This window comes from Cygnus atratus, chromosome 4 (assembly GCF_013377495.2).
Source record: "Cygnus atratus isolate AKBS03 ecotype Queensland, Australia chromosome 4, CAtr_DNAZoo_HiC_assembly, whole genome shotgun sequence".
Taxonomy (NCBI): Eukaryota; Metazoa; Chordata; class Aves; order Anseriformes; family Anatidae; genus Cygnus; species Cygnus atratus.
Window position 1 is genome coordinate 23,071,220 of NC_066365.1, and position 72,089 is coordinate 23,143,308.

Consider the following 72,089-nt stretch of genomic DNA (forward strand, 5'->3'; position numbering starts at 1 on the left):
AATTATATTATGTTCTCTATGGATGAAGGGAAAGATGAAATGGATATTAACTGTCCCTTGTTTGCACCAAACTGAAAATCCGTCTTTCACCTAGCTTTATTTTTTATTACTTGAAAACAATCTGATAGCCCATTTTTAAATTCAGAACATAAGTATATCTGTTTTTCAAAGATTCATTTCAATTTTAAAATAATATTAAACAATTATATTGAGTTTAATTTAGCACAAAAAATAAAAAACTAATTATATTCAGCAAATCTGAATACAGGCAAGAGCTGCAATACTAGAATTTTTCCTTTTTTCTTTTTCTTTTTTTTTTTTTTCTTTTTTTCCCATACATTTTGCAATTACAATATGAAACTTATTCAGACGTAAGAATTCCCAGATGGAGTTCTAATTACTGGGTACATGACTCTCTTTGGATACACAGGCAAAATTAAAATGAAAAGTCTGTTTATATGTGTTTTTTTTTTAATTTAATTTAATTTAAGTTAAGTTAAGTTAATTTTTCTGCTAACACAGAAAACTGAGACTGCACAACGGTGTTCAGAAACTAATTGACAATTTTCTAGGTTTGGAGACAAATTTCACCTTCATACAGAGACTGATAAAACCAATGTGTTTGTAGCACCTTATGACAAATAGAACTTATTTGAAAAAAATCTTTCTGTAGAAATGTCTTTGAGTTTAAGTCAAAGGAGTACTTTCACATCAACTGGGGGCAATACACCAGATTTATCTAGGATTATTTGATACTTGCCATGTTTGCGGCATAAAATATTAATATTAATAATATTAATAATTAACAATAATGATAAATATGGTCTTTAATTTCCTTTTATATTGAACCTTTGTATAAACTTTCTAAATCCTCATTTTACTCCTGCCACAACAATTTGTTCAAACCAATAGGTACCCTCACTCCTTTCTCATGCATAGATAATTAAACATACAGTAGTTTACTCAGTACATGCCAAAATCAGAAAGTTTTGTAGATCCATTCCTTCTGCAGATCTATTCCTGAAATTGGATGGTACCTTTTGCATCCTCTCTGGAACACTCATCAACTTCAGGACCTGTGTCAGTGCTGGCAGCTTAACAGAACTTTCTTCCAGCCTGTTTTAGGTTTCATTTTAAACCTCAGAAAACTGAAGAAGCAGTGGATGTACTCCTGTAACTCCAGAGAGAGAAAGAAATAAGAATGTATATGGAAGCACATTGTACTCCCTTTCCTTTTCAGGTGTGCTTTTTGTAGTTGTTGTCGTGGTGGTTTTTTTTTTTGTTGTTGTTGTTGTTTGTTTTTTGAGTTCAGGGCAGGATGTGTGTCCAACCCAGGGATAAGGCTGATGGTGGATGTTTTATGTTTTATTATGGAAAAAGTATTAAAACTTTGTGATTTTTTTTTTTAATACAAATTTTCTCTTTCTCCCGCCCTGCTCAGGTAGCTGATGTGCTGTTAAAGGAGAACATGATTTAATACTCATTGTAAAATGTCTTTAGAAATGACTTAGTTATTGAAAAAAATAGCAATGTAAGCCAGGTGGAAAAAAATAGGATGGTAGAATGAAATACCTCTGAGGACAGTTTTGTTGTACAACATTTGGCCTTAAATAAATGTATGGGCCTGCTTCTGAAAATATATTACATATGTCAAAGGAACAGTAATTAAACTGCTCCCTCTAAGCCTTTTTGATAGGCCATTTTCAGAATGAATGGTTGAGGCTGAGAAAGGGCACTTGGCATTTAAGAACCCTACCTTTAGGATATTATTCTTGCTTTCTCATGCTCACATAATTTTTCCTTTTCCTTTTCCTTTTCCTTTTCCTTTTCCTTTTCCTTTTCCTTTTTCCTTTTCTTTTTCTTTTTCTTTTTCTTTTTCTTTTCTTTTTCTTTTTTTTTCTTTTTTTCTTTTTCTTTTTCTTTTTCTTTTTCTTTTTCTTTTTCTTTTTCTTTTTCTTTTTCTTTTTCTTTTTCTTTTTCTTTTTCTTCAACCAACTTAGAACAATGCTAATATCCACTATTTTTGTTAAAGAAGACCTGAAAAATTAAAATTGTCATAAAAATTTGTTTTTATAATTAAAAAAAAAAAAGTAAAAGAGAAAAAGAGACCATTTAGTCACATATTACACATCTTATATCAACCCTGAAGAAAAAAGACATGTAATAGTTTGATTATGGTGAAAATGGCAAATTTTGCATATTGTCATTGATTAACGGAGTCTGAAATAAGCCACTGTAACTTATACTAAATCACTCAAAATAATTATTACCTGCTTAAAATGGTGTCATGGTGAATAAATAAAAAGAAAAAGGATAAGAAGGCAGTGCCCCACTGAGACCCATAATACATTTCTTCAAATGAAATAAACAAAATGAATTGAAGTCCTCAACTAAGGACTCTAAGGAAAGAGACAGATTCTACAAAATTTTTACTAAAAAGATTTAAGATAATTTATGTTTAAAATAGTTATTTTGAAGAATATTACTGTTTCACATCATCTGTGTCTTGGACCCAGACAATTTTCTCACTTTATATTAACCAATATTTTTACAATAGCATACATGTATATCATGGAACATAAATTAATTTTCTTTAATGCTGAAATTACAAGAAAATAGATTGTAACTGAATAAAATAGATAAAACTCTTTGTAATCTCTGAGAGTGATTCACCAAGTGACAATGCCAGGTGCCATCTTTGCTTTCTATATTCTGCTATAGAACATACTTTCTATGAATTCAATCTCCTCCCTACTGAAATTATTTTACATCTTTATGCCACTTCCTTTCTCATCTATATATTCAATAAAACAGTTCATTTCCATGGACTATAAATGTGTATTTTCAGACTGTCTATAACTGATATTTATGCATCTTATCTATTTACTGCAATCACGGTGATTTTCGTTGTTGTTGCTATTTTTTACTTTTTTTTTTTTTTGACAGTTTTCAGAATGTGATATAACTGTAAAATTGCATAGTTTTTCCTACTACGAAGTGCATACTACGAAGTATGTATTTATTAATTCAGATTTTTAACATAAGATTCTTGACACAAGAGTTTTTAATAACATTTTTTTCATGAGATTTCATAAGATTTTTAAGATAAGATTTAACATGTTATTTGTTGTTCTCCATGCTGTAGCAATATGTATTAGGTTTTATGTGCTCTCACTGCAAAAGTAATAGAATGCCAGCACTCTTGCATAGTCTTTCTATGAATGTCTCAGAAACTTCTGAGTTTCGTTTTTACTTTTCTTTTTTGATTATTTTTCTTAAAACTTTGTGAAACTTGGAAACCATAATCAGTAAGCACTTCTAATCTACTGTTGTTAGTGATACACCATACTAAAAATTAAAGCCATCTTTATTTGCCAGTGAAAAACAAAGGAAGTCTGAAGAAAATATGGAATGGAATGACTGCAGTTACAGGCCTGACAGAAATTACTAAAATAAAAAGTATTGCATAATGGAAATGTTTACTGGAATTCGGGGTGAGACAATGGTATTTTAATACCACATATACTAATATTCAGTGTTTTTATCATTTATAAGTGTAGTGGGTTTACATTGCACGGTTTTGGCAGCAGGGGGCCATAGGCGTGGTTTCTGTGAGAAGAATCTAGAAGCTGCTCCATAAGGGCCCTGCTGCTGACCAGAGCAGAGACAATAAGTGATGTTGTTTGCGCCTCTGTGAGAGCATATTTAAGAAAGGAGGAAAAAAACCTGCTGTGAAACAACAGCTGGGAGAGAAGAGTGAGAAACAGGCCTGCAGACACCAAGGTCAGTGCAGAAGGAGGGCAGGAGGTGCTTCAGGTGCCAGAGCAGAAGTCCCCTGCAGTCTGTGGTGAGGACCATGGTGAAGCAGGCTGTCCCCCTGTAGTCCATGAAGTACCACGGTGGAGCAGGGTTCCACTCTGCAACCCGTGGAGGAGACCACGGTGGAGCAGGTGGACCTGCACCGATGGAGACTGTGGCCTATGGAGGACCCCTGCCAGAGCAGATTCCGGGCCGGACCTGTAGCCCATGGAGAGGAGACCACACAAGGAGCAGGTGACCTGGCAGGAGCTGCAGCACCGTGGGGGACCCAGGTTGGAGCTGCCTGTGGGAAGCCCACACGGGATCAGTTTGGGAAGGACTGCACCCTGTCGGAGGGACCCCACGGCACAGGGGACGAGAGTAACTGAGAAGGAGCAGCAGAGACGAAGCGCTATAGACTGACCACAACCCCCATTCCTCCGTTCCTCTGCGCCACTCGGGGTGAGGAGGTAGAAGAGGGTGGATGGGGGGAAGACATTTTTGGCTTTACAGTAAGAGTATAAATATTATTCCAGTTGAAACAAAACAATATAGAACTTTGATTTTCCTTTTGACAAATTGAGTTATTCACAACAATTTAAGTGTGATAAAAAGAATTCATAGCAACCTTTCTGTTAATCAAACCAAAAATGGAGTTATAAAGTCAAAGAAGCAGGACAATTCGTATGAATTCGTGGCCATGAAAAAGGGTGTTTCATATTTTCTTCTTGGACAAGTACTAATTTCTAATACGTTATATTAAATGACTGCCACCTTCCATCAACCTGCACATTTAATTTCCTGAGGACTCTTGGAAGTTCAGCAACTGTGCTCCAAAACTGATGTAATGCCATCTGGCCTGGGCAGCTCCTGCATTTCTCTGAGGGAAGTTAAGAAGGTACTGATGAAGAATAAACACAACTTTCCTCCATTCTTCTTTTTCACAATCGCATATAAAATAATTCTTTAAAGGTTTATAGTCTTTACAGATACTTTATTTATTTTTTTTTTGGTCATTTTACATAGAAATTGTTGGTATATGGAAGGCATCACGTACTTTTCATTTTTGTTCAGCTCTTAGCTACACATGCATACATGCATGCACTTGTGCATCATTTATCAAATGAACTACTTACTAATGTCTGCTGTTATCTCATTTTCAGATAATTCTTATTAGTATTTTTCACCTGTTACTGTGTAAAATATGTACTATGCTATCTATTTTTAAAAATGAAAAAGACACTACACAAATGTGCATTAAACAATTTAACGCTAATTGTCTGTGGGAAAGGATCTTTCTCCTATGGTATTCAATTGCAATTTGTTTAAATCTGTTTAATTTTAGTCAAGACATCTTTTATTTCATTCAGGTTAAAAGTTACATGCGATTAGATATCTTAGTGAAACAGTGGCAAACAAATATTTTTAATAGCTGTCTACTAACATATTCCATCTTTGTTAGACTAAAAGTAGGTGCAACTTTAAATGTCACAAGCCAACATTTATTGTCAAACTTCAGTATAGAGAGCGAAAGTTGAGGCACAGTGCAGGAGTCTACTGAAAATCAAAATATCCTGAAATGTGGAAAAATGATTATATTTCAATGTATATGAGCTGCTAGACACTATTATCTGTGGAGCACCATTAACAACTAATGGTAGTATCATTAACTGTTAAGCTTGGTTTGTATTATAGTAAGAAAAATTGCACTGGTTATTGACTGTTGTTTTGGAAAAGGAGGATAAAGTGAGTTCTGAATATAGCTATATCAAATCTGCAACTGTGTAGGGAAAGAATTAATCTACTTTGTAAGGTCTTGGCTCAGAGACAGTTTTCACCGCTCCAGAGATTTTTCGTGAAAGGTCTGGTTTTCATCATCACTCTATCATCTGGAATAAGAATATGATCAAATTCTTTAAAAGCTGTTTGAGAAATAATTTTCTTTCTTCTTTTTCAAAGGAAATATACAGCGTAGGATTTTATTTATCTATTTATTTATTTTAAGAAAATTCTAACCATTGATAGTCCTTGATTCTTTTAATAATTGTTCATCATAGGTATTTTTGCTTTAAAATTATGCCTTCTTGTTCATATGATAGAAACTGAAACAACTGGATATTGAGGCTACTTAAAAATTTGGGATAGAAAATTTGATTAGACAGAGTTGTTTATGGAAATTCATGTTAGAGGGATATGGATTTCTATTCACTAATTATGTCCTGCACAGCTGTATGTTCTACAGTTTCTAATTCTTTGGTCTGGAAAAATGTTTTAACCTCCTCACTGTATCATATGGTGTAGACACTTGAAAAAGGTGATACCAGCGCACAGGATACTTCTATACTTCTCATAATTCAGAGATGCATTTCCTAGAATATAATTCATAGTTTTCAGAGGTAACTTCCTTTTTTTTTTTTTTTAATGAGACTAGTTTCACATATAAAGGTATTCTTTATGAGTTTATGATATTTTACCATTGAAGTTTAATTATTAAACCGGTGTAAAAAAAAAAAAGAGTTTTTCAATGAAAATTAAATGAATTTAAGAAATTCATAAATTAAATTTTCAATATTCCATTTCAAAGATAAAAATAGATCTAAAATCTAGTGTATATTTGTGTTTCTACTGTCTATAACTTGAGTCTTGTACACTGTTATGATTTGTCCATTCAACTGCAGAAGATGGAAAGTGGAAAGCTGTGAAGAATCAGGCTTAATATCTAAATGAATTTTCATTGAATTATTGAATGATTCTCTGCAAATGTTGTTTGTTCAACCCCGAAAATTAAGTAGAATGTACTCTTGAGAATGCACAAGGAAGTCTTTGGATCTGTTGGCCTCCAAACACGCTGAGTCAGTAAAAGCAGTTAACTTTAATCTTGTTCACTGGCTGTGAAAGACCTTCAGCTATAGTCAAACTCATTCACATGATCATTGCTCCCTACAAGTTCCTGAGGAGGGGAAGTAGAGAGGGAGATACTGGTCTCTGCACCAAGGGAGGCTCAGATTTGATATTAGCAAAAATTTCTTTACTGTGAGGGTGGTCAAACACTGGAACAGACTTCTTAGAGTTGATGCCCTATGCCTGTCAGTGTTCAGGAGGCATATGGATAATGCCCTTAATAATATGCTCTAAAGTTTGGTTAGCTCCAGAGTGGTCAGGCAATTGGAGCAGATGATCTTTGAAGGTCCCTTTCGACAGAACTATTCTGTTCTGTTCTGTTCTGTTCTGTTCTGATCTTTCCTGTCCTGTCCTGTCCTGTCCTGTCCTATCCTATCTTTTGGATATCTTTTATCCTATTCATTCAAACAAAACAAGATAAAAAGATAGAAAGAATGTTAAAGCCTTTCATTCCACTCTGCTCTCCCCATTTCATATCCAGTCAACAGAACAGCATTCTTCAGTTTAACATTTACCTCCTTTGTTCATAGCCAACAACCCTAGTTCAAATAGAACAGTAAATGATCAGAACCAAAAGAGGTTGTTTCTGGCTGCCCTTATATCATGAAGACAGTTGGTGACATGATATCACAGCATGTGCTACTTGGCAAAAATCAAACATTTTGTCCTCATCACAACACGTTCTAATGACATATTTATATATCGTATAATGATACAATACAGAATAGTGAAGTTACAGAGCTGTCTGTATGATCTAGGACAGTCTATTGATGTGATCAGTGCAGGGAAAAAATTATTTAGGAATAGCTTTTATGTTACATGAGTGGAAACAAAGTTCTGAACACAGAATCCTTGGTAAATGAAAAACAGTAAAGATAATATGAAGACTTCAGTGGTAATTTGAACCTGAAGTGTTTCTTTTGATGGTTGTTCCATTAATGCTTTTGAAATAGTCATTTATAATATATCTTCTGAGGAAGCCATCTTTTGCAACATTACTGTAGGCAGTACATAAATAAAACTTACACAGTGATCAAGATGTAGACCTCTATGGAATGTGATTTAATATTATCATCACTTTATGGTCTAAGTACAGAAAAACTCTCCAATAGCTGATAAGCTGCCTTATTAACAGAACTTTGTTTTCTTTATTTCTGTGTTTAGTTACTACTTAATGAATCATGATTGAAAATGTAAAACAGATAAAAACTGATCAATTTTTGATTCTGTAGAGGAGTAAGTCCTTTCTACTGTACTTACAGAATCACAGAATCACAGGCTGGCCAAGGTTGGAAGAGATCTCTGAAGATCATCTAGTCCTGCCAAGCAGGATCACCTAGAGCACATTGAACAAGATAGCATCCAGGCGGGTTTTGAATATCTCCAGAGAAGGAGACTTCACAACCTCTCTGGGCAACCTGTTCCAGTGCTCTGTCACCCTCACAGTAAAGAAGTGCCCTCTCATATTCATCCAGAACTTCCTGTGCCTGTTGCTCAGCTCAGCTAGATTTGAAAAGAAAGAAGCCCCAAAAGATGGAAAAGAAAGGGTCAAGAGGAATCAAAGTAGCATCAAAAATTTATCCTGACAAATATTGCAGTCTATATCAGCAACCCACAACATGGGTTGATGACTTCATAAGCTGCACCTTCAATGGTTTCTGGGTTTTGGAAATTGACATATTGTATCCCACACCTTCCAATGATATGGAAAGTTTTGTTGCAGTAAAAAGGATGAATTAAATGGCACTAAAATTTATAAATCTACTAACAAATATTTCAATTGAGTGGACAATTACATAATGGAAAATAAGAACCAAGTTTTCAATTATTTTAGTGAAACTTGAATACTACTTAGGGATATATTTTTTTCTTCCATATAATAATACTGTCAACAGTTATTAGAGGGAACTCTGTCAAATTTTGTGATGAAAACCACCTGAAATTAGGTTTAACGTTCTTGTAGAAAAAAAAATGAGGCTTCAAGAGAGTGATCTCTGGAGATTCTTGTTTAGTTTTAGAAAGAAATAACAAATTATTCTTTGCTTTATCTTTCCACCCTGATTTCAAAAAATAGTTCTGTTCCTAGTGTCCAAGAGCCTACACTCTTATATGTAAATATTATGTTAGCTTTGCTAACATTTGGCAACCAATTCTGATAACGATTTGCCAAAAATATTTTATCTTCCAGAAGTGTATGAATCTGAATTTCTTATGTTTGCTTTTCCTTATCACAGCAGAAAATAGGATTGTACCTAATGTTCTTAGATAAATCAGCTTTTGCTAGAATTCTTGACTATAACAATCTAACAAATAAATAAATAAGAAATTGTGACAGAAGGAGGAGTTGCAGCTCAGCAGTTTCAATGAGACACAGCAAAGGAGGTGAGAGGTACTTTCCATCTTCGTACATCTTCTTTAGGACCATGGCAGGATACAAATTAAAAGAAAAACAAACAAACAAACAAACAAAAAAACACCTCAGCAAGTGAGAATTACAAAATGTCCCAGAAGAAAAAAAAAATGTTGCATTGTTGCTAGTAAATTTAGTTTATTTGCCATTCTGACTGCTGAACTCTGCCTGTATACACTTGTGTAGGCATGTGCACATACACAAAAAAGGAAGCAACTTCTGTAGAGCAAGAGTATCAAATGTGTGTCCAATCTGTGAGGCTTGTAAAGGAGCTGTTTTGCTAGTCAACAACATGTTATTCAGCATTCTTGGAGACTAGTCTCTGATTTGTGATTTTGGCTGTGATTTTGCACAGTGCTTGTAGTAAACTTCATGACTAAGTAAAAAATCCAGTATGGATGTTCTCAAATACACTTGCTTTGTACCTAGTGCAGATGGTCCATAAACTTACTGAATACACTCCCTAATCTGTTTCTTTCTTTCATAGGATTTATAATCTTGAAAGGTAGTGTGACAGCTTTTTTCCCATAGTCTACCTTACCAAGTAGAACTACATGACCCAGGGTCATCCCTCACTGACTAAATGACAGGGTAAGACTAACTAATTAATGAGAGAGAAGTATTTTTGTATTTACTAGTTAAAGTGATCGATAAGCAATCTGAGCAGAGATTGCTACCTTCTTAAGAGACACATAAACAAATGAATCATTGGAAAGATGAACTCTCCTGATCCATGCCTGTAATTCTTACTAGTGTTAAATAAAGCAAAAGAAATTGATTTCTTACATCTGATTATGTATTCTTTGGGCAAAACTTTATCCTTTACTGTGGCATGCCACACAATGAATCATTGGAAGCTGAATTTTGGCTCAAGGGCAGAACTTAGCTGTTGGGATCTAGAGTCAGGGTCCGTTGTATTAAATGTAGTTAGATCCTCAATTTGAAGTGTCAAAACATATCAGGATTGCAACAGTATAATTCCATTAAAGTCAGTGGTGTCTCATGGATATACCCTCATATAGTGCTTCAAAAGTCTGCCTTTGGCTTCTGAAAGCAGGAAAGGGTGTGTTGATTCAAATAAATGTCAATTAATAAAAAGTCACATTACTAACTTACAATAAAATCATTGCCAAGACTTTTGACTTTGAAGATTTAGTTGAAAGTATTTGAGGCCCAGAAAATTAAAGACAAAGGGCAGAGTAGCATGAATCAGAAAGAGATGATAGAGGAACAGTAAATAATGAAGGAGAATGTAACTAGATAGAAAATATAAAGAACATTTAAAAGACTAATAAATGACAAAGACAGTTCAATGCAGATAAATGTAGAACAGTGATGACTTTGATGAGTCTTTATAACACAACTGTGCATGCATTATAAAATAGGAAGAACAAAAAGTGCTGAAAAGTCAAAAGAAAACTGTGTCACTGATGTAGAAAAAGAAAGCTCACAGACAAGTCTTAACATATGGATGAATGATGACTTTGAGAGGATCTTTATGACAGAAGTCTGTGTTTTTCATAAAGTAGAAGTACGAAAGAGCGGGAACTAAGGAAAAAAAAAAAGACAAATGAAAAAAATAAAACAAAAACAAAGGATAAATTCTGCATGGACCCTAAAGTATGAAACAACCACAGCAATGTTTCTTTAGAGGAAAAAAATTGAAGTAGATGAATAGGTCTTACTACATTTCTAGCACTGATCTGACTGTGCCCATTACACAAAAGTAGTATTTACAGGAAGGATTGCCGTCTGTTTGGCCACTGTGCAGTGATTATTTCTCAAGTGTTTATTTTTCATGAGCAGTAAAAATGCAGTGGCAGCAATAAGTGTTCACACACAAAACACACAGAGGAAGAAAGCAGAGATGAATATATAAAAAGGTATGGAGGAAAGGAGAGGAAGAAATCAGGATGAACAGAAAGCAAGAAGGATAAAGAGGCAAATAGAATGGGTAGATGGAAGAGAAGATGAAGTAAAATTGATATTATTTGTTAGTATAAATACAGAAAAAAAAAGAGCTGGAAGTCCAAAAATACATAGTTTAGGTTCTGATTTCCTTGCTTTGTTAATAAAATTGTCAACTTTAAACAAAGAGAGACTCTGGGCACACCACAATATGTATACTTTCTGGAATATATCCATATGGTGTGGTTGAAAACTCAGACTTGTTTACTTCAGTGTCTCCTACTACTGAATGCTGTGGCCAGCCGCTGTTCCTTTCTGCACTGTGTGGTTCCTTATTCTCCCTCCATCCTGGGCTGTTGTTGCAGCTCTTCAGGGTGTCTAGCACAATAAAGAACAGAGGCTGAAAACTTGTTATCTAACCTGTAGAATTCCTGGTGCCTGAAGTAGCATGCTAATGAATCTTCCACTAGCTATGGCATAATAATAAAAAAAAAAATCAGTCAGGAATTTCCCTTCACTTCAGCCCTTCTCACCACTGTAGAGTTATATGACTGAACATCTGAAGACTATGAGTTTTTTTGAATCCAAACCCAGAATACTCTTTGTAGTAGTTAGGCTAACGTGTAAGGAGGTACAGTTTTTGCCTTTGGGATTTTGGTATCAAACTGGTTTCAGACAGGACAGATAAGCTCAAAATGCAATTGCCAGACTAGGTCCTTCAGACCTTTCAGGTGCAGCAATGCCATTTTGCCACTAGCAGAGTCAGAAAATTCTTGGTCTTAGAAAAACTGGCACAATTACACACATGGACAGAAGTAGAGCCCAAAAAACTAGGAAATATAAACATAAGATGTTGACATTACTAGAAGTGCAGTTTCTTTTGTGGTTTGAAGCATCTAAATAGACATGTATGGAATGACAGTTATAGATATAGGCACTGCAGTTCTAACAACGAATGATGGTAGTCTCTTAAATCATTTAGTCATAAGCTAAAGGGGACACAGCTGAAAAAGCTACTATATCACGTCACACAGATAATACAAATGAGTTTGCATTCCAGTTTATAATTTCAAACCTTTTTTTTTTTTTTAAATTTCCATTATGAGAAGAAAATATCTGAAATGAAAACTGAAATTCTAACATCATTGCATGACTCAGGGACAAACCTGCCTTTCTTCTAACTCAGTTCAACTCTGTTTAAGAATCAAGTAAATCACCTTACTAAACTTATATAGAACAGATTGCATTATATTTCTATTTTGGCAGAGTTCTTTTTGTGTTGAGTCTGGCTCAGTGGCGTTAAAAAAAAATGGGTGCCCTCAGTTTGTACTATCCTGGATTCTAAAATATTTATTAGGGGCTCTGTGTGTTTAACTTGCCCTGGAGTATAGCTGGAATGCTTTAGTTCCAATTTTTTAATGATACTACTACTCCTGCCAGTAATTTTTATACCAGCTGCACTGGACTAATTATGTGGTTTTCTCAAAAGTCTGTTTTTGAAATAATTATGGCCTTTGAGCATATAATAGACAACAAGCTTTGAGTAGGCAGGAGGAAAAAAGCAGAAAAGATAAAAGAGCAGAAAGGATAAAAATTTGGCATATCCTTCTTACATCCTCATTTTCAATGTATAAGTATATACTGCACCTCAAGGCGTCTGTCTAATAAAGAATCATTCCTTCATACTTATGTCCACATTCATTTAGCCATGTTTCTATATATACATATATATATATATATAGAGAGAGAGATATTTGTCATTAACTGCATTTTGCAAACCTTCTTTGACTCAAAGGAACTAAATACTAAGCACTACTAACTGTACGTTGTAGGATCATTGCATCATGGCCAGAAGCTTCTCTTGTTTAATATCCTTCACTGACCTGAAATTTCTGAATGGCTTAGGCTTGTACCCATAGGAACTACAAGGTCTTTAAACTTAAATACTTTAAACACAATTCAAGGCTATCTGCAGATTGAAGAAAATTTGTGAACGGTCTGTGTAACTGGTGGTTTCTGTTATTTTACAGGAACTAAATAAAATATGGAAAATTATGATGTTTATAAAGGTTTGTTCTTGGGCATGTGTAGGGGTACATGTCATAGGTTTGAGTTGATTTGAGCCACACGACTCTTTTAAAGTTAATGAGAAAGTCACAGTTAGAATGGCATGTGATAATCTGAAAATTTACCCCTTACTGCCTCTTTAGATTTTCTGTGTCACATGTTATGGTAATAAGTGGTTCTCAGCATGAGGTTGATTGAAAGGGGTATTGCTGCTTGAAACAGAACTTGTATTTTCTTCATGATCTCTGAATAATGTTATTAGTATAAGCAGGGTCAGCTTTGAGCATCAGCAAACTTTGTGACCAGGGAGCCTGGAATTACATCAGTGTGAGTGAACTTTAATAATTTGTATTTTCATATTGTGTCTCTGAAAAGGAACTGAACAAATATCGCTCTTCTTTTTGCACTATTGTAAATTACCTTTACTGTGGCCACACCAAAAATTTCAAGGCCTGTTCTTTTTGAAGTATTATAAAAAGTCATATGTCTTGCAGATTTAATAGTCTATAGAATATGTCAAAGTTGAAAGGAACAGCAGCTAGAAGACTGTACTCAGAAAGTTTTGTTGTATATGATTGTAAATTACAAGTATTGAAGTGTTAGTTTCATCGCCATTTTTAATCATCAAAGTAGGGAGATTCCTCTATATTTTCATTTAAAAAAGGTGCAGTTGTGGAATTTATTTTTCTTACTATTTCATAAAAATATTCAAGATGAGTGGATGAGTAAAACTGTTCTTCAAAATAATATTGCTTTCTCTTGAATTATTTTATTTTTGTTTGTTTGTTTGTGGTCTGCCAGCTAGTTTCAATTAGATAAAAACATTGTTAAATTAATGAGGGGATAGTTTGATCATTTTTTTCTTGTACAATTGAAGAAGGATCTACTAATTTAATACACAGCAAATAGAGTAGAAACAAACAAGGCACTTGGATGAGAAGAATTCTGATTTTAGAAATATTTAGATTAGCCTTATTTAAAAGTCTGTAGATCTAGCTTAAGAGATTTTGAAGGCATTATTTTAGAAAATTACGGAGATACTACACGTAAGAAGCAATATTCGCTCTCGTTCTCTATAGTCTTTTTATCTCAGTGTGCTGGTGTTAGCTACAATTGAAATATGTAAATAGTACATGATTTGATTGTACTGAGTGTTCTCAGATTCCTATTTAAAATATCAGTTTAAGCAGTGGGGGTTTGTTTTCCATCTACAGGTGCGTAAACATACAGCCGGCCAGAATTTAATGGTGAAAATTAAGTGTATTTAGTTTTGTGACCACATTAAAATTGGATTTGCTCTATGAATTATTTGTATTTCCATACATCCTTTCATTCAAAACCTTAAAGTAGTCTAACAACAACAACAACGAAGCTAAGAAGAATGAACAAACAAATAACAAATTTTTAGATAGGAATATGAATTTATTACTGAAATAAAAACTGCTTGAAAATAGAATTCAGTTAGGTATTATATACCTACATGAACCAGAAAAGTGTTCTGGACATATGTGACTAATAATAATTGCTTTTAAAGAGACTATTAGCCCTCAAATGTTAAAACATGGAAGAACTATCTTGTTAGTAGAATTGTCATTCTTGTGTCTAAAAAAATCTTTCATCAAACTAAGAAAAAAATCAATATAATTTTTTTTCTTGTTTTGTTTTGTTTTTGTTATTTTTTACAGGTCTATGATGTCATACTTGTGACTTGCTCACCTTAGTCCTCTTCCACAGCTTTGCCTCTTTATGTATGTTACATCTTGGAGATCATTCAGAATTTCATATAGATTGCACTTCTATTTCTTATTCAGATTCCAAGGACTGTTGATTTTCATCCTGTATAATATGGACCACAGAAGTCCAAAACTGAAGTATTCCTGCTTTGTTGGCTTCATTATTTTCAGTTTCATCTAGTTATTATAGTGCATTTGAATGAGCATCAAGAAGACTGTTGGTTATAGCTACGTAAACCAATAAAAATATCTCAGCCTTGAAGTTCTAAGGTCTTACCACAAAAGATTTTTTTTTTTATTTTTGTATTTTTGTACAGACCTGTTATTCAATTTCAGTTTATTAGGTGTGACCATATTATATCCAGCATATTGTCCAGTAATAAGTCCGTGATGTGTTCCTGTCTCTGTAGGTAACTTGTCAGGATCACAAGAACAGGTCACAGGTTATGATGACACCTGTCCCACATCATGAACAGTATAGGTTTGTCTTTCGGATTCCTTTCCTCTTCTAACCTGTCTCAGAAGAAAAATAGAAAAAGAAAAATATATTTTTTTAACAACACATAATTTCAGTGTCTGCAAAAGGCATTGCTTTGATGCTTCAGAAGAAAAATAATGAATTCGTGATTAGAATGTGCTGAAAACCCTGCATAAAAAGTAAGATACAATTACATTTCTAGCCAGGCAGTTATGGATGAACACACCAGCTTTGGTATGAAAACCTTCTTGCCAAGTTGCAGGATGTCTGCTCTTGGATTAATAAGTACACTCAAGGAAATATATAAACTGTATTTTGGGTGTTCTGCTCACACTTTTATCTACAGTTTTAGTCACCTGGAAATACCTTCATACTACAGGTGACATAAACTGATGAAGAGATATACTCTAACTCTTCAGAGGGCTTCCTAGACTATCTACCTGTTTGCATGGAAAGAACGTAAGCTGAATTTGCATCTCCTCAGGACATGAAGAAGTTAAAACCTTTCTAAACAAATTCATTATGTTTGTATCTTCTCAGCTGCAGAAATGCATTTTAGTCTGTTAATTAATTTGTCTAATATCTGCTGAGAATTAGCTATTGGTCAAATGTTGTATGGATTCCAAAGAAAGTGAGGAAAGCTGTTTTCCAACGTTTCTCTAGATCCAATTAAATTTCTTACAGTACACGTTTAGCTTTGATGAAACATCATAGCTGAGTGTAGCTGAACATGACTGTAATTCAGTAGTGCCTCTCTTATCCTTATTCTGAAATAGACTGTGTTTGGGTAGACCTTTAAGAAGTTATAAACTTGACAATTTACTTTAAAAAGCACAATTATAGGCTTCAGACTAACTTTAATTCAATTTAATATTATTTTAATCACTATAATTTAGAATATATATTTTTACCCCAATAATAATTTCATGATTGTTTTTTTAATTAATAGATTTTAGTAAGTCTTTTTGAGTGATATATAAGAATGTAAAGCAATGTAAGTTTCAATAAAATTGTGTTTAATTAATAAGTTCAGTCTAGTTAACCCTGAAGGTAGTAATCAAAAGTGTCTTATTGAAATGTATTGTTGTCTATTCAATATGCAACACTATTTCAGAAGTACAGCCCTGATGTGTATTTCAGAACCTCATAGAAAAATAATACTGTCCAATGAAAATGAAACTTTTTCTCTTTCCTTTCCTTTCCCTTATTTTTTAATATCTGCTATTTCAGCTAGAGTTCTGTATTCCAAAAGTTAATGCATAAATATATTCATTTTGTAACAAAAAATCAGAGCAATGAATGTTCTTGGTTTTGAATTTTTACTAATATCCTAAAGCCACAAACTTTTTTTTTTCTTTCTTTTTTTTTTTTTTTCTCCTCTGGCTTGGGGAGAATAGATAGGATTTGAGTTTAAAACATCGACTTCTTTCAGGAAGGAAATCAAATTGTGCTTACTCTGTCCATCTTCATGTCTACTTCAATTAAACTTAGACATGTTAAAAGAAATAGATTGGTTCCCTATGAACAGATTTATTAATTACTTGGTCAACTTCTTCTCTACTGGGCTTTTTTCTATCCTTCATTTAGCATGAAAACCTAAAAAACTGAATGAGGTTTACCTTTCCTTTCTATGTGTTAACTTTGCCATCTCCTGACCTTATTGTCATCTGTGAAACCACCAGGAAACAAAGATGTTGAGACAATTACGTTTATACATTCAGAAATCTGTCTTTTCAGAGTTCATGAAAACCCCTTTCTTCAGCTGCAAGTTCCATGTCCTCCTGCAGTTCCACTCATTAATCAGTTTCCCGGACTGTCCTTTCTCTGTCTTCCTAGATTAAGAAAACAGTCATGCCAAACTGCTTCATGGTGAAATATGATTGTCACAAGAATATTCCCTTTGGTTTTCATGGCTTTAGTGGATATAGAAGAACTACTATCACGTCTTTAATAAACTTGTCTTTGAAACTATTGAGTTATGCCATGTGAATATTCCCGAGTCTTCAGGGTTTTAGTGGAAATAGAAGAGCTACTATCACATCTTTAATAAACCAGTTTTTGAAACTACTAAATTATCTCCTTTCCCAGTGTGTAATGGTGCTTATGTGTGGAAAACATGCCTGGGTTGACGGGTTACCCTGAAAAATGGATTTCATGCATAATCCAGTCAGCATGTACTCCCTTGGGTTTAGTGTCTGACAGTTTCCCTGGCTCTATGCTCGCTACACCAATTTGTGTTCACTTGCTGTGCTTGAGGAGCTGGTGACAGTACTCCACGAAGACCAGACAATCTTGTTTTTACACTTTGCTGGATCTGATTTAGGTGTGATTTATTCCCCCAAAAAACTAATTGAGGCAGAGAATTTCTTATTTTTTAGTTATGTTTTAGTAATTCCACTGTTTCTTACATTCACAGAGCATTTTGTAATTCTTTTCAATTCAGTAAATATTGCTCTAACACCCAAAGATATTACTGTCATTTTATTTTGTAGCCATTTGTCTTCATCTATTAAATTTCTATTTTAAAGCTACAAGAATAGAGAATAAATTGAGAATAAACAGGTATCATTTTTTTCTTGGCCCTTGAACAGTCTTTTTATTTGATATGGTCAACATATCTAACCACTGTACTTCATTACTAGGAGCCGTATTCCTAAAACATTTTAAATTCATGTTCATTTCATTTTCATATTGTCCTGTTTTATTTCATCTGAATACACTGATTCACTGATGCAATTTTCCTTACTTAAATACTGCATTTTAAACCAACTGGTTTTATACCTTGTTGCTTTCTAGCATTATCAGAGAATTTTCTCTGATAAAATTTTTATTTCGGAAAAGAATTTCAGACATTCGATATATTTTTTAAACAGTAAATCATTAATAGATTTGATCAGCATAAATTTTAGATACTCATTAACCTGTTTATTCTCCTCTCAGGTTTCTTACTACAAGTAATTTATTTAATTTTTATAACACTTGTGTCTACTTATCATTTCTGTAAATTCTTTCTTCTCAATCCTCTTCTGCATAATTCCCCAGACTTCTCTGGAGAGAAACTGCATTAATGACTACCAGATTTTAAAATATCATTTAACAGAGAAACAAGAAAAGGTGGGAATGCACACAAAGAATAACAAGGTTTGAATTGTTGTTAATATAATTTAAGTTAAAATTAGTAATGTGTGTTCTTAGCTCATCTGAGTTGTACACAATATGATGTTAGTAACTGGAAACTATTATTATCAGACCAGTACTGTAGAGATGGAGATTTTTCTGTGCTAACTTCTATGTGTGTATTCACTACTGACTTACGGAATTATATGGAGGTTTAAAATACCATAGGAACTTTTATCCTTTTATCTCCCCCAAGGATGAGCATACAAAGCTTCTTGATGCACATAATGAAACAAAAGAAGGAAAATTTTACAAATACTAATTAGTTTTGACATTTCTCTTTCCTCCAAGAGAAATGCTAACACAATTTCATTGCAGGGAGCATGGGGGGAACGGACTGTAAAAACCCATGCTTAAAGCAGTCTGTGAGTGTAGTCAATATGAACATCTATAAATACTTCCTACTAGCACATCTCTTATGGCACTTTATTGTTCATAGGTCAGGCAAAATTGCTGGCATAGCTCATGCAGTTGTTATCTATCTGTGATGTTCCTAACTTAAAATCCCAACTATGTCAAAGTTCAAAAGGCACACTCAAGTAACTTCATTAGGGGGCAATTTATATTGTAGTCAAAAGCTTGACTGAAAGTTCTAAGACTTGAATTCACTTTAGTAGCTATTCTGATTATGACAGTGTTGTCATGTAACGCATGCAGCAGTATCAATATGGTAGCTCAGGCTTCAGTAAGAACAAATATCCTTACTATTTGCAAAACTTCCCAGATAACTTTGGAAGTCTGTGAGGGCACAGTTCTCCTGGCAGTATTCAAACTAACTATTTATTTATATTATTATATATATATTTATTGCCAGTTAAGCTATTTCCAAATGAATTACAATCATATATGGAATAAATAAATATGCGCTGTACAGTCTGCTAAAACAGTGTCTTGTGCAGTATTTTGAAAGTATGATTGACAAATGTATATAGCTAGAGAGAACTATAAATCTTTTACTATAGACTTTGTGATGATTGATATTCCCGGAAACAAGTGAATAGGAAAAAAGCTTTGATACTCCACTCCAGAGCAGATGGATTGAAAAGATGATAAGTGAAAATGAAATGAAGAACCAAACAACAAAAAGTAAAATAAAAAATTTAAAAAAAAGGGTGATCAAAGAAGGTGGAGACAGAACAACTAGAATTTTAAGGAATCTGCAGCATCCTGGAACATGGAAATGTCCCAGTCGCTCAGCATAGTTACCATATTTACTGTATTTTTTGTTATTGTTGAAGAAGCATCCAGGAAACCAGGTCAGAGAATAGACACTGCTACCTCTGAAGCCCATGGAATACAAAGAAACATTTCCTTTGTTTTAAACTTTGGACCTAAATTTGACATGAACTCTTAACAATTCATTTATTCTAATTAAAATTAACACCAACATAAACTGCAAGGAGAAGAAGCTATATCCTTCCTGTACGATGTTGGCCATATATTCCTGCCCCAATCCTAGCCTCTTCCATGACTTTTATTATTTTTTATGGGGAGTTCTGATATGTCAATTCTGAACTAGTTTATCATGCCTTTTCTCTGCCATGGGAGTCAGATGTAGGAGGGAAGTAAAACCACTGCTTATTTTGGCAGTCAATACATGTTTATATAGCCTCAAATGACTGCCAAACTTTGGGGGTAAGTCAAGAGGGAATTCTTGTACTGAATTATTAAAGCATAGACAGTCTTTACTATAATAGCATATATTTTAAAATGATAATCAAATAAATTAAAATGTCTAGAAGCGTATGCAACACTTGTTAAAACCAAATAATTATGTAAAAAAATGGTACGGAAGGGAGGAAGGGAGGAAGGGAGGAAGGGAGGAAGGAAAGGGAGGAAAAGGTAAAAGAATCATCTAACTAAATGTTACTACAGAAAAAATTAAAAATGTCTTAGTATTTGTGTTCTGCGTGAAATGACAAAGAAGAAAGAAAACTGCTAGGGATTTTTTAATTTTATTATTAAGCCAGTACTTTTAATTGCATTTCCTTAACTCTTGTTTCTTTTCTATTTTATAAATTGACCGTTAAAGGAAACTAGCTACCACAGAACAACATAAAAGCACCTACATTATTAATGATTTTTCAAAGTAATTCTTGGGAATAAATCAGTGGCTACATAACAAACATAGCTGCTGTAGAGATACCTTTTCCTCTGTTTTCCTGGAAGTTTTAGACCATTTCTTATATGTATTTATTACTTAATGATTGGCATAAAGGCAGTTATTTGCACAGCTGGGATAATATCTGTTCTCAGGGATCCAGAGTGAAATATTCTGCAATTGCAACTAATCTATTTTGTCTAAGTGTTTGTTCTCAGAGGCCAATGTCTGTCTGGAAAGTTCTTGTGTGTTAGAATGAACGTTATTTCTTTCAGTGGTTTCTATTTATCACTGTGCTGTGGGACACTACTGGCAATTTAGAAAAGAATAATGCCCTCCAGGTTAGAGACCAACAGCAGGAGCTGCTCCCATAAAGACAAATGTACTAAAGATTTATCTGTTTACCTATGTAATTTTTCCCTCTTTAAGATACCGAGGGATTTTTCGTGCATCATTTGCTACTGATTTGTAATAGGTTGTTGTCTAAAGTAAAGAAACATCGCACCTTAGACTTCTCTTACCAAAAATTCCTTATATTTTAGACAGTTTGAAGAAAACAGAAATTATTTTATAGTGAAATATATTTGCAGAGCTCTTAATGAAGCTGTTAAAATATATAATTACCTTAGTGATCACAAGTACATTAATAGTTTGATTATCTATCAGTAGAATTTTTGGGGCAAGAAGGGGAAAGCAGCTGTCATGTTTCCAGGAGTTATTCCAAAGCACTAAAGATAAACTGTGCATTTAAAACTTCCACTTACAGAAAGGAATGATAAAAGTCTAAGAATTAGTACTATGTTGAATTAATAAGTTAATTATGGGTTTGATTTGTTTTTGTGTACTGTGCTGGTATATAGAATTCTCATTAAATCTGATGGCAGGTTGGTTTCCTCATATTTTTACTAAAAACAGCAATAACAAATATTTAAGGAATGCTGAGAAAAAATTCTAAAATTCAAACACATTGGAATAACATTAACGATCACAGTTTTTAATTTATTGGCATTGACAAAAACATTGCATGTAAATAAACTAAAAAAATGACTTCAGGTGTAACATTTAATATAGAAGACTTCTATATATGAAGACCTATACAAAATTTTGTGCAAAATACAGATAGATTTTACAATGATTATTAAAGATATCATAGGTGTTTGCTTAGCTGGTGACATGGTATTCTGGTTTCTTGGTAATGATTCTTGGTAATGATTTTGAGTCCAAAATTCTAATTTCTAACATATGGGAAATATGCCTAGTCAGTGACACTTGAGATGTCACTGGAATGTGAAATTTAACATTTACAAAATACACCTGAGCATCTCTCTTTTTTTCATCAGTCATTAAATAGTGTTTTATGGTCTTCCTGAAAGATACTTGGGTTGCTTAGAAGTTGTTGCTTATCAATGTTTTTCTAATGACTGACTAAAGTACATGGGTCTGTCTTTTGCAAAAGTCTGTTTCTAGAAGGACAATAGACTAGTTTCTCCCATACAAAATCTTTTTGTTCAAAAAGGAAAAACTATCTAAATTAAGGTTAGGAAGGATGAGTGAAAATAAATAGGCTGGCTAGATGGGAAGGGAGTAAATAGGGAACAGCCTACTGTTGTCATTAAAGTGAGGGAGAAACAGACAACATACTGCAATTAGGGAAAACATCTATTTTTCAGGTCTTACACCATAAACAGATAAAAGACTACTACTAAACTGAATTAGGAAATTAAAACTCATGAATTGTGTCTCTACAGATAAATAAGGAAAGAATGAGAGTTTAAGTATTAAAAAGCCAGATTTTGCTTTTTCTTGCACCTTTCACACCTATGTAATCTGATTAAAATCAATATGGTTATACATCTGCTGCTTAGTTCTGAGTTTGATCCTAAACTCATATAACCATGACAGTAAGTGATTGCTTGGTTATTTGCCTTTAAAAGCTTTGATTATAAGAGTTTTTCTGGTTCAAAATCAAAGGCCTTAGCCCAATCAAATCTGTTCAAACCTATGTGTGAATAATTGTATCAAGCATCAAACAACAAATGGTTCATTAAAATTGTTTTTCTTTTGCATATAAGAATCTAATCTAAAACTAAAATCCTTTTTTTTTTCTTTTTCAGTGTAATGACAGAATTAATTTTAAATCACTGTATTTTGTTGAATGATTTGTGTTGAATTTTTTGCTGTCAAATTAACAGTACAATAGATTGTAGTTCACCAGGAATACAATGACTTGAAAGGAGTTCTCTCTTCCGAAGATGAGAGTCAGTATTCATCAGGACAGCTTTGAACTGATTCAGTCATCAACATTTGACATTTCAGTTGTAAGCCTCAAAATTCCATTTGCAGTTTGTTGGTTTTTTTTTTTTTTTTTTTTTTTTTTTTTTGCTTTGTTTGTTTGTTTGTATGTATTCCAAGTGGCCCAAATGCTATATCATTTTTATTTGGATCATAGAATTTAAGAAAGTAAAAGTAGTAAAGACACATCAGTTGATGGGATAAACTATCTTCAGATATCTGCTGATATTCATGTTGAGGATTACATTTCACACTTGAACATTCTGGGGAAGAAGAAAAGAGTGTTCATGCTTTCTTCCAAGGAAATGAGTGATATGAAACTGCAATTAATGGAAAAATCTGGAAAATAAGAATATTCTAGAGAAGAGAGTAAATAATTATTGAAATGAAGAGGGATAGAAAGACAATAGAGAAGAGTGGGATCTTTTTAGTGGAACTATCATTTGCTTTAAATAATAAATAGTTCTACAAACACTGGAACTAATAGAGTTGTGTTTCCAGATGATTTGTGTTTCATTGAATGACTTTTTAAATCAAGTAAACTAAGCCTGCAGCATGTTTCCTGCCCTTATTAAACACTAGAGAACTCATATGAAGAGGGAAAGAGAAGAGAATGAAAGTGAGATGGTGTCTAATAAATCTCAAAGTTTGACTGAAGTCTTTCTGAGAATTAAACAATTTTTAACCTCTCTCTTCTATCCACACTCTTCAACACAAGAGTGTGTGTAGTCAGTAATAGTTCAATTCATACTTCAGTGTTTCCCTTAGTGTAGGTATCACTATAGTCTCTTTCCTGCCCCTAGCTATCTATTTTCACAGAACCTGTAAGAATGTAAGATTTGAAAACACTACCTTTCTGTCAGATTTGATAGAAGTTGTCCATACAGTTCAAAAATGCTGGAGGAGCAGGGACTGCCATGCAGTCACAACTGCACTGACTCATGAACAGGCTGCCTTGCATCAACTTTTTATTCAGGAAAGAAGGGGAAAAAAATAGAAAGGAAGAAAAAAAAAAAGAAAAATAATCATTCTGTGGGAAAATTGCATTTGTTGCCTACTTTTTTCTTCCCTTTTCTGTCAAGAAAACTGAATGAAAAGTCTTAATTTTGTGCTGTGTTGTCCTGTTTTATGTTTCCTTCTGGTGAGCTAGGCTCAGAAATTTGACTTCGAATCTGTTCAGGAAAGCAGTAAGTTGCATCTCTGGCCAGCCAGTTGCTTCGTTCATGCTGGTCCTCCTTTCTGTCCTACTGGGTCACCTTGCTAGAAGAGAAAAATATTGCTTGTACTGGGTCCATACTGTGTTGAGACCTTACGTCTGACAAAGATATGTCAGACGTCATGTCCCAGGAGTTGTGTTCTAACCGGCTTGCTTCTCAGGGAAGAAAGGGAGCTTTCCACATTGAAGAAGTAGCTTTCATCACACGTTACCCAAAGAAAATTAATAATCAGTTCAATTTATTAAAAAGATGGTAGATGTGGTACACAGCACTGAAAAGAGTTCTCACAAGTATTATGCACACTTATGCAGTGCACAAAGGTAAATGTAAGCCCTTCAGCTGAAGTGGTTGCAGGAGGACAGGGCATCACAGTGGCATTCTTGCAGCCAGATGATGACTGTGGAATTGACCCTAGCAAATTTGACCCTTGAGAGGAAAGGCTTGTGAGTATATTTCAGGTGCGCAGCCACTGATGCTACTACTTTTGCTTGACCTTGACACTCAACTTCTTTCTCCTTCCATTTTCAAACTCCTACCACCTGCCTTTCTCTTTAAACAATTCTATTTTCTGCCTGTCCACTCCCGCTCTTCCCTTTTCACAAACAGAAGATGTCCTCCTCTGTTGCCATAACAACAGACAGTAACCTGGCCCAAGCTGGACTCTCCTGCCCTTTTCTTCAAAAATTTAACCTCAAGTAAAAACATTTGTGTTGTGTTCTCTCTCCTGGATCCTTTTCCACTTGTCTTTAATAGGAGAAAGACTCACTCTGCTCTGCATGTAGCAACTGTCCTCTCTTACCCCCTCCCAAAACACTGTTTTCACACCACAAAGAAACACATACTTGAAGCTTAATTATCCCCTACTGAATTTCCTATATGACATAGTCAGAGGGGCAGGTCACTTTGCAAGCTTCAGTCTACAAGTGTTTATCTTTACCACCCTGAAGCTCCTTTTTGTAATCACTACACTGAAGCCATGCCACCTGGACCAGATGAGGACTGATAGGAAAGCATAGCTGTGCTCAGACAAAAGAATAATAAAACATGGAGAGCTGTGCCACAGAGTCATCATATCAGAGAGTGTCAGCAAAACTTTTTCCTCTACCAGTCCATCACGCTAAAAAAGAGCTCTTTGCTCATGGTTGCCCTGCCATTGACAGCAAACATATCACACAATTCAGTAAAATGCCTGTGCTGTTTTAGTTTGAGTCTTGTTTTATGGCAAAGAAATTTCTCATCAGAAAGCCAACATAGATGCAAGTCTGTAGAGCTGTATAAAAATATTTAATTTTAATTTATTCTAATTTTGTAGCCTAATTTAAATGTTATCTTCTGGCATGTATGATTTGAATATGAATCTGACTCTCAGGTCAATTTCTGTTTCAGGAATTAAATCATGTCAAAATGCAGATGGAGAAAGTTATCTTTGACTTCACTCATTCTGTCCTCTTACAATGTAACAGGCATTGTCCTGACAGACAAATTTCTGGAAGTCCACAGTGTTTTGACCTTGGAGCACTTGGCACATAGTGGGTATGAGCTGGCTGGAACAGCAAGCAGAGTATCAGAATATCAGAGTATCAGTATTGGATTTCTCTTTTCCCTCACAATTTGAAAAGCAAGCATTTTAGAAACTCTCTAATGTGTCAGGGCCCAGGTATTATTGGTTTGTAGTTCTTAATAGCATCTGCCTGAAGTCCCAGATATAGCATCTCTAGACCACAGGTAGTTGTGGTTAGAGAAGGGGCAACAGAAACATTATTCCCTTTGGTTAGAACTTTTTGCCAGTTTTATACTGTCACTACTAGATTCATGGATCTTTGGGGAAGACTTTCATGTAATTCAGCATCCTCTGCTACACCTACATCTTGTAGGAAATGGTCTCTGCAGGTAAACTGCATCTGATAAGTAGCTCTGTACAGATCCCAGCCCAGCTACAGCTCTCCATTCAGTGAAAGCAAGCCTCCAAAAGGGGTAAGTGATGTGTCCTATTCTTTCTTTATAAACCCATTAAAAACTGAATGCCACAGAAACACACATCTCATCAGCACTATTTGTATCTTTAGCTGAAGTTTAAACTGCAGGTGGTTCTCCACCTCCATACTGTACTTTTTGGCTGCAGAACACCACATCCATAACGATTTTTGCTAGGTCATGGGAGCTGACACAGAAGAATGCTGTATAAAATAACAATACCCCCTGCTACAATACCATGATGATCATGAACCTCAAGGAATTCTTGAAGAACCAGTGGCCTTAGGAATATCTGAAGGTTCTAGTACAAAAGGAGGAGAATGGGGTGTTGTTTACAATGTTTACCCTAACTTGAAATAAGGATTGAGTTCCCAGACTTAATGGCAGAACTTCAGTTCATATGTTTAAGTATACCGTATAACAGAAGGAAACATACGTGAGAGGAGTAGATTCCTATCACACAGAAAAAATTAGGCAGACAATTATTCTGTTCAACCACAGTCCCCTGGTGGGATATTCACTTTGTTTTCAGGCATTGCAGGGGATTAGGAGACAGCAAAAAAACAGAGTTTACTTTGTTGCAGAATCTTTTTTTTTTTTTTTTTTTTAATGCAGCAAAAAGAGGCAATTCTTTTTATGGTTTGTTTCTATTCAGTTTTCTGAGTATTTCACACTTTTAAACCTCTTGCTCATTTTACTAGCTGCAATTTTTGTAACATTAGAAACATTAATTTCTAAAAGACCAACATTAACATTTCTCTCTATTAGTGGAGTATCATATGATAGAGTTTGATAATAAAGCAAAAATCTCAGTGCTATGGCAAACTACTAGGGAACACGTTATAGGGTCTCTAGAGAGATTAATCTGGAAACCTCAAAGTGACTTCAGTGCTTCTCAGAGCTATATCAAAAGAACAGAACCCCGAGTCAAAACATTTCTGTCCCCCAAAATGAGTTTGACAGCCCTGCTTCATCCTGTGTCTAAGTCCTAAGCACTGCTAACATGAGCTTCTGTGGCTGATAATAATGTTTAACAGGGCTTCTTTCAGAGATTCTCCAAACCTATCATGTCTGTCTCTCACTGAATCATCTATGACTACAATTCTATCTCAACGTCTCCAACTTCAGTTTTAGAAAAATGAAATGTGATTGTTGCACCATTTTTATTTCACAACAGGACAGAAAGAATTCATTTGATGTTTTACTATGTTAGTAAGACGACTTGTAGCAAGGAGCAGAGAAGAAGGCAGAAAAGCTTAGTCTAAGAAAACAGGCACAGGTAAAGTGTAAATAAAACTGGGTAAATAGGGATTTTTTGCCATTTCTCTTGTATTGATTGAGAGGACAAATTAAACTCTGGGAATAAAATGTGTGGAGTTGAACAAAACCATTTTTTTCCCTAACGTAATAAACAATATTAGTTTCAGTACAAAAGGTATAACTTTTTTTTTCCCTCCTCCAAGCTAGAATATTCTACTTTTAAGATAAGTACAAATTGCCTTTTAAGTTAAAAAGGATCTTTTGAAGGAGATTACAACTGCTTTCAGTAAGTGTCAAAACAAAATTGTCTCACATCTTTTCATCCAAAAATAAACTGTCGCAATTTGTTAACCATTTGTCATCTCCACTGACAAAGGAGATTTACAAACCTACACTTGGACAAAATGATACAAAACATTTAATTCTAAATTTAAGGATAGAGAGAAAGTAGAGGCAAGGAAAAAGGCCACAAACATCTCCAGTCTGCTTTACTTGTCTGTGCTTGATTTGGATTTTCTGTCATGGATGACATAATTTTTCCACTTGTTTTTAATATATACCATGTCTCATACCACAGTCATCAACAGTTCATTGAGTTGACTGGCCTCCAAAGTACCTGTCACCCATCACAATTAACTACAGTCTCTGTCACAAAACAGTTTAGGAGATACACATCTGTGCTCAGTCAGTCAGTCCCAGCTGTGATGTGCATATGTCTCATTTGATGATCCCAGCTCAACAACAGGGTTCTTGAAAAAGTGTTAAATACTGTGACCTTAACCAAATGCAAGGATGTCTAATCTGTTTATGAGTGGATTGAATTTACATGGTTTCTGCATTGTTACAGAGATGCACCAGAATGCCACTGTGTAATTGTTTCGTTGAAAGCTGTCCCTCATGCAGAAAAAAAATTCAGCTGAAAACATTCTCCTAGAATGCAGTGGAATAAACAATAGATCTGTTAATTATTACCATTGGTGTGGTAGATTTGACACATAGTTGCTCTGGGAGAATACTGAAGTATGTATACTTTTGTCTTGTCTGCATTGTAGCCATATTTAGTGTTTGTCCTGAGCTCAAGACAATGATTCTTTTGGGAGTTAATATTTTAAATACAATGTGGTGATCCATAAATTTGAACTAAGCAATCTGCTAAATAACTAGAGATCCATGTTCATTCAGTTTCTGACATAAAATAGATTCTAAACTACTGCCAATGTTCCAATACCTGGTGAAGAAAATGTGTCTGTTTCTCAAAGAAAGAAAAAAAAAAAGAGCTTGAAATCTTACATAAAGTATTAGGAGAATCAGGAGATCAAGATTTGAGGTCTGTGGAGCACAGAGAGAAATCTGTTGCGTCTGGAAAAGGTATACCTGTGTTTAAAATGTGTTTTCCTTAAAGTAAAGTGTTTTCCTACACCTAGGAGTTGTTCCTACCAAAGACAATTCACTCAGAGGCTGTTCTTTTGTTTTATAAGCATGCCTCATATTTCAGTGCCTTTTATGTTATGCTGTCATATATACCTGTGCCAAAACTGCCGAATGAAAATGGTAGAATTCTGTAATTCATTTGTCTAAGTTAAAGCAATTACTCAAGTCACAAGACAATGAGCAATCTGAGTCTATAAATGCCTGCCTGAAATGAAAAGCACAGTGTGATACTATAAGAGATTATATTTACTGTTACTGAAATGTTCAGAACTATTTTTTTTGTAGAACAGAAAAAACTGTCACCACATTCTCTAGCTGTACCGGTCAGTAAATCAAACACATGCTCAGTGTGAGGTTTGAGAAGGCCAGACATTGCTTGCTTTACTTTAAATGACATGCAGTAAAACCCGGTGAAAAAAATATTCACTCTGAATATTAACTCTCCCCAGTCTCAAATGCTGGACTTGTGGAGGTAAAAGCTAGCACCTTGTTTAAATATTTCCAGCTTTCACCAATATAGGGGAGAAGGCAGAGAAGTTACTGAGTGCTACAGACTGAGATGATGTTAGTTCTGGGGAAATCTTGTAAAAAGCTGGTCTCTCCAAGCTGACTTGCTGCCTTTTGGTTAAAACAACAGAGGAATAGGGTGCTGTTTTATATGGTTATGGCACCCTGTAGAACAAAGAGACATGGACAGATCTAGTAAAGACATTGTCTTTACAAGTTTATAAAGAAATGAGGCTAGAGTAGATATTCTTCATCTGATGAACATTTCTCCCTGGTTTAGATTAACCTGTGGAACAGGAACTTGGTTTCATGAGTAAAACCTCACCAAAGTCAATTCTGGATGAGCATATCTATCTGTAACTAATGGTGCCCCCCCCACCCCCCCCCACCCCCCCCCCGGGGCTAATGAAGTCAATGAAAGGTGATTTCTTTATCTTGTCTGAATGGATTCATATCTACCACTGAGCAAAAGCAATGTGTAATTGCAAGAAAGAAAGTTGTAAGTGTGGTTGATCAGTACCTTGTGTTTTACTTCTCTAGATCCTCAAATGCTCTGCAGATTTTCTAAGAGATTCAGTATATCAATGATTTCTTGGTTCAAGGACATTTTCTCTTAGATCATGCAACTGTGGAATAAAAAAAATCTATGTGAAATAAGTGATTACTTACACAATTTAAATGATATATTCCAACTATAGTACTCCATGTCAGCTGAGTTTTCATAGCAGGCATAATAGTTTTTTTTTTGTTTTTTTTTTTTGAACTGCTTGATAATCATTTGATAGAAACACCTTAAACTGTTAGTGGAAATTTCCAGCAGAAAAAAAAAAGGGCAGTTCTTACCAGATTGTAAAGATTATATATTACACCGATGCTTTATGTGATAAGTAACAGTAGAAGAAAAATATAACAAAACTAAATTATGGAATGTTAACCTGACATGTATGATCCGTACTATCAACAGTGGATCAAAGATAATTAAATGTATTGTGCCTTTTATTCATTTGTATTTGCAAAAACTTTCCAAATGGTTAGTAAATTACAATTAGGTGGACCTACCAAATAGCTTATGAATACTTGGCCATCTACCAAGTTCTTTATAACATATTCTAAAATCACAGTATTAAAATGTATAAATCAATATGTTGGTCTTTCATGCCATATGTATTTAGAACATTAATAGACAGTGTTAGTGATAGAGAATTTAAAGTGAAGCAGTATTTACTTTCACTAGTAAAAAAACACAGAATACCATAAGATTTTCTGAATTCGAGGTAGTGAGTGCTAAGACAGAAGAGTCACTGTGCAACAGCTTAACTGCATGGGTAACTCTTACTTCTGTTACATTATTATTATATTATTTTGGTCTTATTCTCTTCATTTGCTTTAGTTCTCCCTGAATATGCTTCAGAACAGTGTTGCAGGTTCATTAGTATGGGATATTTGTTACTGTACGTTTATTTGCTGTTACTGCTCTCATTTAAAAGATGGTGATTATGCTGGTGCTATATCAAGGAACTAGCAGTGACTGTGGTTGTTTGGGTTTGAAATCTTTCCGAACTTAGCACTGAGAAAGCTATGGCAAACTAGATTTTCGACTCCTCTGTTTCTTTTCAAAATGAAGCATATTTAATTCTATAGGGGCATATTAAAGAACTAAAATCCACTGAAAAGTATACAGCTTTGTATTTTTTTCTATTTAAGTTACAACTGTTATTTCAAAGTTAGAACTGGGGAACAAAAGAGAATAATGTTACAGTTAAATTTTCTTAATTGGTCACATTCAGTACAAACTGAGTTATATAAAGTGTAAATACCATCATAGATCAGGCTAAAGTTCTGTGATCTGACATTCTATTTACTATATTTATTTCTACTGCACATATGCATAGAAAACATGTTGTTTTCACTCTTAAAGAGTATTTAATTATTTCAATATAAATATATTATATTTTTCATTTGAAAAAATAAATACAGGTGTGTTTCTGATATATTTGGTCCCAAACTCTCATTGTAAATTGGCACTGTTTAAAGACCCAGCATAAACTGGGGAGAGAAGAAAGAAAAAATCATATTAACAGATATCAAAATGTATTTTGAAGCATTCATAACCACTAACCTTGAGATGCATACTATTGAATATCACAGAGGAGTTAAGTTGATCACAATAACAACAACAACAAAAAGCTGTTGTATCTAATACACTTCTGGTGCAATATCATATTAGTTAATGATATCAATAATTGCAGTTCAAAGGAGTTTACTAAAATGAGAGGCAATAGAATTGCCCATCTGTTCCAAAAAGGACAGGGAATATTTTGCTGATTTTGTAGCATAAGTACAGCCTATGAGATAAAGCACTGTGTCAGTATCATTGAGGCCATAATAATGATGGACTGTGCATTTCTGGGGATTACAAACCATGCTCGAATTCTGAGTTTGGGCTCAAAGATCTTGGAACTTCAGTCTCCTGAGAACTGCAGTATACACTTAAAATTTTACACAAAATGAGGATTATATTACAAATTAGAGTAAGTATTAATGCCTGTTAATCCATTTCACAAAATATTATGTCTTTATTTCATTTTGCACAACATGTTGACATTAGACATGATGGAAAGTAAATATCAGAAAGAAAGGTTGCACTGTCCAGCTATTGTCCATCTATTGGGGTTGAAAGTTATTGCAAAATTGCAAAGATCTATTAATTAATTAAAAGCGAAGACTGGAAAACTATTCCCCACAACAATAATTGTACCTAGACATAATATTAGAGTAATCATTATGAGGTAACTAGCAGAGTAACTTACTAAAATTGTATTGTTGATTAGATCATAAAACCTATTTTCCTAGAACAACTAAAGGGAAAAATGAAAAAAAAAATGTTCTAAACAGAATGTTTTTTTATTGCACATTTCATAGGAAATTAAATGTTAGCACTTCATAGATCAGCATTCACTTTTACCTTCTTGTGTGTATAGTGCAAGGAATATATATTGTGCATGCTCATATAAAATGCATGGATAACAATTAAAGGAATTAGATTAAGCAAAAAAAAAAAAAAAAGTGATATTTGAATGAGTGGTAACTGAAGCTTTTACCACAGCCTATTTGTATGCTTGTTTTTCTCATTACTCTTGCATAATACTTGTGAGAAATAGCTTCCTATTGTTTTGTAAACTTTTGTTTTTCAAAAAAACAAAAGAACTGTCCAGTACAGAACTGTCCTTTTAAATGCGTGTCTTCCCTCAGACTTTTTTTGGTACATGGAGTGACACTGACTGAGGCAAGCATGCAAATTTCGCTAAGTTCTTTTGAAAAGAGGTAAGCCAGGAAGGGGGAACAACTTGCAAGGTTTTTGGCAGGAAATGAGGGACAAGAACTAATTCCCATGGCTGAATGGGAAGGAACAACATAAATGTTTAGATTTTGGGGCAGCAGGTTATGAATTATTTCCCCTTCTGGACAGTTTTGCTACTTCTCTTATGTGAGAAAAGGAACTCTGCCAAGTTTATGGCATGGATATTTACATAATGGTAATCTGATTAACTGCTTAAAATGAATATGTGACAAAGAAGCTGCCAGTGACCCCACTTCAGACAGAAAATAAATAAAAAAGTATTTTTAGTTTTGTATGTGGGCTCCTGACTAGTTAAGAAAGCATATCTACTTATATTGCTGTACCATTTTCAGTTCGAGTTTTGTTTTTCTGGACAATATTGTTTTTATGATGTATTAGAAGTATATATTGTATTTTTGGTATATATGGGAAACTGAAGCTTAGCTCCTCAACTCCTCACAGATATACTGAATGATATTCTTACATTGTATTCAGTGAGGTTTTTGTTTTTTTGTTTGTTTGTTTTGGTGCTGCTATTTTTCACAGTTGATCATTGTACAGTGAAAAGTACCTACATAAGTTTGGGTTGAACATATACCTCTATATTAATAGCTCCATCTTCTGTTTTTCTTGTGCATGGTCTGCAGGGGCTATATTTTGAAGAATGAGACAATTTATTGTATTTGTGATTCATAATGTTTCAGGAAAATTTCTATTGAAAATGAGTAGTAATACTCTATTCCTTCTTTCAGAAATGCCCTAAGGAATATCAATCTGTTACAATAGCTTCTGATTTTAATTTTGTTTCTCAGATAGTTTATCCAATGTTTCAGACGATATCCAACGCAAATGCTCTCAAAATAGAGTTAAGCTATTGTTGCTTATAATTCTTGGATGCATTAAAGAAAGAATAGGTCCAAAGATAGATGACAGAAGTTTAACAGAACTATACTATAGGCTAAACTGCTGGAAATAAATGTGCAAACTGTACAATTATCGAACAATTAACTTTTTGGACTGCATTGTGATCTACCCTCAGGGTAAAATAGACCAAAACACCTGTTAAATAGCATAAAATCTAATTTTACTTAATGGCCTTTATTTCCCTAATTTGCTTAGTTCTTGGGAAAAGCTGTGATCAGGAAAAATGTTTTATTCCCATTGTGGAGTGAAGTGCCAATTTGTTCCAGTTCCCTTCAGTGTGTATATTGCACTTATGCACAAAGTGAAATTAATTTGCAGATGAACGGTATAGCTCCAGGAAGTTGTTACACAAACTACAACATGCAAAATCTTTTGTGTGTGTTTGTGTGTGCTCCTCAAAGGCAAACTTTTGCTTTTATTGGGGTAGATTTTAACAATTTAGGCCAATAAAAGTCACAATTAATTACATTGAAACCATAGAAATTATTTTCTGAGTGTGCTGGAGTCTTTATCAGTTCTAAAATGTCTAAATTGAACAGAAAAGTCTTTTGCACACAAATTGGAAGATGTATAGAAGATTATTTCCATCTCAATTATAGATTTAATTTAGTTCATAATATATTAGAAACCAACTTTTCCAGTATACTTGGGTCCATCTGCAGTATTCATTATCTGAAAGTCTCATTAACAAGTTAAATGATCTTCCCTAAGGAAATCTTAAAGATCCCACCCACACAAATCTTGATTTCTATTTAACCTGAAGTAGCCCTGAGAGCCCAAATGTTACTTTTAAAATTCGATGACATTAGGACAGACTATGAAAAATAAGGATTTAAATTATTTTTCTAGGACGTTCTTTACTGTCTATTTGAAAATGTTAGAGTAAAAATGAAAAAAGGTATTCAAAGAAAAGAAACAAAGAGGTGGAGGCAGAAAGGGAAGAGTTTTTTAATGCCCCTTAAAGCTGCATGCAAGAAAAATGCATGTAAAGGCTACATTTTTCATAAAAGCACTGCTTCAGGGTAGAGGACCCAAAAGTCAAAAAAAGAAAAACAGAAAAAAAGAAAGGGTTAATATTAAATCTGAACTAGTTCTATACCTAGAACCTGCTGGTTATGTGGATATTTGGTAACTATTTAGTGGCAACACAGAGGGCAACATGAAAATTAAGTCATAACATCTGGGCTCAAAATGTATAACACAGGGGTAAGACATAACTAACAGAAGTAAACAAATCACCTCTAAATGAGTCCCAAATCATTCATCTGTAATAACAATTAAGTTCAGTTCAGGGTTTATATTTCCCCACCCACCCACAAAGCCAACTTGAGATTATTTTTCTCCTTTTTTCAATACAATTACATTCTATATTAGTTGAATTATATTATCATATAGAAATAAACACATTCCCTGGTGATGACAATAATTTTCTAGAGAACAAAAAGTTTTTATTATAATATATATATATATATATAAAAAAATCATCTTTGTTTATAATAATCAGCAATTAGTTCTGTCAGTATCCCTGTGGCTCCCCCGCCAGCTGGAAGGAGAAGCAATTATATAGTTGGCATTTCTTTTAGGACAGCAGCTTCAGAGTCACTGTACAAAAAAACACTTTTATCAGGGTTATTTAGATTTTTAAGAATTTTCTTTCTAGATTTTTATCAAGAAATCATTTTCATCCTTTGTGTCTCAGCCAAGGAATGAATGACACTTACTTGCTAGTCAGAAGGTGTTGTTTCTATTGCAAGGTAACATATATGTTTAGAATAGAATTTCAGACTGCTTTAAAGAATTTACCGATAATTCCTAGTTAACTATGGAAGAGAGAGTTGGAAGAGGTTAGAGGCCTGACAAAAATTTATATGAGTAAGGATGTGTTATAACTTCTATTGGAAAAATATTGGAATGTTAGCCCATCTTACTATTGTATGCTTTAGTTGATATCAGCTTTGTAAGTAGTATTTTCTAGATGTAAGTTAAAAAGTACCAAGTATAAAAAGAAAAAAAGTTATGCTCTAAGAAAAAAGATAATGAGATAATATTAAAAAAGAACAACAACAACAACAAAACCTAGAACATTTTAACTGCTCTCATTATTAGCTGGCTGATTTCTTTTTGGCATCACAGTAGATCCTCAAGGAAAAACTGTGGGATGAGAACACATTATGATCTCTGGCATGGCAATGGGCAAAAATGTGATTGCTGAAAAGAAAGAATATTGTAAGAACAAATCCGACATTGGTATCTGGACCAAATAGTTGGAAGAACAGCCTAAGAGAAGTATAATACAAGGTTACAGAGAATTGGGAAAGATCCTGGGAAAAGTCTAAAAAGCATTATGCAGAGTAGAATGAGAAGAATATATAATGAATGAAGAATGATTCAAATGCTTAATAGGTAGTCAAAATTACTATAAGTTTAGTCAGAAATAACACTTAGGAGAAAGGTTGTAATACAACAACCATATTTTATATTGAGTAGAGAAGGAAGTGTTTTTGGGTGGAGCTGGAAAACAATTTAAGGGCATGTGTAAGTGAAGAGTTGGGGGGAATAATAATTGCATAATTAAAACTCAGCTTTACCTCTGCACATTGAGTTATATCCATATGCACAAAAAAAGAAATGGGTTTAACAGAATGTCATAGATTCTTAAGGCATCAGCTTGTAATGTAGGAGACAGCAGAAGAGAGGGAGAATAAAAAATATGTTGAAGACCATCAAACAGCAGAAAAGTTACATCTAAATCACTAGTAACAATCTAATCAATGTATTGGGAGCTGCGGCAGACCTAAAGAATGCTACATTTTAGTATAGACAATCCACCTAAGGTACCTGGATTCTTTATGTTACTTTTATAAGGTACATGGATTCTCTATGTTACCTTTACATTCTGTCTGCCTTTATGTAGTGATCTTTCCCTTTCATATGGCAACCCACTGCAGTTCTAGTGGCAGTTCACACTGATTACTTCACTCTGTGTGTCAAAAATCTGATTAATATCTTCAAGTTAATATATTTATTTATTTATTTTATATCCAGAGGGATGAAATTTTCAAAGTATTTGAGTAACTTCAGAACTAAAAATTGTTTTTAAAATGATACAAAGACCAGATTAGGAGTTAGGCATATACATATCCTTACAAAACCATCCTGAGAAAGGGAAATCTCACAGGTATTTAATGGTACTTAACTTTTACATGGGATTAAGATCCTAAAACATGTAGATGTCTTTGAATTTTTGGCCCACAAGCATACAACACAACACATACCACAGCAGGTAATTAAGCATAATCATTCAACATCTACCAATTCTTTAAGAAGACTGTGAGTCAACTGTGGTCCACATGCCATAAAAGAGTAACAGCACAGTTTTCTGTATGAATTAATAGATCCTGTCAGGAATATTGGCTCAGACAGAGCATTTCACATGTGGCTAAAATGCTTTCACAACGGAACTTAAAACCTAAAAGCAGGGTTTGATTGAACTTTGCAACCACACTTTGAAAGAATATCACATAAATGCTATACATAAATATGTAAATCCAGAATGGGGTATCTTCAAATTCTTCTTTTAGTGAAAATGGCTGAATATGAGCCAATAAAAAAGAGTAGAGGAACAGATCATATAGTTTACTGTTTTAATAATGGCTTTTGCCTTGCCTAATGCTCAGTGAAGAACTGTGCGCTGATTGGTATTTTTATATTGGTCAAACTTCCTAGTCAAAGTCTGGACTCAGCATCCTGATATGACTGCTTATCAGCTGGCATTCTGCAGCTTCAAAACAGATGAAGACTCATACAACCAGTTTTACAGCAATTTCCCTTTACCCTGTTTTCCTTTTTTTCCTTTTTTTTTTTTTTCTTTTTTTTCCTCCCCTTTCTTTTCTCACTCAAGTGTGTAATAAGTCAATAGCTGATGGTCTCTGACAAGGGCATAGCTTCTCCAGGTTTCCACAGGCATAATATGCACAGTATATAGCTTAGTTCATATATGCATAGCCCATACATAGGTCTTTGCTACAATGTGCCTAGAATAAGAGAAAAAATGAGAACAAACCCATTAATAGGTGCATAATCTTCTGCATCTTGTCCTCTCCTGTCCTTTGTAGCATAGGTCATTCAGCAAAGGTTTCATCCATAGACATCTTGAGTTGCCTTGAAACCATCATTCTGCCATTTATCATTAGACAGGCTCTACACAGTAATAAAAATTAAATTATTAATAATGCCAGAAACACCAGACCAATTAAAATTAGTGAGAAAACAAAGTGATTAGGCAAAGATTTAGTTTGCTTCAAAAAATCATTTAACTGTTTGGATGTTTAGCCACTGAAAATTAATATAGTCATTTGGATTTTTCAGAAATGGCCAAAAAATTGTCTGGGTAAAATCTAGGAAGCATTTTTTAAACTTCTGTTTCAAGACTTGTCTACAGCTGAGATGCAATAATTCATTCTACCAATGCACTTTCTGAATTCCTATCTTTTTGTTTTCTGTTGTTGTTTCCCTGTATTTCCTTGTTTGTTTTTGTTTGTTTTCCTGTGATACAGATAAATGTCTTTAGAAAGCAAAGTATATCTCTTACTCTGTCTTTACTTTGTATTATCCTGTCACTTCTTCTATTTGTTTTTTTCCTTTCCTCATTCGTGTCATGATCACTTGCTCTTCTAAGATGTCACTAATAGTCATAATTATTTTTTTTAATTCTTTCCCCTGTTATGTCTGCTTACTCATCTCCTTAGGTCAGTAGCTGTTTCTTTCATGTTTATGGTTTATGATAGACAGAGAAACAAAATTTCAGCATAGCTAAATACAAAATATTCATATTTAGAATATTTTATATTTAGAATATATTTAGAATATTTATATTAGAAAAAAAAAGTCATGCTTTATAAAATCATTTCAGCTCTGAAAAAAAAAATAAATTAATTGCTTTCTTAAACCCAGAGGAAGCTGAAAGAGGAGAGATCTTTAAATAAAAATTAATTTAAATCTGCATTTGGAGATAATTAATTTTACACAGCTCAATACAAATTAGCAATTTGTATTTCATGTCTACATCAAACCTGCTATCTAATAGAAAAGGGGAATGGATTTGTACTAGGCCATATTCTCTTGTCATGAGTATAGTATCTGAATGGCAGATAGTAGCGCAGTAAGTAAAACATCAAAGGAAAGTACTGTCTTAACCCCTTTATTAAAAAAAAAAAAAAAAAAGGCTGAAATCTACAAGGGGGGGGGGGGGGAAGGGGGAACATGGTCTGAATTTTACTTCTAACAAAGTATTGGCTACACACTGATAGGAATAAATTTGACACCTGGCAGCAAAAGCATCTGCTGAGATCTACTTGAGGTTTTATAAATCTATCTTGTGGCACAACTTTGCTATACCAGACTAACATAATAAAACAAAAAGCTAGAATTCTGACATTAAAGTTAATTAGTAAGTAGAGTGACGTTTGGGAAAGAGGCCCAGATGAAATCAACCGCATGGTTAAAAAGTTTCTAAATACATAAAGGAACTAAAAAGTAAGTAATGTAATAACAACAGTTCTTTCAAGTTTTAGGAAAAAAATAAGATCACTATCAAGTACACTTCATACCTTTTGAAGGCAAGTAAAAGTCAGTAATTTTTCTCAAGTTTGTATAAAATATCAGTCCCTGCTGGACTGTAGTAAACACAGTGACCGCTTTAATAACCTTTTAGCCTTTCATCTCATTTCTTCATGGACAGCTATATAAAAACACTTAGATTCAACTAATGATTACTTTTCCCCAAAACAATTTAAAGGACCATCTGGATGTTCTCTAAATAGAATAGAATAGAGCAAGATGCAGCACTGTCAGAAACATACCAGAATGCAAAAGGACTTAAATTATTAAAGAATAGCATCCATCTTCTGAAAGATAGTGAGAAAAATACCAGTGTTTTTACCTTTAAAATCTTCCCTGAATCCTACACCCACATTGCCACCCTGTTCTAAGATCACTCTCAGGTAACATTCCCAGTCATTTTTAAAAACTTTTCAGCTTCAGTACAATCTTCCTGGAAGACCTAAGAAGATAAAGCTTCTGTTTTATGTTCATAATTCTCAGAGGTTCTCATATACTTTGCTAATAACTATATTCACTAGGGGATATTATAGGTTCACCTCTCACGATTCTTCTGAAAAGGAAAAATGCACCCAAGGCTTATGTCATTGTCCTAAGAATAGTTCAGAACTGTTCTTAGGAAAGCATTAAACTGATTGCAGTCTGTGCTAACTGATGATGAAAATAAAACAAAATTCAGCCCAGAGAATTGACTCAACAACGTATCTCATTATTTAAATATTTTCTAAATCTGTTGGTCAAAATCTTGGTATGACCAACTGAGGAGTTTAATGTTGGAATAAAAGCCTGTTCCACAGTTGCATCTTTCATCTACAATGATAAAACTTGAGTAGACAGCTGGAAGAGAAGCAGACTTAAAGCTTTTTGGGTCAGCCACAGAGAGAAAGGCATGCTGACACACAAAGCATTAGCACTTAGGGGTAAACTTGCTTATTGTAAAAGTACTAATATATTAAGTTAGCATAAGAGCTCTTTTATTGGGAAGCACATGCTCTCATAAGTAATTTCTTGGAAGGAACATAAGTAAATATTCAACATTTTAACTATTGCTCAGTCTATAGCAATGAAAATGAAGAGAATGACTAAAGAATGATCTCTAAGAACAAAGCAAAACTAAAGCAGGAATATTGGCCATTCATTTCCAAAATTACTGCTCCTCAAGGAGATATATTTTAGAAAGCTGTTTACAGAAACTGCACCATTTTTTCTTCCTGTGCTGATCTATAGAGATTTTATTCAAAATATGCAAAACAAGAAAGAAGATCAGATCAAAATCTAGAATGTTTCTTTCACATCAACTTCATATTTTCTGTTTGTAACATTAAATCTCTCTTCACCATATATTCATTCTCAATCTCTCTCTAAGCCCTAGTGCAGATGGGCTAGAATTTCAGAAGCCAGTAATAACATGTATCTTTAGAAATAGGCTTGAACTCTTGAAGTTCAACAAGGCCAAGTGCAATGTCCTGCACCTGGGTTGAGGAAATCCCAAGTGTAAATGTAGGCTGGGTGGAGAATGGATTGAGAGCAGCCCTGAGGAGGACTTGGGGGTGTTGTTTGAGGAGAAGCTTGTCATGAACTGGCAATGTGCACTTGCAGCCCAGAAAGCCAACTCTATTAAAAGAAAGCCAACTGCAACAAAAAAAACATGACCAGCAGGTCAAGGGAGATGATTGTTCCCATCTACTCTGCTCTTGTGAGACCACACCTGGAGCACTGTGCTCAGCTCTGGGGCCCCCAGCATGAGGATATGGACCTGTTGGAGTGAGTCCAGAGAAGACCTACAACACTTCTACCATGAAGACAGGCTGAGAGAGCAGGTGTTGTTCAGTCTGGAGAAAAGAAGGCTCCAAGGAGACCTTATAGTGGCCTTCCAGTACCTAAAGGGGACCTACACAAAAAGCTGGAGAGGGACTCTTTAACAGGGAGTGAAGAGATAGGACAAGAGGTCATGGCTTTAAACTCTAAAAGGGTAGATTTAAATTAGATATTAGGTAGAAATTCTTTACTGAGAGGGTGGTGAGGCACTGGAACAGGTTGCCCAGAAGTTGTGGATGCCCAGTCCCTGGAAGTGTTTAAGGCCAGGCTTGATTGGGCTTTGAGCAGCCTGGCATAGTGGAAGGTGTCCCTGCCCATGGTGGGGGGGTGGAACCAGGTAATCTTTTCAGTCCCTTCCAACCCAAACCATTCTATGATTCTGTGATTCTGTGATTCTGTGATTCTAGGAATGAGGTCCTTCGGTCTTCTATTTATGACAGATTTTGTTAAAAGATAGATATACCTTTGTCTAGACACTGACTTCTGGTCTCTTTTGTCTATTTGTTTATTCTTTTGCTTGTTTTCCCATATTATATTTATTATTGATTGGAAATATAATGTTTTTAATAACAAATAAATCATTGCAATCCTAAAGTCAACAACTGACAGAAATGAACCAGTACAACACAATGAATATATGAATAACAATTGGAGCCTGTATGTACAGTTATATTCTCTTACAAGATCAAGCTCAGGAAATGTGTGATTGCATCTCTCCAAGAATGTCTGAGCCATCTCAGCAGCAATTTCTAGAACTATTTCTAAGTACCGAGGTAGTGAAAGCATAGAAACTGCCTCCAGAATTGACTTAAAATTTCTGTGTGAGTGTGCATATGTGTGTGCACATGTGCTTTTTCCAGCCACTCAAATTCTGAAGTCAACTTCTCTGAAGTCAATTTAGAGAGATCACTGTGGAACTTGAGGCTAATCATACACAGTTTTGTCTTGTTTTGTTTTGTTTTGTTTTGTTCCTGTAGAGTACTTAACATACTTTCCCCAAATTCTTCTTTATTCCTATGTCCCTAATAAAATGTATTATTTATGAATGAATATGATGTTGCTTTAAGATAAAACTAATAGGATTTAGCCTTATTATTTGATATTCCATTGTCATTTTAATTCACTCTTACTGACTTTTTGAAGCTCTTTTTTTTTTACACCATGCTTTTTGAGCAATAGCATTACCATTAATCTTTTAAAATTTACTCCATATTTACCATCCACAGTATTTGATATTTCTCCATATTACCCCATATTACTCCATATTTACCATCTGCAGTATTTGATTATTTCACAGTATATATATATATAACCATATATAATAGTTACTGTACTTATCGGGATCTGCTTAGAATTGCAAAGTATGCAAAGATTTTTTGGCAGTTTACTAATTTTAAAATTTCCCAATGAGATAGAGAAAAATAGAGAAAGAAAAACAGCTACTGTGCCAGTTTCAGTGCATTGAGTTAATTTTCACTGAAGTTATCTTAAGGAAATTATCTGGACTTGCTCAAAATATTCAAAGTAATTAATAGCACAGTTTGTTATGATCTGAATGTTGTGAAAAGCCATTCAGGGCCATAGCAAGAATAGAGAGAAAAAATGGTTTGACCATAATATTTCAAGAAGTGTGTCTTTCAGGCGGAATACTGCAATTAGAGGATAACCCTAAAAATCTTGGTAATGACCCATGCTCAAAGCCACCTTTCCTCAGCCAAAATTCAAACTGATTTTAAAAGTGAAGATTTGACTCACAAATCACTTGTCTTACTTCTCGTCTTAATCACTATGGTACTTAAAAAGCAAACAAACAAGCAACAATAACAAAACAAACAAACAAAAAGAGAGGCTGGGTTTTCTGGCCTCAGTTGCACCAAAAATATCTCAAAGCAAACCGGAGAAGTGTTAATATTGCTCACATGCATGTCCATACATCTAATTCATTCATAGATGTCACTTTAAAAACTTCAGTGATCCTTGGCCAGATACAGGTCCTTTTCAAGAGGAAATTTAAGGCCATTTATGCACTCTGCTTAAAACTTTTTTTTAACATCACATCCAGTCAGTGACAAAACAAAACCTCACCCTCCTTAGGCAAGGCAGTTCAACAAGCTCAACTGATGACCTACACACCCTTGTTTGTGAGGCATCTTAATTACCAGTTCTACCCCATCTCTCCCAAATCCTGCTGGAGTTTGTATGCTCTATCACAACTTCATTAATTCATATGCTCTAAATATTTCTCTAACAGCATAACAATACATTCTCACATGATAAGAAAAACATTTCCTAGTTGTACCACCAGCAAGCAACAAAAGGGCATTCAGTGCTAGGACAAATCTCACACTAAGTCAGTTGACCTAGTTCACAAAATACAGGTCTGAGAAGGTCAACATAAAGTTCAGCTAAAAAAATTTAAGTTCTTCAGCAGTGCATAGATTTGGTCTTGCCCTTTGCCTCTACAGTCAGCAGCCAAAGACTCATACTCTTTCTCTTTACAGAATCTGGATATCAAATCTTAGACAATGGTATGGGGAAATTAAACGGCATGGGAAAAAAAAAGGGACTGGGAGACAGGCTTCTATGTGGACATTTCTACTTCCCAATAAACTTTCTGAAAAAGATCTTAGGCTGGGTGCAACTGTCCCTATATTCCAGTACTTCTCATGGTAAATCCCTTACCTTTCAGATTTCAGGCGAAATTAACTCCAGCAGCATCAATCTTCATGATAAACTAAATTTCCACTTCATTACGAGGAAGCTATGCCTTTTTCATACTTCAGACAGACATGGTTTTATATCATTATAATTGCATTTTTGAAAGTTTGTATTTATTATGACCATTTTGAATAAAACTTTGCTTCTGAATCTGTTCCTACATAGATCAAGAGCAATTCCCCATTTGTAATTTCTTGTATGAATCTGGTGTTTTAATTTTGTGCTATGTTAGTTGACATTAGGGCAATAGGGTCTTTGTACTCAAATTAGAAAAAGTTCAAAGATGTCTTTAATATTGCTTAATGGAAACATCAATTCATTTTTGTAAGATTTAAATTATATTGAAATTTGATTTTAAAGTTTTTAAGTGAGGTCATACCTGGAGAATTGTGTCCAGTTCTGGGCTCCCCAGCACGGGAGGGAAATAGAACTACTGGAGTGAGTTCAGAGGAGGGCTATGAAGATTAGAGGCACCTGTTGTATGAGGACAGGCTGAGAGAACTGGGCCTGTTTAGCCTGGAAAAGAGAAGACTAAGGGGAGACCTCATCAATGTTTATAATTATCTGAGGGGATGGTGTCGAGAGGATGGAGACGGTCTCTATTTGCCCTGTGCCCAGCAACAGGACAAGAGGCAACGGGCACAAACTGAAGCACAGGAAGTTCTGGCTGAATATGAGAGGGCACTTCTTTACTGTGAGGGTAACTGAGCACTGGAAGAGGTTGCCCAGAGAGGTTATGGAGTCTTCTTCTCTGGAGTTACTCAAAACGGGTCTGGATGCCATCTTGTTCAATGTGCTCTAGGTGATCCTGCAAGGCAGGGGGTTGGACTAGATGATCTTCATAGGTCCCTTCCAACCTCGGCCATTCTGTGATTCTGTGATTCTGTATCTAACATATACTCTGACAGTAAAACATAAGTTGCCCTGAAAGTCTTCTCCTTGCAAATTTTGCTCTAGTAATAATGAAACAAAACAGTAGTTTATTTCACTTTGTGCGATGAAGTGGCTTTGTGGAAGCATAGTTGTATTGTGGCTTCTAGAAAGACAGGGTCAGTCTTTAAGAGTTAACAAGCATAATCAACATGTTTATTACTGTAACAGATTAATGAAAAAACTCTTTGCCATAACAAAATGACATTTAATCTCATCCTCTGTTAATTTGTAAAATACCTATAAAAATGGCTTCTAAATGTAAGACTGTGAAGATCAATGCTATTATAAGCAGCATAGACCAACTATCAACAAATATCTTATTCTACAGAAAACTGCTTTTGATTTGATTGTATACTGAAAATTAAAATCTAATTTCTGATTTTGCCTATGCTTTAAAATGATACTTCCGTATGTGTTATGAATATCTTCTGTTTGGCATTACAATACAATAACAAAATTATGTTAACCAAACAATGTTATAAAATAGAAGTGATAAAATTAAATAAAACCTATCATAAATTATGCATACACACACGCTTACTCACACATCCCAGTATAGGTCCATAGTAGTTCACAGAACATGTAATGTACAGAATAAGCAATTCATAATTGCCTAAATAATGTTTTTGAACTACATACTTAGACAAAGAATATAAAAGAGAACTAAGGAAGAATTTTGTACCCAGCACTAATTTTTAAAGTAAAATATTTTTCTACATTTTACTTATTCTGGAGATTAGTCATTTTCTTCTCAGTAATGCATTTTGTTTCTTCTTCTGTTTACAGACTACGAAAAAATGTGTTCCTGTTTGAATTTCTGGAATCTTTTAATAACTATGCAGTAATAAACAAAGTTAACATATTGGAGTATATATTATGGAGTATTTGTGACAACTATCACTTGAAATATTCTCTGTTGGTACTGTAGTGGTTGGTTAGCTGAGACAGACAGCATTACTTCTAGGCTTACTCTGGATGACTTTCAGAAATTTCAGAACAATTATGTGAACATTTGAAGATAACCTCTGTGTGTATACCCACGTGTGAACTCACACAGTGGAAATGTTGCTTTTTCATAGTCATTCCCATGACCAGAATGTGATTCACATCTTACCATTTTCAACAGAAAGGTTACCAGAATAAGTAGTTGCTGTTTAAGCAATTGTGATGTTTTGGTATCTTTGTAATACGCTCAAATTCAACTTAATTTACAAGCAGCTGCCAATTTTCCTTCTCTACCTATGCTGGCTGTCTAAGCTATGCTACAAAGAGAGTTTTTTTTTCTTTTTTTCCTTTTTTTTTTTTTTCTGAAATTATATCTGAAAATGTATCTTTGTGTGTGTGCATCTGTGTGTGTGTGTAAAATTAATGAATTTAAAAAAGAATGCAAAAATGCATTTTATCTTGATAATCAGAAGCAATTCTTTAAGTTGGAAGCAAAAGTCAAAGTTTCCATCCTCAAATGGCTACTTCACAACCTGTGCCTTTTTCCCTGAGTTTGGCAGTGCTTTTGGTATTGCTCTGTCATTTTCTAGGCAAGAAGACAGGAGCACAGCTTACATTTAGCATGAAATTCAAACCAGCAGAAAAGCGCAGACTGTGCAAAGTAAGGTTCAAGAGGGTGGTAATTAACATAGCTGGATAGGGTTGATCTGTATGTAACAGGAAATTTTCTTTTAATGGAGACATAGAGGTTACAGTAGCCCACCTTGACAGTTGTGGGTTTTTCTTTCTTCCTTTCTTTCTTTTTCTTTCTTCCTTCCTTCCTTCCTTCCTTCCTTCCTTCCTTCCTTCCTTCCTTCCTTCCTTCCTTCCTTCCTTCCTTCCATCCTCCCTCCCTCCCTCCCTCCCTCCCTTCCTTCCTTCCTTCCTCCCTCCCTTCCTTCCTCCCTTCCTCCCTCCCTTCCTTCCTTCCTCCCTTCCTCCCTCCCTCCCTTCCTTCCTTCCTTCCTTCCTCCCTCCCTCCCTCCCTCCCTCCCTTCCTTCCTTCCTCCCTCCCTTCCTTCCTTCCTTCCTCCCTTCCTCCCTTCTTTCCTTCCTTCCTTCCTTCCATCCTTCCTTCCTTCCTTCCTTCCTTCCTTCCTTCCCTTCCTTCCTTCTTTCCCTCTTTCCTTCCCTCCTTCCCCCTTCCCCCCTTCCCTCCTCCCTCCCTCCTTCCCTCCCTCCCTTCCTTCCTTCTTTCCTTCCTTCCTTCCTTCCTTCCTTCCTTCCCTCCTTCCCTCCTCCCTCCCTCCCTTCCTCCCTCCCTTCCTTCCTTCCTTCCTTCCTTCCTTCCTTCCTTCCTTCCTTCCTTCCTTCCCTCCCTCCCTCCCTCCCTCCCTTCCTTCCTTCCTCCCTCCCCTCCCTCCCTCCCTCCCTTCCTTCCTTCCTTCCTTCCTTCCTCCCTCCCTCCCTTCCTTCCTTCCTTCCTCCCTCCCTCCCTTCCTTCCTTCCTCCCTCCCTCCCTTCCTTCCTTCCTTCCTTCCTTCCTCCCTCCCTCCGTCCCTTCCTCCCTCCCTCCCTCCCTCCCTTCCTTCCTTACTTCCTCCCTCCCTCCCTCCCTTCCTTCCTTCCCTCCTCCCTCCCTCCCTCCCTTCTGTCCTTCCTTCCTTCCTTCCTTCCTTCCTTCCTCCCTCCCTCCCTCCCTTCTGTCCTTCCTTCCTTCCTTCCTTCCTTCCTTCCTTCCTTCCTTCCTTCCTCCCTTCCTTCCTTCCTTCCTTCCTTCCTCCCTCCCTTCCTTCCTTCCTCCCTTCCTCCCTTCCCTCCTCCCTCCCTTCTGTCCTTCCTTCCTTCCTTCCTTCCTTCCTTCCTTCCTTCCTTCCTCCCTTCCTTCCGTACTTCCTTCCTTCCTTCCTTCCTTCTTCCCTCCCTCCCTCCCTCCCTCCCTTCCTTCCTCCCTTCATCCCAAATTAGAATTCTGTGAAGGTGTTCTTATGGTGACTGCTCTTTCTCTTAAGATTGGAGAGCTTTCCTCTGCTCCCAAAACTAAGTGCATGCAGTAGCATTCTCTTCATGTTAAAAGACCATATCTGCCAACCAGAGCACATGATAGCGAGTGTGTATTAATGACAGACACTAAACACAGAACTATACAGTGAGGACAAGCAGAGGACTGAGACTGCTCTGAAATGCATCAAGGACTAAATATTATGAACCTAGCATTCCTAAAGGATTCTGGAAAATGTTTAGTATCACATTGCATCTTTGAAATCTGATTCTTGAGATAGGGCTCAAGACTAACAAGCTGAATGGCTTGATCTAATTGTGCTACCATATGTAGCAGAACCTCAGGTATGAACAAGTTATCATTGTATCATCATCCTGGATTGGAAATAAGTACTATACTCCTTAATAAGTTCAATGGGAAGGACAACAGAAAAGTCATTTTGGGAATCCATTAGTTTAAGCTCAAGCATAAACTCTAGCCCCAAGATAACTTGAACATATAAGTTAGTGGTTTCATTTGTTTGTTTGTTTTTCCAAGAAGGTCTGAAGTATCAGGGAGGATTTCCATCAGCACAGACAGAACTCACTTGAAACTGAAATCCAAAACTGGGTCAGAAAAGTCCTAAGAGGCTGCAGTTCAATATTGTAGCTGATATTCTATCATCTCTTCTTTTGTAGAGCTAGCAAAACTCAGTTTTTTTGTGAGTCATTCTATTCAGGATGAGAAAATGATGATTCAGTCAGGCATTACTCTCTTGATGAAGTCCGCTTTACAAATAAAGCTTTGATTCACTGAACACAGCATAAATCAAACAGTAAAGCAAGTTTTGTTTACTGCTCCAAGACCTTTTTAGGCAGCATGCACCTAAAAACCCTTTAGCTTCCTTTTTACCTTAGGGCAAAATGTAGTTTTGCTACCTGTCTCGTTCTGAGAAAACCACACCCAATCAGCCTGTAAGTTTTGCACTCCCATTTTCCAGGAGGTTTTCTTTATGCCCAGGTACAACAGCTGAGGCAAACTGTAAGCAAAAACCTTGATTTAATTTAGTACATGGTAATAAAAGCATGACTAAGGAAGGGAATGCACTTCAATGCACATTAGTTTGACTTTGCCATTTAACCAGTACTTCTTGATTTTGTGACTTCAGGCAAAACACTGGCCAGAAATGTATCTTCACTCGCTTTTTTTTTTTTTTTGGATGGAGCTGTGTGTTTGGGATGGAGATAGTCAGTGGTTTTATCATATTCTTACTTAGATGAAAGGTGATTATTAAGGCTGTCAGGCTAAGTGAGGTCTAACCTAAGCGTAGTAAGGATGAACAATGATTTGGCAGCAGATAGCTAATTAACACTAAAGAGTATTTTCTTGTACATAAGCTGGCGCTCATTTCTTCCTGAAGAAATTTCTCTGTCTGTGTCAAGGCACTTTTCTTGCATGTTCTAATCAAGAGGCCTGAGGATCACTAGAGCACTGATATCCCTTGTTTATATGTGGGATGTGAAATTTACTTCAGTATGACAGATTTCACATTTGTTTTCATTTTACAAGTATTTATAAATATTCTGTTTGTTTTTGTTCTATAAATTCTAAGACATTACACTCTAGGAAAAAAGCTAACACCTTCCCTCACTACAGGGCATAGTCTTAATAAACTGTTTTTGTGGCTACTGGAAAATTCAGCTTCACTTATGTATTTAGTCACTTACAAAAGCAACCCTCTTTGAATACTACATGTCCTTGAATTTAATAGTTTGAATTATAATTTTCTTTGGAGGAAACCATTCATTCTCAGTTCAGATGGAAAGATTGATGGCTGATAGAAGTCAGAAAATAAATTAAAAAATGAACCAAGTTAAATTATCAGTGGAGAAACAATAATATATGAAAAACAATAAAAAAGTTTACTGAGCTGCTTGCTAAACAGACAACTTGTTTTTCAAGTGATTACTAAAGACCAGAAGTATCAGTGTTACTAGAGTAATATAAATCAATGAACTAAAAAAATTAACAGCTTTCTCATTAAGTCTGTCTTTAAACACACACCTTTAAAAATCAACATGTCCCAAATCTAGATCGATGTCTTTCTCTGTAACTGGTAAATACTAAGTGTTGTACACAGATTCTTTAAAAAATTATGTGATGCTATTACTCAGTCCTATAGAGTCACACTGCCTGTAGCACATGACAGGAGCATGACTCATAACCTCATTATTCCCTGTAACTTCTGATTCCTGTTCTTTCATGGCTTTGTTGAAAATCACTTCCTTACTGCTGTGATTCTTTGTGTCTTCTTATTCCTCCATATCCAAATTTCCTATTCCAGGAATGCCATCTCTCCATATAACTCATTTCCATGCAGATTTTTTTCCTCCTTTTAGGAAGGATCCAGTTCCCTCCTTATCAAAGGGCCTCTGTTCAACAGTGTTCCCAGATATTTCCATCTCATAAATTCTCTACACTATATCAAATATAACTGTACTTGCATTTAATATCCCATCCAGCCAGGAGCTCAAAATACCTTCAATTTCAGCATGTTTTATTACTGAAACACAGTGTTTTCCCATTCTTACTAACACTCATAATGCTGCATGCCTCACCCTCATTCTCCCCTTCATACTTCTGTCCAATAGAGTTATTTTGTTTTGTTGTCATGTTAACATCCCTGATTTCTTTCTACCTCTTCAAACACATACTTTTCTGTCCTCTGTTATTATTTTGCTGTTACATCTGGGAAAGCTATTCATGGTGTTCCAATTTTGAACCATAATAGGAGGAGATGCTAAAATAAGACAAAGGAAAGGAAGGTACTGAATGACTAATGACATTACCAAAGCATTAAAATGTTCTGAGTTGTGGAATATTTGCATTAGTCAGATTATTTGCACATATTATTTCTCAAAACAAAATAAACCAATTGTATGCTCCAGCACCATTGGCATCATGTGTACGAACAGACAGGTGAATCAGCCTGTTATAGATGCAGTTAAATTTGACTCAGATTGTTACTTGCTTTGCATGTTGTAGTTCTTACACTAAACAGCAAAAAATAAGATATTGTATGTTGAAGTTTTAGTATGCCATTTTCTCCTATTTCAAGCTCAGGCAATATAGCTTTCCTATTTAGATCACAGCAATGAGTCCTATAATGTCAGTGAAGCAAAAAACATACAGATGCCATTAGAAGACAACCAATCTATGCAGAGCCAGTAAAGTAGCAATTAGGTAACTTACATCTGCATAAGCTAAAATAGGGGAGAGGAGTTAATTAGAAAATCTTATGTCTGCCTGTTCACTTAAGGAAATTGCCTTATTACATCCTTCTTCCTTGTACCCCAGAATCCATCTACGAGAACACATGCAGAGGAGAAGGAAACAGCTAAATTAACTCTTAAATACTTTTAAATTGCTAGAAACTTACCTAGTGTCTAAGCATCTTTTGAGAGAGAGAGGGAGAGAGAGAGATCACGATGAAACTGTGCTGCTGCTCAAGGATTCTTAAATAAATGTCTCACTGATGCTAGCAAAGTGATAAAATATTTTATACATGCATAATCTATTCACCTCTTATACCAGGCTCTCTGACTGGGAAGACAGACAAAGAAGAACTGCATGTCACTTTCCAGTGTTCCTGTTACAAAAGTCTAAACTCAGCACAACCACAAAATTTTTGAATGCTTTCTCCCATTCCCTGCTCAAAAAGAAAAGGAATGTCCATTGGACTTTGAAAATTATATGCTCTGAAACCACCAACATTTTTTTTTCCTAGCAATTTATTAGCTTAGTGGTAAAGCCCTTCATGTCTTTTGTATTTCAAACTGAATTTTCAAGTGAGAATGAACTCATGAGCTGAAGTCCACAGCATTAGCAAAGTTCATAGCCAGAGCTTGACTGTCATTCAAAAGATGTCCTTCCTTTGCTTTTCATCTTCCATTCTCCTTAATGATGGTGTATTATGAATTACATCCTGCATAGTAAATAACATCATTTCTGTAATTTTTATATAGGTCTTAACTTTAGTTTCCCTTCCATAGATAGAGCAATTTTATTTTAAATTCCTTGAGGAAGAATTAAAACAAAGTTAGTTTGGGGGCACATTAAAAATATCTGAGACACTGAAACACAAATAATAATAAAGATACTTTCAAGCAAATAAAAGTGTTTTTATTTGTTTGTTCGTTTTTCAAATGATGAAGGGCTATAATAATGGAGACGTGGAAAAGTGAGCAGCACATTTTTTTTTTTTTTTTACATAATCTTGTTAAACGTATTTTGGTTCTCCAAACCAAAACTAATGAAACTTCAGATACAGTTCTAACAGTACATGAACACCATTAATTCACTGAGGTGAAGAGAAAATAATTATCTTATATATGATTGTTCTCTTGCTTATTATAACAATTACTTATAGAATTTTCCTCATTTACTGTTTAAATTTCCTTAGTTATTTTTTTCCAATTTTCTCAAAGATGAAACTCCATCTGCATATTTTTTCAAATATATTTTTTGGGTGAGGTTACACTGTTTCAGTGAAGAGCGCAGACCACGTACTCTTTAGTTGGATCCCCTAGCATTTAAAGCAAGTCAGATTCAACTGTATTTCCACAGAAGCCCAGGCCCTGTTCCCTGCTGTTCCTTGCTGCCTTATTATTACTTGACAGCTCATCTCCCTGGGGGAACTGTGAATATTTTGCCAACAGCCATCCCAACCATTGTCTCCAGACAAAAGAAAGTGGGGTCCTTGCTGCATATGATATGAATTCAAATCTTTGGAATTTCTCAGGAGATTAGCACTTAAGGAGAGAGAGATAGTGTTTTTTTTTTTTTTGGGGGGGGGGGGAAAAGGTTACCTAAAGCTTTTTGCTCCAGGTACTGAGTCCTTCAGTATTTTATTTTATTTTATTTTTCCCACTAAGAGTTTAGATTTGGGCAAGTGTAGAAGAAAAGACAGGTGCTCTGTCTTTGTCTTGGTGGAGTGTATGATATGGCCTTGCTTTTCAAATACCTTAAATGGACCCTTCCTCCTCTGAAAAGATTAATTTTGTTCAAGTGTACCTTATAAGTATTACTTCCTACTGGCTCTGCCAGATTTTTATGTGGTTTTGCAGTAGCTTCATAGCTTAAATTGCTTAACTATTCTTACATTAATTGGCAATTTTCTGTGGTCAGAATAATATACTTAAACACTGTTATATTTGTCCTGAGACGAAATACAGGAAATTTTATAGTGGCAATGACGCAAAATCAGCAGGTGTGATTATCATGATAACTACACCCCTGGGTGCTTAGAAGCACATGGCTGCATCTGGTCCATAGTTATCTCTCCAGGGGTGAGATTATTTCATGATAACCGCACCGCCCTAATGGCCCATTGCTTAAGTAATATTCATGACCCTTATACAGAATCCTGCCCTTATTGAACAGAGAGTTTCTCTCCCATCCCAGCTGTCTCCACTTTAATGTTTTTACTATAATTCTTTCTTTGTTCATTTTTGTTCATTAATGAGGTGCTTTTAATTTAAATGCAGAGTGCATTGTCTTTAATAGCAGAATTGCAGATGAATAAAATGGATGCTAAAAACTAAAAAACAACAATTTATCTAGATTCCAGGTACAGAATAGCAGATTTTGTGTTACACATCTGGTGGAACTAGATCAGCATTATTTGCTGTGAAAGTCTCAGTTCCAGAATATGGAATTTTTCCAGTACTCTGAAGAAAGAATGATTACTTTGTCATTGCATTATTGCTAGAGGAGGTGTAAATAAAGAAAAGAGAGCAGGGACAAGAACATCTTCTCTTTTTTTACCTCATAATCATTGGCAAGCATTCGCAAGCAGTGTGATCAGAGCTCTAAATTGTGGCAGAGGCAGAACTCCAGAACTCACGGAACTGAGGGCTGGGCAATGCAGGTACAAGTTCATTGTCACTTGCAATTCCTGTCATCATTTGACTCATGGTATATATAAGTTGTGGAGGAACTCTATTCCTAAATGTCTATGTCCCATCTCACCTAATTAAGCCTAGCTAATAGTGTGCAATAGTAAACACTGCGTAACCAGTGAATACAAAAAGAAAACAAGTCCTACAGCTGAAGGAAATATTTTTTGTACTTCACATATTAAATTCTTTTGCCACTTCCCTTTAAAGGTTAATGCATTTTCCCAGCAGTTTAAGTTGAACACAAAGGCTTAGAAAGAGACAAAATGACAGAAAAGTGAGCGCTACCAAGTAAAAAACAAAGGTTTTCTTCCTCTTAATAGGACTCAAGACACCACTAATCTCATCTGGTTTAGCTGATAAGGGGAGGCATGAGATGGTGAAATGGATTCAAAACAGAAATATTTCTTTATTAGGCACATTCAATTTTTTTGTTTTGGTTTTTGTTCTTGTTTTATTCTTTCAATAAAAATAAAAGCTAAGATGATTACTTTTCACAAGGTTCTAACCATTCAATTAGTTAAATCAATATTTTATTTTTAAATTGAGGAGATGCCACAAGATATTTCTTAATTAATTTCATAATTCCTAAGAGCAATTAAAAGGATTATTGTGAGAATGACTGTTGTAATTTAAATCAATTTTACTACATAAAGTTATTTTACCCTCATATTCTCTCTCCCTAGCAACAGTGGATCAGAGCATGACAGAGAAGTGAGATATGCCCAGTGCATCCAGGCAGGGTAAACACAAATTAGAATATTTGATTGCTTGAGTCTCATACCTCCATTCAGTCTGAATAATACAGCTTCACTCTTTCAGGGTTTTAAAAACATTGATAAATTAATTTGCACATAAGGAACAAAGGAAAAATGTTTTAAAATAAAGATGGAATTTGTATTTTTTTTCCCTTTTCTTATTTTTCTGATGCAAAATATATTTAAGTGAAAAAGCCAGGAGGACTAAAAATTCTATGATAAATGGATGGATGCTGTACCAGAACAAATACTGTATTACATTAGGATTATTTTTTTTTTAAATTAATGAGCAATAAAAATCTTTAAAAAGTAATAAACGATCTTGGGCTTTTAAGCAATTTACTTCCACATCTACACTTTGGATCCACAAGTATATTCAAGAGGGAAGCAACAGCAGAACGCAGTACTTTGTTTTGTCTTTTAACTTCAGGAATCCCAGCTCAGAAGCCCCTTGAGAGCTCAGTGAATAATTTAATTCTCCTTCTAAAAGGAAAAAATGTCAAAATCCACAGGCTTTTCCTCTTAGAACATCTAAGCAAAATTGTCTTCCTATGCAAGTACTTTTCAGGCAGCCACTCAAGTGCCTGGCTAACATAGCTTTGTGTTATATACTGTGCATGGAAAGCAACACAAAATTACTTTCAGCCTTAACTTCAGATATTCCAAGTGTGAACGTTTTCTTTAATAACAGTGCTGTAGAAGGAGGGGGAAATGTGAGTGTTTATCTCTTATCTTTTTCTTGATTTTTATTAGTAAATATCTCTTTTTCCTAACAGGGAAAGAATTAGTGAGACATAAGGGAACAAAGAGAACCTAAATGAATGAAATTCTCTTAATCTCCAGCTGAATGATACCTGAGCAGTTCTCAGTGATCAATGGTGAATGTGGTACTTGTGAAGAAAATATGATTACTCAATCATGACTTGGGATGCAAATCAAAATGTGGAAGGAAACTTTTCATTCCTACTCTGTAAAACAAATTGGAAGGAATTTCCCTTACGTGACGTAAGAGTCTATTTATTTTACACATGCCATCTGCAGGAGCAAATGTTCACTGCTTTTCTGGATTGTAGTCTGTTCAGGAAAACATGTAATCATGCCTGCATTCAGCATGTGAACTGTCCCATAGAGGTTGAAATGATACAATTTAAAAAGATTGTTCAATTCCTTAAAGCTAAGCTTATGTTTAACTGTTACCTTTTACTGCGATCATGCTTTTTAGAAGTGTGAAGTACTGGGCATGATCAGTGTGCTCATATGCAACTCTTAATACTCATATGTACCTCTGAAAACACTTTTATAACTGAAAGGAAGAATTTTAGTGAGGAATCTCTAATTCTTTCATGCTTTCTTTTGTCATCCCCTAAGAAATACAAAAGATCTGTACTAATAATATGAAAATTGGCCTTTGTTGTAAGGGAGATATTCAGCCACAAATTTCATTGTAAAAAGTTCCTGGTGTCAGTTTTTCTTCGAGATGTCATTCATCCTTCTTTGTATGTGTGCCAATGGAAATTTTCTTGTTTATAACAGAGGAAACCTTTTTGATGTAGCAAATATTCAAGTCCTGGAAGGAACAGCTACATTTGAAATAAATCTGATTATTGCATTTTCAAGCTGTGTTTTTTTTTTTTTTTCAGTACTCCTTTTCAAACAAATGATATTTTTTTGGAATGAAATCAGATGTTTTCAATGAACAAAAAGCATTGAAAGTTTTCTGTATTGTTGTACGTCTCACACCGAACTGACAAATTATAAGACAGTGAAGGAAATAATTACCGTTTCCTGTAAGTTTAGAGCTGTTTCAGATCACAGAAAGTACGGTGTAATTAGACAAGAGGGATAAGACATGGGAAAATAAAGATGAAAAACACCATTAACAGGTCTGAAAAAATGAACCCTGGTTATAAATATCACATGGTAAAACTTGCCAAGTAGACAAAGGGGAATTAGTTTCAATATTAATACAACATTATTTTGGATAAAACCATTATGATTCTCTCTTTTAACTTAAGGCCATTACTGAACTTTAAATGATATTCAATGTGATTTATATCCACAATTAAAGTGCATAGCAAATCTTTCACACAGGTTCTGTTATGTATTTTATTTCACTAAATAAGCTATCTTGTTTAAACAAAGATTTTTAATAGCTTTGTATATTCTATAAGTCTGCTTTATCAGTGTCAATAATACTAATGTTGATAAAAGATTTTATAATTTATGTTACTTCAACTTTTGTCTAATTATACTTTATATACTTTATAAAGAACTAATATTTATTGGTAAGGTTATGTTGTCTCTGAGCTTTGGGTACATTTAAAATATACTGTGTGTAGCAGATTTCAAAGTTAGAAATCAATTGGTTAAGAGCTAACCAAACAAAGGCATATCAAAGGCAGGTTCCCCTTACATGAGACATATCTTAAATATGAATACTTATTTATTCAGCAAAAAAATAGCTTGCTAGATTTTGTGATCGTAGGTGGATATACAGAGAGAGAGAGAAAGAGTTTGCAGAAATGCTGAAAAACAAAAAAAGGGGGTATGTTTTCAAAATTGTAGATTATGTGATAAAATTACCCTTATTTTAGTGCTCTTTGCAAAAAAGATAATTGAAAATAAAACTTTTTTTTTTTTTTAAACGGTTAATTTTTTACTAACTTAGGCTCCCCAGAGACTTAAGAATTTAATGAAAATAAAAACCAACCATTTTAAAATATTCTAAAAAAGATACTGATTACTTCAAAGATGTCCTGAAGGAGAAGGAAAGATGGGTCTCTGTATACCATTTTATGTTCTGCCCAACGTAGACGTAATATATATAATGCAATGGCATCAATGCACTAGATGGAGAATTGCCCTGGCACTAACAGTCCTTCCAAATAGCATCTCCTTCCAAATAGTGCATGTTTTAGTTCCTTTTGTAACTGAGATGACAAACTTCTTGAAATGATAGGGTATAATTTCCTCATACTCTTGCTGTGCAGTAATGAAACTATTTATGTATAATAAAACAAGAGCATTTAGGCTACCAAATAGAAAAAAGCCATATAAGCATAAAAAAACATATATTAACTGGGTAATTCATTTTCTGACAATGGTTAAGCAAATTCCTTTATGTGTGTATTGAATAGTCAATGGTCGCTACCCTCAAGAACGCTGAGGAGAAACAATGCAGTTATTCTAAATAAGATGTGACCAAATAGTTATTAAAATGAAATATATTTTTAACGATCCAATTTTAGCAAAAAATAGAAGTAAAAATTAAGAGCTGAGAAGCTTTTATATGTAATCGACTGTTACGATTTATTAGAAAAAGCATTTCAGCTCTTATTAAAACTGATGAAACAAGAAAGAATCTACTAGAAAATGAACTGGATGAATATATATATATATATTTAAGAATATACTCCATGACTACAAAGACTATTTACTTATCAAGTTTATGGAAGAGTATTACCCCACTGCACATAATGTAGTAGACTGCTTATTCATAAGCCAAAATGTGTAATGAAAATATCTCATGAAGGTATGGAGCCAAACAAAAAATGAGAACACCTCGTTTTGAACCCAGAAAAACATGAATGAGAGAGGTACTCCCTCTTCTATGTATTTAGAGAAAAAGAGCACTTAGAAAACCTTTGGAACTGATCCAGCTCATTTCTCTGACCTCCTTTTCAACGCTTTCCAGATCAGTCTCCTCGGTGGTGTAAGAAAGCAGAAGATAAGAACTCTCTCCTTTCTCCCTGCAGCACCTGCTTGAATCTGCACAGCAAGTTCCTGGGTCAGCATGCCTTATGATTTCACAAAGGCAAGTTAAAAAGGTGTGATGGAGTTCTAAGAGTCTACTTAATTATAGTTTTCTTTCAAAAATTTTGAATAAGCTCTTTAGATGATTTTATATGTTTAAGCACTAAAAGCTTATTTACTTGAACATTGAGTCATTCAGAACCATTTATTTCTGGAGAGGATATATGAACTAAGCTCTGGTAAGCCAAAATAAACAATGGAATTAAATTCACATCTCACATTCATTTTTTGCTCTCAAGACAATGCCTTGACTGGTTTCTTTAGAGAACTGGCTTGCTTACTTTAGGCTTATAAAAGTTAAGGATTTTTTAAATAAATGTTTTAGGTAATTTACAATAGCCTAGGCAAGACTGACAATCTTGTCAATAAAACTCTTTTGCACATTTGTAAATATTCTGAGTATCAGGAATACAAGGAAAAAACATGGTACAACTTATGGAAATAAGGTGACAAAGTCTTGTCTACATGCAAAACCAGAAAAACAAAACAAAACAAAACAAAACAACAAACAAATAAACAAACAAACAGAAACAAACAAACACACACAAAAAACCATACTTTTTATTTTAGGCCTCAGGCAAAGGAGATTCTCTCTGGAGTAATCATCTCTTTTATTTAGTTGTGTTTTTGAATTAGCTTTGCCTTTCTCTAATAATAAAATTGTCATAATTAATAGTCATTATCATTTTATTTTACTTTAGCTTTGAGTCCCAGCTGAATACAGACAACTGCAGGAGGTGAAAATTGTGCTAGCCATGTTAAGCCTGGCATAAGGAACTGGCATTGAGAATAGAGCTGTATCTTCTATAAAAAATATCTAGATTTAATTTTAACATTTTAGGATTGCAAAATTAAAAATAACCCTTTATAAATTATATCTGTGCTTTTAAATTTGTTACATTTCTATTCCGAATTTATGTTTACCACTGAATCTTCTCAGTCTTTGTCAGGCTGAACATCCCATCACTAGTTTTCTTTACAACAATACAAATATAGCGTGATCAAGTCAAACATGATTTCTAAGTTGATTAGTTTGAACTCATGTTTTTTTCATTATAAAACATATTTTTCACATACTACTCTTAAATGTCTAGAAAAGACAGTTGTCTCTAAAAAAGCAAAACCAGAATCACTTCACATAAGAAGACCAAGAGTATGTTTGTATAAAAAGGGATAAAGTTTGCAATTATTCCTCTCAAAGAGAAAATATGAGCTATGTTTGTAGCTGCCATTTTCCGTAGAATGTTTCCAAATCATCACTATCTCTTCTTTTCACAAAGTCTGAAGGTACAGATAGAATAAGAAAATCATTAACTAACTGAGGCAGCAGTCCTGAACTCTCATGAGAGATTTCTTCATAATTCTAAAATATAATAGAAACATCTTTCCCTTTAACATCTTTTCTATCCTCAGCAGGGTACAGAAATATTTATTTAATATTTCTGTATTTTGTGCATGTTAATAGCCATATAAAAGTGACTGGTCAGCACTTTCCTGTGATGTTTTAGTGGTGTTAAGAATGAAGTTATTAGTTGTGGGGACCTGTAGGGATTTTTGATTCCTCAGAATTTTAGAATCAGTTTGTTCACTCTGACAAAAGGTATTTTCAAGTTCAGTTAATCTTATTAACATCTTTATGAAGCCATGTTAGACGTTTACCATGATACTTTCTGGCCTTTTATTATGTGAATCTATGTCTTAAAACACATAAAACAAACAAACAAACAAACATATACTTACTGTAGGACTGTTAGTATATTTTGCTTGATTTTGACAGGAAAAATGATACATAGTAAAAATGAAAAAAAATCAGAAATATACTTTTGATTCCACCATGCTTACAATAGCTAGTCCTTGTAAGGTCTTTTAAATCTGTCTCATGTAGTCAAGTTTGAATTTCACACACATCTACCAATATGTAAAAGAAAGTTATTTTTAAAACAGCATACTTAGGCATAGAGAATTTTTAATATAGCAACAGTGTTCTAGTTTCAGGAATTTTTATCACTAATATGTGGAAGCCTTAGTTCTGACTGTTTGGTGTGACTAGACAAAATTTTCCAGGAAAAGTGGGAAGGACTTGAATGGCTGAAAGAAGGTGGTGAGTGAGGGCTCCATGGGAAGAAGAAAGGGCAGAGGTCTGTAAAGTAATTTATTCTATTGATAACTTAGATGCATAACGGCTTGTTTGCATTTTCAGTAGTTCATGATAAAGACAGGTTGCAAAATAATATTTACCTACTGGAAATATTTATGAGCAGTTAAAGTTTCCATCATTTCACACAGTTTATATTATCTTATAATCATGAATATCTTTCACAAAATACTACTCTTACACATGACTACTACAGTTGCTAATTGTATCTTAAAGAATATCCTACAAAGATTGGAAACCATGGTTATACAGAAATGTGTATACCATACAGCAGCAGACAGAAGAGCTCAGACATTTAACACAAACTTCCTCCAGAATAAATGATTTCTGAACAACATAATTATATTCTGGTAGATTTAAGAATGTATGCTAAGATTATTAAAGTACAAGTTCATTCCAGCAGTAAGTTCAGCAAAGGCTCTAAGTCCATGACCAGCTCTCTATGGTATGGATGTACAATGCTTAACACACTCTTTTTGCTTCGAAACAGTAGTAGAATAATCAACCTAAAGAACATACAGAACATGAAGAATAAAGGGAATACTAATAATTATCTCATGTACATAGATTTTGCAGTTTTAAAAATGTCTCTGTTAATATATGAATTACACGTCTGTTTCATAATGTGCATGTTATGAGATGTGATGTTAGTCTTTGTTTTCCATCTCCCTAAAATCTTAACGCCCTCAAGATAATTTATCATTTTTCCTAATGAAAAGAACTGAGTGCAAAATCCTGAATTTTACCATTAGCTGGGGGAATATAAGTGACAGGACTCAGTTTTCTTGTCTGAAACACGGCTTTACCTTATAAAATGTTCATTCCACAAAAGGATTGCTGCAACTGATCCAAATCGCAGATGCTTCGCTGTGTACAATCATAAACTCATAAAAAGTATCAGAAAATGTATGGACTCAGGAAGTGAGATGGGGTGACATGGGAAGACTACAGGGATGCTGTTCTCCTTTGTAGGAAGAAAATTTGTGTGGCTAAAGCTCAATTAGAGTTGAAGCTAGCCAGAACTGTGGAGGACAATAATAAAAAGTAAAAAAAAAAAAAAATTTAATGTTTTAACAGTAAAAGGAGGATCAGAGAAAACACTGGTCCATTATTTGATGAGGATGGTCATCTCACAAACAGGAACATAGACACATAGACAAAGCAAAGATGTTTAATACCTTTTTTTGCATCTGACTTCAACACTGATGATAGACTCTCGGACCTAAGTGCCCTGAATTGGAAGACTGTGACTGCAGGAACAAAAAACTCCCAGCCAACCCCAAAGTTGTGTGGGATTTGCTGCTCCACTGGATGCATACCTATGGGTCCTGATGGGATTATTCCCAGGGTACTCAGAGAGCTGACTGATGTCATCACAAAATCTCTTTCAATTATTTTTCAATGGTCTTGGGAATCTGGAGAGGTCCTAGTTGACTGGAAGCTGGCAAAAGTCATTCCAATTTTCAAGAAGGGCAAGAAAGAAGACCCTGGTAATTACAGGCCTGTCAGTCTCACTTCAGTGCCTGGTAAAATTATGGAAAAAATTATTCTGGCATTTACTGAAAAACACCTGAAGGACAATGTGGTCATTGATCATAGCCAAAATGGGTTCATGAGGGGAATGTCCAGCTTAACAAACTTAATTTCCTTTCATGACAAGGTCACCCATCTAGATGACCAAGGGAAGCCGGTTGATGTAATCTTTTTGGATTTCAGTAAAGCCTTTTATACTGTTTTTCACAGTATCCTTCTGGACAGAATGTCCAGCATACAGCTAGATAAAAATATAATATGATGTGTTCTCTTCAGTGTTTTCATAAATGACTTGGATGTAGGACTAGAAGGTCTTTTGAATGTTGGCAGATGATACTAAATTGAGAGGAGCTGTTGACTCCTTTGAGGGTGGAGAGACCTTGCAGAGAGATGTTTACAAGTTAGAGGGCTGGGCAATCACCAACAATATGAAGTTGAACAAGCCCAAGTTCCAGATTCTGTACCTGGGAAGGGGCAACCCTAGCTATTTGTACAAACCAGGAGATGAGAAGCTGGAGAGCAGCCCCATGGAAAGGGATCTCATCAACAGCAAGTTGAACATGATTGAACAGTGTGCCCTGGCAGCCAGGAGGGCCAAACATACCCTGGGGTGCATCAAGCATGGCACTGCTAGATGTTTGAGGGAAGCGATTGGACCATACTTTCTCTTTGCTGGTTTGGCCTCACTTTTGGGCACCACAGTATAAAAAGGACATAAAACTATTAGAGAGTGTCCAAAGCAGGGCTGCAGACATAGTGAAGGGTCTACAGAAAAAGACATATAAGGAGAGGCTGAAGTCGCTTGGTTTATTCAGCCTAGAGAAGAGGAGACCGAGGGGACACCTCATACTGGCCTACAGCTTCCTTATGAGGGGGAGAGGAGGGGCAGGCAATGATCTCTTCTCTTTGGTGACCAAAGACAGGACCTGAAGGAACAGTGTGAAGCTGCAGCAGGGGAGGCTCAGGTTGGATATGAAGAAAAGGTCCTTCACTGAGTGGGTGGTTGGGCACTGGAGCAGGCTCCCCAGGGAAGTAGTCACAGCACCAAGCCTGTCAGAGCTCAAGAAGTGTTTGGACAATGTTCTCAGACTTATTGCCTGAATTTTGTGTTGTTCTGTGAAGACCCAGGAGTTGGACGTAATGATCCTTAGGGATCCCTTCCAACTCAGGATATTCTATGATTCTATAAACCTATATTCTATAAATTATATAAATTCTATATAAATTCTATAAAAAGAATTAAGGGAGGTTGGACATGATCTCTTGAGGTCCCTTCCAACCACTACAATTCTGTGATTCTGTGTGAAACTGCTCCTAATTGTATTACTAGTGGTCTTCTGAACATGGTTTGGTATTTAAGCATTCCCTTCTGACATTAATGAGATTAGTTGATATGTTTTTTCCTTAATACAGTTTTCTTACTGACACAAATATCCCACTTCAAATTAGGATAGGAATAGAGTATTTTTGGTAGTTATCCAGATTTTTTCAAATACATTCTTATTTCTTGGTTATAAGATATTTATAAAATGATATTAACAATAAATTTTTTTTGCAGGTCATGCTGTATGAAATTCTTTAGGGATGGCAACTCTCTTCAAATGTTTTTGACATAGCCAGTATTGTTGAATTGAATAAAAGATCTGTCTGGAGAAAATCATTCCAGAAGACAACTATTGTAAGAGATTGTTGTAAAATTAACATAGTACTGTTGCAAATTTTTGACTACTAAATCCATATGGCAATTTGAGAGTAGGTTGCCAGTTCTGTTCACCACTGGGAAAGGTTACACACATTTCTGGTGCAATCTGAGACTTCCTGTAGCTATCAGTACCCTGCAGAGTAAGTACTTTGAGAAGTTGTGTTAAAATCACTAGATTTCAGAGGAAGGAGGACCTAAACTACTCTTATTTTCTAGCTTTATCTCTAAGGAGTTCCAAAGTTAAAGCTGCTTTATTATTTTTACTTTAATTTAGTAATGTTTATCAGAATATTATACATTTCAAAATAAACTGACTTGGCTGCCTCCCTCTATATGCAGTAGACAGAAAGGTTTAAGGTTCAACAAGGTTTTCATTCACTTCAGTCCTTTTTCATGATATGATAGGAGAGAACCATCTTAGCTAAACATTGCAGAACCTTGAGGACTAAAATGAAGATCTGATGCAAATTCATCTCTAGAAATGAATGGTAAGGTGCATTGTGCCTCGGTATGTATACTGATAACTAGTTGTGGTTCAGTTTCATTATATTTGCTTGTCCTAAACTGGACTGACTTCATAGAGCTTAACATATACCTGCTTCTCTGTTTCCAGTTTTGGATAGCCATCACAGGCACTTTATATAGCTTCCTTATATAAAACAATAAAATTGTGATATAAAGGGGGGAAGAGACAATTAAACACATTATTTATTTTCAAAAAAGCATCCTTAATGCTTTTAAACAGTAAAACCTTTTAAACTACTTAAACAGTAGTGCAGACAGGAGTTCCTTTTTCCAAAAAATTCTCCCATTCTGAGACTTCTGATGGTTCATAGGATACAGAATTCTGTATTCTTTATAAAGTAATACATACTAATAACTCTCAGCTTATGTCTGGTACTACTTCAAAGACTTCATCTTTCATGTCAGTTAAACTAGCCAATGTGCATGCACGTGTTCTGATTTAAATGAGATTTTATCACTGATTTCCGTCATAAGGAGAGGTGACAAAGATTCTTCACATGATTTGAGTAAATTTAAATGTTACTGGTTGGGTGATAGTCATTCTTGCATTTGACTAAGGTTTTAGTTATTTTAGCTGTTCTTTGGTACCTCATTTTTTCAACGTCTTAATATATAGCATTTTCAACTCTACTGAGAATAGCTGCTACATTTTAGAACATACAATTAAATATTTACTTTGTGCCCATGTATATTGTTGCCATTGTTTCTACTGTGAAAGCTGAAAGATTGTCCTGTGAGAGCTAGAGTTCTATTTGATCTACAGTGAGATTAAAACCAAGTTACCTAATTGCATACAGTATAGGCAAAAACTCCAATATCAAGAAAATGAACATGAGCCATTACAGAGAAACTGAAATTCTAAAAAAATAAATCAATTCTTTCTTCTGCATTTGTGTTAGCCACATCTATTAGGTAAGCAAGAAACAATGCTGGACTTTCAAGATAGGTTACATCTATTTGGTGACTTAAATTTCTGCAGAGTACTTCAAAACGAATTCTGACAATTGGTAGGCAGGCTATCCTGTGTATTGTATTTACTCATGAGAAGAGGATCAAGAATTCACATTTAAAAAGCTTTAAATGGAATTTTGAATGTGAAAGATCTGTACCTCAAATAGCTGGGAAAAGCTTGAAAACTGGCATATAATATAATAGAAACTACAGCATTACAGCTATTATTCTAGGGCTATTTGGCTATTTCTTCTTTTTTTCTTTTCTTTTTTTTTTCCTTTTATTTTTTTTTTCCTTGCATTCTCATCATCTTTGCAAACACCCAAAGAAGCAAACAATCCAATGACAAGATTCACTTATGGTTATATACATGTTTGTTTAGCAAAGAGTGGCAGCCATCCTCATTTCCAAATGGATACAATATTATAGCTCATTCAGATTAATCAAAAGAACATAAAAGCATAGGGACTGAAATTGGCACTTAATATTGGAGAAAGACAAAATGGCTGAAGAGGACTAAGGAGAACAAGAGGTGATGAAATTGGTATGTTCAACTTTAGAAAGAGTGAAAAGAAGCACTCAAGTATTGGACATGACTAGTTTTTTCCTAATAATGTTACTTCTTATGTTTATTTCCATATTTCTCATCTTTGGCACTTTAGATTACCAGGTCTTTGGGACAAAAAATGTTCTACTGTGTGTTTAGAGACCATCTGATACTTCTTAATACTACCAAATTATACTTAATAGATATATTTTTAAATGTATTTTTGGTTTCATTTGCAATATGTTTGCCGGAAGCAGAGGTCAATATATTTATAGCCAGTAACTGGGCAGGAGGTCAAAAACATTATCTAATGTAAATTTTTTCATATTTAATTCAATTCCATTTGCATGCACTGCAGGAATAGCTACAAAATTAAGTTAAATAGCTCTGTATTTTAATGTTTATTAGCAGAAGGTCATGATGACAACAGCCTCTTTTTTCAAGACTAGAAATTTCAGCCCAGAAACCAGTTCATATATGCTTTTTATCAGTTTCAATTCTCATGTATTTAAAGTTTTCATTTTTATCAAAGCATTATAGTCTATTGATACAAAAATTAGCCAAATGCTTCTTTCTTTTCCTTCATGAGATTATACAGTTCTTCATCATCATAAGCAGATACAATGACACACTGTAGGTCAGGGAATAAGAATATTTAATTGTAACCCTCTATCTTACTCCTTTATTAGACACACAGATTAAGAAACCATACCTCAAGACTGTATCCAGTGTCCACCATTGTGATAAATTACTGCTGAAAAAAACACAAGACATACACAAAACAAGGGTCAGATCCAGCTTCATTACTATGAAATTTTCTGTTTTCACAGGACAAAGGCAGGTTTATCATCAGTACTCATACAGAAGTATGTCTTCTAAAACTAATACTTTTAGTTCATATTCTCATTTCTAAGTGCCTTAAAATAATAGTGGGTTTTCCCCCTGTAGAGTTGTTTAGAAGCATTGAGTGTGCTCTTCCTTGGTAACAGAATTTATACTATTAGTATGCTTGGATATTTGGTATTGCAGATATTTCATAGGAAATAAGCCTTAAAAGACTCTTGAGAAGTTGTCCAAGCCAGTCCACTGCCCCAGGGCAAGATCAACTCTATTTAAACCTTTCCATATATGCATTTGTCTAATTTGTTTTTTGAAAATCTTTAGTTATGGAGAGCCTACAACTTTCTTGCTTAAACTGGTGCTTAACTATCCTTATTGTTGGCAACATTTTTTAAAACGTCTAATGCTGTACCTTCCTTGATTCACTTTCATCCATGATGTCTTCTCTTGTTCCGATGACAATGAGTTTACTCCTTTTCATTTCTATCAGTCTGATCTCGGTATCCTTAGCATTATCTTACCCAGACTAATCCGCTCTAAATACTTTGGTCTTTGTAGATCACCTATTGTTATTAACATTCTGCACAGATCTCTCACCAGTTACTCTGTCTTATCTTTCATGAAAGAATAATGTCTACAGGGGGATATAAAACTCTCCTAGATGCTTTATCAGTGTGGAGCAGACTAGAGGACGCACTTCATGCAGTTCATGCAGTTCCAGTTAAATGGTTCTTTTCTGTTGCAGTGCTTCGTTGAGCCATGCAACAGGATTTGCTTTGATTCTTACATAAAAACTTAGTTCCTTCTGGGTTCCTCTTACCCTACCCATCTACACCGTTATCATATAGGATTACTCTAAGGATCCTTTTTTGGTGTAAACTGTTCAAATCTTTCTCCATTTAAAATAAACTATGTATTCCAAATGAGCTATGGAGTCTTCCAGTAATGTTCATGCATTGATCTACATTAAGTCTTGCTGTTTCCTTAATCCCAAGTGTCTAATACTATGCCAGCAAGCCTCAGCTATTAAGAAATCTATTAGTGAGATTCTTGATTAAGTCTCGTGGTAAGACATAGTGTTATAAAAAACAGGGCTGCTGACCAGAACGGCTGACTGGCATACATAATTCTGGTCTAGAAAGGCCAACAGACAGAGAAAATGAAGACTTTCAAATGTTTTGTGGAGGTACCAGCATAAAACTTTATCAAGTGTTACGCAATGTTACACTCTAAATTGCTCAAGAAGAGACTAAGGACAGATGGTGACTGTGACTCAATTGCCCAGGCAAATCATTCCAAATGACTTTTGAGTGAGAACAAAGATGTTACAGGTCACTAGACATTGTCTACTCATGCTGCTTAAAAAATAAAATAAAATAAATTGCTGACCTGATCTAGTGTTGGTGAGACTTTGAGGCTGTACTTGATGACCTCCAGAAGTCCCTACCAGCACTATGACTGCATGAGTTTATGACTCTGCATAAGACTAGTATAAGCCCAGGTCATTTCTGCAGAACTGTTGCTTGGCCAGTATTTCCCTCAGCTTTTCTTTCTGCAGTTGTTTATTTCTCAGTGCAGCACTTTGAACTTTTCCTTCTTGATGGGCATCTTATTTATTTCCAACAGACATCTTAATCCATCATGATCATTTTGCATTCTAACCTTGCCCTTCATAAGGGTATCCTTCCTGGCCTGGTGTCATGTGCAGACTTACTAAGGTGCACTACACAGTCTATCACTCAAGTAATTAAATATCGAGTAGTGCCAAAACAGGAAAATGCCTTGCATAATTTCATACAATAAGCCTTCCCAGTTTAACAAAATCCCATTTTTAGGGAATGGTTTGTTAATTACATCTTTAGTAGTGTATTTCACCTGGTATACTTTGCATTACTTTTACTGGATATATCTATACTGGTAAATAAAAGCCGGGTAGGGACCAATTCCTAGCAAAATGTAATAGATTGTTTTGTGTCCTCAATGCCTAGGGGTGTCTCCTTCCACAACAGTACAGAAATATATTTCCAGTTCACCTTCCTCAAGTTTGCTATGTCCTGTGAGACAGAACCATATACAAACCAGTTGCATTGGACTTTGTGTAGGCTCAAGAAAATTATGGGCGCTTGCTGAGCTGGCAATGTGTACTTGCAACCCAGAAAGCCAGCTGTATCTTGGGCTGCATCAAAAGAAGTGTGGCCAGCAGGCTGAGGGAGGTGATTGTCTCCTCTCTACTTTGCTCTTGTGAGACCCCACCTGGAGTACTATGTTCAGCTTTGGGGCCCCCAATATAAGAAGGATATTGACCTAAGAGTCCATGAGGATGATCAAAGAGCTGTAGCACCTCTCATATGAAGAAAGGCTGAGGGAGTTGGGGTTGTTCAGTCTGGAGAAGAGCAGGCTCTGGGGATATGGGACTTTTTGTTAGGGAGTGTAGGGATAGGACAAGGGGTAATGGTTTTAAACTGAAAGAGGGTAGATTTAGATTAGGTTTTAGGGAGAAATTCTTCACTCAGAGGGTAGTGAGGCACTGGAACAGGTTGCCCAGAGAAGCTGTGGATGTCCCATACCTGGAAGTGTTTAAGACCAGGTTGGGCAGGGCTTTGAGCAACCTGACATATTGGAAGGTGTCCCTGCCCATGACAGGGGAATTAGAAATAGGTGATCTCTAAGGTCCTTCCAACCCAAACCATTCTATGATTCTATGATAAGTACATGATTCACCCTATTCACTATCCAACTGATAGTTATTTATTCTCAAGCCTGAACTTTTTTAGGTATTTAGCTGTGGACATAATGACACATACACAACTTGTGGCATATAAATTAAGATATGTAATAAAAGGTCATTCTCACATTGGCATAGGAACTCAGAAGGAGAATGGTCGGAGTGCAACCTGAATAACAACTTGATCTGGTCCTTCCCAGGCCCATTGCAGGTGCTGTCACCCCATCAAAGGCCCGTCTCCATAGGCCTAGAGGAGCAGATGGACACAAAGGCAAGCAGGAACCTAAATTAAGGGCACAGACGAAGGGAAGCCCTATCCAGGTCCATCCCAGGGCTGAAACAAGAGTGTTTCACCCCAGCCCCAGCGATCACTTGTGCTGCACATCAAAGCAAGTCAATGTTAGAGAAGCACCTTTAGGACTGATGGGGATCCACCATTTAGGGGTAAGGGATACATTATGGGATGCAGGGCAAGAATATTTGGGGATTGTACAGAACATATAGGATGTTTAGAAGAGGAATAAAAGTTGGGGAAGGGGAGGGATCTAGGTGATTTGGCGAGGGACAAGCATGGAAAAATAGAGTGATAATGGGTTGATAGAGACTGATGGTGAGTAAACGGGTTGCCACACTTGTCTATCCATGCCCTTGTGCCTGACCAGTGTAATCTATTCTGACTTCTCATTAAATTCCTTTCTAGCTTTTTTCTCAGGTAAGGAACTCTATCTGCTGTGTCTGCATGTGTGTATGTATGAATGTCAGCCACTGGTGTGGGACCCCAGGTCACAAGGCCTCTGTGACCATGGGGCCAGCACCTGGAGGAAGTATCTGTCTGGCTGCCAGCAGCTGGGCTAGTAATGCAGGCTGGAGGGTCTGTGTGCTCAGTGCTACTGACCCTAAGTGAGTGACACCAAGCACCAGCCCTGGGTGTGGGACCACTGCTCAGAGCCCTGTGACTGTGGTGCAGCACCAGGAGTTGCAACAGACTGTCTTTCTCAGACAGAGAGGAGCAGGATCAGGCTATTGGTGCTGTCTATGTTTGTATGAGTGCTCTGCGTGTCTGCCTGCACGGAGTGGCCAGCCATTTATATACATTTCATATACATGTGCTCTGTTTGCATCTGTCTGCTGGGAATATATCTTCAGCCTTGTTATTGGTTGAGCCTGGGGCATGAAATTGCAGCATCCTTACCTCTCTTGGGCTATTGGACCTGGCCTGATATTTTATGCTAAAAATAGGTACCTGAGGAGCTTTGCAATTTGGAAATATGTCCAGAAGTGCCTGAACTGCCCCTGTATCTAAAGAAGGTTTCCAATTTACAGGTACCCTGACTGTACTTTGCTATTAAAAACAACAACAACAAAAAGAAAAATTATGCATTTCAGCTATTCACACTCTGAAGTCACTTAAATGAAGGACAAAGTAAAATCCCCCAAGATTTCATAATGCAGATGGCACTACTTATTTATATGGTATTACATTAAATATATTAAATAGAACTATGGCCCCTCTAGACCCCTCTTTCTTCTTTGTATAAAGTAAATTTACATTCCACAACATCCAATAATCAGGATTGTAAAGAAAACCAAGGCTAAAGTAATTGTGGTCAAGAATCAGTTACAGTTTATCTAACCCCTTACCGAGTGACTTTTGCAATTCACATAGGATATCTGAGAAAATGTACTGTTTCATCTGTTACAGACAAATTTTAACAATATTATAAAGTTACTTATTTCAGGACTATTTCTTTTCCATGATATAGCTATCACTTTTCCAAACATATCTTGAATGTGTTTACACAGCTTTTATTGCCTGTACTGTCTGAAGAAAGCTGACGCTCATCTGCACGTCAGCTGCTTTGTTCTTATTTTTAATTGAAATATTGTTATTTTTTTTCTTTTCTTTCTCCTCTCCTCTCCTCTCCTCTCCTCTCCTCTCCTCTCCTCTCCTCTCCTCTCCTCTCCTCTCCTCTCCTCTCCTCTCCTCTCCTCTCCTCTCCTCTCCTCTCCTCTCCTCTCCTCTCCTCTCCTCTCTCCTCTCGCTACTGAGTTCACCTAATATTTAAAAATATGCCTTGAATATATACAGAATTTTATATTGCTTATCACAGAATCACAGAATGGCCAAGGTTGGAAGGGACCTCTGAAGACCATCTGGTCCAATCCCCCCCGCTGAACAGTATCCAGTCTAATAGCTGTGGTTTTTTAGGCACAAGCACACTGTAGATGTAGAGTGTTACTTTGCACTGTAGAAACTGTATTTGAAGACAATGTAATTACTATTGCTACATATATAAAGAACTGGAAAAACAAAACAAAAAAAAAAAAAGGAAAGAAAAATGTACTTATCACATGCCATGACAAGCTTACTGAGGCTTTAAATGAATATATATATTTATAAAATTGCCTTTGACAATTCACAATATCTGATTATGTGGCAGGATGCTCTGACAAAGGATTTGATTATATAGTACACTGAGCTGTGGCTAGTAAATAATAATCTTCTACATTCATGGTTCTACTTATTATTGTTAGAAAAGTGGTACAATATTGAAAATTATTAAGTGCCACAAACAAATCAATTATTGATGCAAGACATCATGTATCATTTGGAAAAGATAACAAAGATCTTTTACTTCATTTTACTTCTGCATCAAGGAATTTTGTAAATGGCAGCAAGTGAAATGTTGATCGTTTTATATAAGAAAGAATTGGGCCAAAGTGAATAACACAGGACGAATTGCTGTATATTTTATTTGAAAAATATTGTACTTTTTTTTGATTGCTAGTATTTTAGTAAGTGTTATCTAATCAGTTCTGGTCAGAAGTAAAAATATACTTGGTGACAGTTAAAATGTTCAGAGTGATTTAAATGATTTAGCTGTCTGGGACAAGTTTATTCTGGTGGATGCACAGCAGTGAGAATTCATTTCATCTGCATGATTAACTATCTGGCGGTAAGTCAGCTCCTTACAGAAGATACATTCCCTTTATTCCAAGACACTTTGCTTTGCAGCTTGGTGCATTATTGTGGGCAAAGAGCTGCTATAATGCAAATACATTACTTGATTC

At 35.2% G+C, this 72,089-nt stretch overlaps 1 long non-coding RNA gene across 2 annotated transcripts; it reads right to left on the minus strand.

Moving 5' to 3' along the window:
• Positions 1-14,603: 14,603 nt before the first annotated feature.
• LOC118253509 (uncharacterized) lies at positions 14,604-51,174 on the minus strand. Of its 2 annotated transcripts, none has more exons than XR_004780450.2 (4): positions 51,094-51,174; positions 37,582-37,718; positions 29,775-29,880; positions 14,604-15,330 (listed from the first exon to the last, which is right to left on the minus strand). It is a non-coding gene; the product is annotated as an uncharacterized LOC118253509 (long non-coding RNA). The 2 variants fall into 2 exon arrangements; XR_007708231.1 differs by lacking the exon at positions 51,094-51,174 and adding an exon at positions 50,951-51,045.
• Between the last annotated feature and the right edge of the window lie 20,915 nt (positions 51,175-72,089).